Consider the following 72,089-nt stretch of genomic DNA (forward strand, 5'->3'; position numbering starts at 1 on the left):
TGTAGTCTGTCTGAAATTGTTAATTTGCACCACCATTTTGTTTTCTTTTTGTTGGTTATAGAGTTAAATATTTATTATTATTATTATTATTATTATTATTATTTTATTCAATTGTGAACTGCGCACTCTGAATACCCTGTTAGCCAGGCAAAAAGATTCTACCTGTATGCATCTCTTGGATGGTTTCAGAGGCTTCACGGATCTCTACGGATTGTGAGCAGTACTGCAGCAGGGCTGTGTCATGGCGTCCTGTTGGAACATCTACAACAGTTCAACATACGGCTGCATCGGTGGTGCCGAAAGATCCTAGGAATTACGCACCCATTGCATGGGCGGACTGCCGACAGTTACTGAGCTAAAAATTTGCCAGCACAAAGTAAGGTCGGGTTTCTATTCATCTATTCTACATTTGATGCTACCTAAAGTCACTATTTCCATTTTTTTCCCACTATAGAATAAATAATTCTGACTAGTTTAGTCATTAGATGTACATCTCTGCTATTGTGACTATTTTTCTCAGGATTAGATTTACCCTTCCACCATAGACATCAGGTATATAGTTAACTCCCCATTGTCACAGAACCCTCCCCCCCCACGAGTCATGTGGTACGGTCTGCCGTGTGCAGGGGAGTTCACATTTGCCCTCCATGAGGGCACACACCTGCACAGGGTTTTTGATGTTAAGTGTTTGTCTAGTTAAACCCGTGTCAGTGTGCACCTCATTGTTAGTCATTGCTATTGTCACTGTTAGTGTTTGTGTAGAATGTCAGTATATCGTTAGTGCTAGGGTTATAGTGTGTATACTCTCTGTTGTGTTCTAGTCATCGTCATTAGCGGTAAGTGTATTCGTGTTCACTGTTAATGTTATGTGTGAGTGCCACCACTGTCATTAATGTTTTATGTCATTAAATGTTTCACCAAATTGAGGCAGTCTGTGTGTCTTGCTCTGCACCCTGTGGCGCTCGGGCGTTACACCCATCCTTTGTTAGTCATTGCACTCCTGTGGGGTTAGAGAGGAGGCTGCTGGAGGTTAGATTACTACCCTTTTTCTGGATGAGAAGAAAGCAATATGAAGTTTCTTCACATGCACAAATAAGCAGAGAATATGTGGATTAACACAATCACTGTCCTGACTCTTCATTGCTGAATTTCTAACACTATGCCTGATCATACATATGCTATACTTATACTAAGGTTACCAAAGGCCATACGTATATGAACTACAATGTACAAACACATTCCATAGAAGTCCATGAAAGAAAACAAACAAACAAACAAACAAACAAACAAACAAACAAACAAACACACACACACACCAATATACATACATCACTCTTTCAGGGAGATATGCTAAGCATGACATGTCAAGTCCATATATGCTTGTAATTGTATTGTGACTGAAGTGTGCTCCAACTGGTTTGTTTCCTTCTAATGAGAAAAAAAGTGTGGCCATATTATTGTTCAGTGGAGAATCATACAGTATAGGTACAGTACATGTACTATGTAGTACTATGTGAAGCTGCAGTATAGAAATGGAGACTGAGTATGTGACCGTGTTGGCTTAAAGTGATATTTCCTGCTCTAGGAGTAAACACTTGGAATTTCACTGAATATTTACAGACGGAACCTTGTAAAGGTAAGACTGCTTAAAGATTTCTAGATGGATATTGTAATGTATTTGTCTATGGTATTTGACAGTGAAATTTGATGTTTTTTACTGTGTAATGGTCAGTGTGTCCTCTAATACATTGTTTAAGCTACTATTTAAATCTCAGTATAACAAGTTTAAATGGCCATGACAACAGCTATTTCTCAGGTTTTAGTCATGTGCATTTGTGAAACATTTGTGAAACTACCTTGCATTTGTGAAACATTTTTCATCTAATTTCATTACAGCCCTTAATTCACTGACAATAGGCTACAGACATTAGGATTTTATTTACTAATGTTAATAGATATTAATTCTGTCTCACTTTGGTCAAAGTTCTAACATGGTCAGGGATATTAAATTGCCAGTTAGAAATATCACCCACAAACACCAACTTTATAATTAATTGGAGATTTATCGGCTCATGAATATAAACCAACCTGGACATTAATTTTATAATAAATGAGGGAGAAGCAGCCATTACTTGAAATGAGCCATGTAAAACAAAGTGACGTTTATTTACACACATCAAAAGACACCATAGCTCACAGGATAACGTAAGGTTAATCACCAACAATTAAACAAGACCTTAAATACACACACAGTAATGACAGAAAATGAGGAACAGGTGTGATACAAGGGGAGGGCACACACACACAGGAAGACGTCTGGGAGGAAGGGGGCTGTACCATGACAGAAAGTCATAAACAAACAAAAAAAAAACAACCAACAAACAAATTAGAAGAAACCACCCTGTCATGGGTGAAGAATGTGCAGAAAAAAAGGAAGCAAACATGAGTTCTCCAACTCAAGCATTTAACAACAGTAATAAAAATGAACATAAAAGTACACTAACTCCAACAGAAAAAGACAATGTAACATCAATGACACAAATGGTCATGCAAACTAAACAGGCTAAAGGAAAAAAAGTAATGACAAAACCCCCAGATGGTATGACTAGTAATGGACATCACACAGCACCTGAGGGAGGTGGGGATTAACATAAACAAGACAATGAATGAAATTACATTTATATAGAACCTTTCAAGGTGCTATATAAAATTACTTACAATTAGCACACACAGTTTTTACATCCAGTGAAATGCCATTGAAAAGCAGAAGCCAACTGCACACGCTCAGCCAGAAACCACAGCCCCCTGTGGGATTGAACTGGTGTTATGCTCCTGGGCTGCTACAGTGCGCTCCTGGATTTGAGTCTTGTGGTCTTCTTCATTAATGGCTCTGCCCTGCCTTAAATGATTGCTGTGGCCTATATAAGTACACTGCTGGGAGACAATGCTTACTCTAGGATTTCCCTAGCTTTGTGTGGTTTTTGCCTTAGCACATCATTTGTTTGCAGTCTTGGCTGTGCATACCTTATCTCTTGATATCTATAGTTAGCATGTTTGTGTATTATGTACATCTGGATCGGCATGTAAGCATACACTGGGTTTCACTTGTGTTGTGCTCCAGTTTTCTGTCTATAACTGTGATCCCTGAGTTAGAGTACATGTTCTGGTATGTATGTATGTACATAATTATGGGTTGTAGGACGGTTTGTTTGGGATTGGAGTTATTGTCTGTTTATTGTATTTAGACTGTATTTTAATTTTGTCTGGTGGAGTATAGTTAGATGTGATGTTTTTGTAGTGTGGGTTTTTATGTTGTCATTCAGCCACTCATAAAGCTAATCAGTGTGTATATATTATGGTCATTACAGATAGCAATATGGCATCAAAGATGACCATGAGGATGAAGTTAGGCTTAATTTTTGTTTGACAAGTTACCAGTTCAGCACACCATCCATCTGTGATGGTGGTGTGGACAACTTCAAAGGCAAAAAGGTGTGAAAGGACTAAAGGAATTCCGCCACAAGCCGGTTCTGTTTGGAACTACTCCACCGCAGTGAATCTTTAAAGTCTTATCAGGTGTTCCACATCTGAAATCAAGTGTTGGCCAAATGGTGTAGATATTTGTTTCTTCAGAAATGATCTCTACCTCAAAAGTCTTAAAACAGACTGTCTGTAATGTTTGCACCAGTGGCAAAGGGAAGTGATGTGTCATTTGTGAGTTGGTTCGAATGAGTTGGCTCTGTTAAGTAAAATATGGGAGCCAAGTCGTATTGAATAGCTGATTTTCTTTAAACAAGTGAAAATTAGCAGAGCCATGTAGAGTGAGTGAGAGAGTAGTGTCAGCTCTAATGCACCACTTTTTTTTTTGAACAGCAATGGCAGATCATAGAGCCTCTCAATACTTCCTGGATGTTGGCATCGAATACTAGCAACCCAGTAGAGTTGCTGCAGAATATGTTATTTGTGATGCCGTTTTAAAGAGTAAAGATTAGATTACATATAATCAGAACATCTGAATCAAATTAGTGTGTATTGTAGCATGATAGTGGATTATTCCGTCCTATAGTAATAGATTTGGGGAATGTTAACAGAACAAATTTAATAAAGTTGGCAACACACAACCATTTTTTGAACCCCTGTACAGTTCAGTTTTCCAGTATAATTCAGCATTCATAAAATGTGAAACAGATTAATAAATGGGGTGTTCTTATACCTAATGTTCTAGCCTAAGTGAGATACATTGCCTTACCAAAGTTTTTAGGTTAATTAGTTTACTGGCCTTTTAGCCAGTTATGTTAGTTCTGCCTGTGACGCAAATCCCCTGAAACATTTTAGTGAGTTCTTTCATCCTTTTAAAAACAACTTACAAACAACATGTAGGTACATAATAGTGGGTACACAAATGTTACACAAAAATTCATATTAACAAATTTTCTTATTTACTGTTTGAGACTTTGACGTGTAAGGAATTTGCACATTAGATTTTTTCTTCTTGTCATTGTACCATTGTTGGCCAAAGGAGGAAGCCCCCCCCCTGTTTGAGTCCTGGTTTTTCTCAAAGTTTCTTCCTTATGCTCTAGGGCCATTGTCACCCTTGGCTTGCTCACTGGGGGCTTGGACTTGAACGTTTGTAGAGCTGCTTTGTGATATCTTTTGTAAAAAGCACTATATAATTGAATTTTGATTTTTAAAAAATGTTTATTTTGATTGTACTCTATATACAACAAAAATTAATGTTCACTATTTGGCAAAACTCTTATGGCATATATAAAGTATGCACTTCACAATGTGGTGGATGTCTACATATACATCCTGTGTGCTCAGAAGGCTAAAAGTTTAATCATTATATATTGAACATATATTTACAGAATAAGTATTTTACAGAATAGCTATTGCACAGATGGAATAAGTATTCTAGTTATTTCATATAAAGTGTTGCATGAATATTGCACAAGTGTCGATATTGTAAAATGAATTTTATAATATACAAAAATATTGGTTCTTTGTGTGATTGTTAGACATTCTTTGGAGGATGCTCAATAAAGCTTGTTACCATTAGACTGCAATAAAGAATGAGACCAGCTATTCTCTTCAACTAATTATCAAGTCATCCCCAGGAACATATTGACTCAAAGTAGAATAAACTAGATATAGAAAAATGGCTGTTGCTCATATGTCAAGTGTTGCTGAGTGTTTTTCCAAAGGAAGAAAAGAAATGTACACTATATAAAATCTTAAGGTCTGATTGTAATCAGGAAGCTGTCATGGTGCATTGCTTGAAAGAAGAGAGCAATCAGCAATACTTCAGGATTAAATTGCAACATGTGTTTACTTTTTAAAGCTAATAAACAGTGAGGGAGGGTTAATATGATTCCTGTTAATTAGTGACAGACATGGTGCAGGGCTGGTGACAAATTACATACAAGAGAACGTTATAGATACTTAATGATAACGTTTTGCAATAATGGGGACCCTTTAAAAGTGATAATAATAAACAGTATATGTGTGACTATTAGAAACCAGTGCAGATGTCATGTTTGGCATCTGCCTTGGCGTCGTGGTTCACACGACAAAGCTTCTATGTTTGTTTACTTCCTTGTTTTGGTTTCTTCTGGTTCCACTCCCTAGTTAGTTCTATTACCTACCAGTTATTGTAATCACATGTACTGTGTTAGTCCGCATTAGTTTCTGTATTTAAAACCCCCATGTTTGTGGTCTGTCTTTGCAAAGTCTCGTCAACCTGTGTTACGGTTCTGTGCCATTTGTTATTGTTTGTTACTTCTGGTTTGTTGAACCTCTGCCTGTGCTTTGGATTACTCTCTTTGCCTGTTCCATGGCTTTTTTGTTTTTTTTTGTTTGTTTTTTTTTGCATCGTGAACTGCTTTTCTGGATTACAACCTTGGCTTGTGTACTTTGGATCCTGATTGTGGACTCAGCGAGTGAGCATACACATATACACACATATACTGCCCCTCCCAACTGCAAGATATACACGCTGATGCACACATTCAACTCCTCCCAGCTGAAGGACAGGGACTGCCTCACTCACCCTGCCTCTCCCCACTGGAAGATAGAGACAGACACTGCTCCAAAACTACAGTGAAGTCACCAACAATGACTCGATGGCACCTATTCAATCATCCAGGCTGATGGATGGATGGGTAGGGACAGTGCACTGTGTCAGGGATAGACTGTGACTGTACTTTGTCTTAAGGATAAAATTAGTAATACAGCACAACATGTACATAAGATTACTCCATTACCAGTGAGACAATTCTTTACTGCTTTTACAGAAGTGACACTGCACTTTTTGAAATGTCACCTAATTTCTGAGTGTAAAAGAGCTTTTTACCAAGTTTGACTCAGTGTGTATAAATATTTTAAACTTTGTCTCTCCATTCAGGGAAAAAGGGCATTAACCCAGTTAGGGGGCCTTGGTTAATTAATACTATGCATGCTCTTATGAATATTCAGATAAGCTGAAAGGACATGGAAAAAGATCAGCTTCATGTCTCTTTAGGGTTTTTATAGGAGTGATGAACAGAAAGCAGTGAAAGCTGCCAAGTCTCAGAATATTTCTATGCTTGTCTCAAAGGCCTAATTTTTTTTAATGTCACTAATTCTATTATAAATCCTAGGGATAATGCTACTAGTTCTTCATCTACTATTCTTTGAAACTTTTCCTTAATTTTTTTGTTGTTAAAATGAACTGTTAGCTATTTCCTAACTTATCTATCCTAACTAGTAATCTATTTGAAGGTTATTTCTCATGTTATGCTCTGCAAAAGGAGAGATAGAGAAAGAGAAACAGAGAGAGTGCAAGAAAGGAATAAAAATTACAGAAAATGTTAAAGCAGAATTCTTTAAGAATTGCTTGTTGAGATACAATTCAGGGGTTTGATTTATCATAAAGCATGTCAATTGAATGTTAAAGTAAAGAAAGTAACAGTTGAAGATCACTGGATGTCATTTGATTCTGACAAAGATCGCTGGTTGCAACGACTGATGCAAAAAAGGATGCAAAACCTATAATAGGTCGATGCAAAAGTCAATGCAAAACCCATATTAAAGACTGCCTCCATGAAAAGACACAAGGACATGCCCTAAATATAAGCACACACACACACACACACACACACACACACACACACACACACACACACACACACACACGTGTCTCCCTATGCTGGTTACTGAAAGACATTGTTATATGAGAATGAAAATGAAAGAAAAGATCTGCCCTGCTAAACACAAGGAACACAAAAGTTTTGTGTCAGCCTTAGGTAAGTTTAAATTTCCATTACACAAACAATTTTTATTTTGTTATATGCTAAGTGAGGCACATTGCCTTACCAAAGTTTTTAAGGTTAATTAGCTTTCTGGCCATTTAGCCAGTCAAGATAGTCCTGGCTGTGTAGCAAACCCTCTTTAGTAACTTGTTTCATCCTTTTGAAAGCAATTTGCGAACAACATGTTGGTACATAACAGTCGGTACACAAATGTGATTAAACCAGTTATTTAGTAAACAAAATTATGCCAGATTTGTACCTGAGTTAGAAGCAGAATTAGCCTCAGTTAGTACACTATAAAATAGAGTTACAAGTGTTTAATCACCAGAGGTCATAATGTTTTCATATTTACTGTTTTAGACTTTGACACGTTAGGAATTTGCACATTACATTTTTCTTTCTTGTCATTGTACTCTATATACAATGGAATTAAAGCTCAATATTTGGCAGTGCTGTCATGGTTAGTCCCTCCCATCTTCCATGTTCCATATTTTCCCTGTCTTGTGTATTTTAGTTCCAGACTGTAGTTTCATTTTCTCTGCCCCCCATTTGATTGCTCACACCTGTCCCTTGTTTCTACATTGTTAAGTTCATGTAATTAAACTCTGTCTGATTCCCTGTGTTTTGGCTGTTCATTATTTGAATGGTTGCATTTATGTATTTGGTGGATGTATGAAAGCCCGGCTGTGTTTCAAGGCCTTCATTTATGTTAGCCTGTTTTGTTACCCTAGCCTTCGTGTTTCCTAGCCTATGTTATAGCCTGCTTCCCTTGTTTGCCTTCAAGTGTTTGTTTGTTTATAATGTATCCCCATAATCTCTGTATTGGATCTATGACCCTGGACTACTCCAACAACTAGGATTCTGGATTTGCCCCTAATAAATCTCACTCTTCTCCGCACGTGTCCACCTCCTTAACACTCAACGTTACAAGAGCTCTTGTGGTATTTTTTAAAATACACAATTCACAATGTGGTAGATGTCTACATGTACATCTTGTGTGCTCAGAAGGCTAAAAGGTATTTATGATAAATATTGCACATATATTTACAGAATAAGTATTTTACAGAATAGCTCTTGGCACAGATAGAATAGGTATTGTTATTTCATATGTGTTGCATAAATATTGCTCAAGGGTAGCTATTGAATTTTGCACAGAAAGTTATTGCACATCTTCTCTGTTCACTATAAGCTTTGTTCTCTTTTTGTGCAGAGCTTAGTACCCCATGTAGAGTTCAGTGTACAGAGAGTGTAGAGCTGAGTTCAAGTCCACATGGAGTTCAGTTAATTTCTTTGCCAAATTCAGTATGGTAATAGTCTTTGAGCAAAAAACTGTTCACTACCCATGTACTGCATGCTTTGATTGACCTGTAGTGCTTTCTTGAGGGCAGAAGAGCAAACAGGTGATAGGTGGGGTGAGATGGATCTTTCAGGGTGAGATGATGCTGGATGCTTTTTGCAGGTATCAGGAGTTGCAAATATCTTCCACTTCAGCCAGGTTTGTGTCTTCTGGGCTGTGTTTATAATTGTCTGCAATGCCATCTTGCTAGCTAAAGAACTGTTGCCAAATCACAGCAAGATCCCATGAGTTAGAACACTCTTGATGGAGCTCTGATATAAGGACACTAGCAGCTTTTGTGGCAAGTTGGCTTTCCTGTTCTTTTAAAGTAAAGCAACTGTTGTGTCTCCCTTACCAGAGTGTGTAACTATCTGTGGTCAGTCTGTTAGGAGTGATGGAGGTCCATCCTGTTTGACTGTGGTCGGTCTGTTAGGAATGATGTGGGCCTATCCTGACTCAAGGTAGTCAGTCTGTTAGCTCTCTTTGAGAGTTCCGTGGCTAAACATGGTTCATTATCCTACCACCAAGGACAGCGTGGTGCAGAAGAACAACTTTATCTTGCAGGTTTTTGGTGATGTGAGTTGAGATCATTTTTGTTTAAAAAAGGAAAATCTTCCATCAACACCAATTAGTCTAATATTATTAGATGAAGTAGGAAGAGAAAAAAAGAGCTCAGAGGCTGTATGAAGAAATTGAATAATATGACAAAAAAAGAAATTAAAGTAGTGGTCTATGAGAGGATCCTTTGATGGAGAGCTGTGTCAAATAATAAAAGACCTGAAGAATTAAAGAAACTTGGAGCAAAGGCTACTGAAAAGCAATGCAGATTAACAATATTGCGAGCATTTGGAAGACAAAACAAGTAATTGAAAGAGAAAGCATTGGACTATAAGCAGAGTAGTGAAGCAGAGAAGAGATGTGGACAATATCCTCAAACAGTAACAGGAAAACCGCCTCCATATACTTTGGAACAGAAGCAGACCTCAAACCTTTATCTAGTGCTTGCCACCAGAGAATGGATTGAAGCTGAAGTACAGTACCCATCGAGAGAGGTGAACCCAGCACAAGACACCGAAGTAGGTGAACAAGACGGACCAAGCAGAGTCCCTAGACCAGTGACCAGGAGTTTTGATCAACAAACTCCACCAGCTGACCATTCTGAGAGTGAAGATCCAGATTAAGGTTTCCACAGGTCATATTAGAGTCTTTGGCTATGGCTCTTAATTCAGACTTCAACCACTGTTGCCCAGGGATTAAAGGGGTGAGCCTAGCACTACCTTATAATGAACAATATTTTGGCTCCTGGCACTTCGACCACTGGGACAGTGAACCATACCACTATGACATGGCAAAGCCTGGTGCCTACACAATACAACACTGTCTAGGAGACACCATCAAGAGAAGTCTCTCAAAAAATGAGGGGGAAAGGAATAGTTCATGCTGTTTCCTACTCCTTCTCTTCTGGTGTGGCTGCAAGATCTGGTCCTCTCCTCTCCTCTCCAATATCCAGGGAACCAGGCAGCAGCATGGGGTGCCACAAACAGGGAGCCACCTAGACGGCTAGGAGAATGCCCACTAGCAAATGAGTAGCACACTTCCTCTCAGAATGCGCATGCTCAGTGCCGTCCAGAAGACTCAACCTTAAGTGTACCCCCATGAGCAATCCATCTGTGAAGAGTCAGCGTCCTGTGGTGGTTGGTCAGTCTCTGACAGCCCGAATGCTTCAGGGTAAGGAACAGATTACACAAAAGACTCTCGATGTAAACAATTTATTGGACAAGACAAAACACGGAGCAACAATAAATGCACTCATGTATAACAGTCCAGTGCAGCATGATATAAATGATAAACATGAACAGAAAAATGAACCATGAGCATAACCAGTGAACAAAGCATGCTATCGGATTCAGATGGCTCTACCACAAGAGCATTATCAAAATTAGAGACATTACATAACAAATTGGAGAAAACCTTTGAGGTAGATACAAGTTTCACTGGATCGTTTGAATCACTGTTTGGAAAATGAAAAAAAAGTTGTTGTGGCTTTCTTGTGTACCTTGTTAGTAGGAATGGTTTTATTGGTGTTATGTGGCTGTTAAGTCATTTTATGTATCAGGGGTTTAATTGTAAGAGCAGTTGTATCACTATCGTCCCAAATGTATATTGATGAACATGACAATACTTCCAAAAGCATATGCTCCAAAGGTGAATTGCAGTGTTGGACCTGCAGTTAAAGTGTCAGGCCATTTACATTTATGGACTTATCCTGTGCGACTTATCAAAGTGATAAGTTTCATAGCCAGTACAGTAGGTTACAGTTCAAGATGTCACTGAACTAGAATACTGTTGAAACACAGGGATCAATTCTGATGCCCAGAAGTGAAAAACACATACAACCTCCATCTCAGACAATACATGCAATAACAAACAATATCCTACAATAAGTACTAGTGTTTCAGTTCCTCAACATGGATGCAGGATCAGAGATCATTTACAATCAATGGCCAGAACAATGAGAACACTGATTTTGAGTTATGCTTTTTGAGCCATGCATTATATGACTTAATATCATTCTACTATTATTTTAATAGTCATAGTATTTCTTTGATGAATTTATACATATTCTGAAACATGTAACCAATGTATTACTTGATATGGTTCATGCTGTTGCCCTGCTCCACATTGCATATGAAAGATTGTTGGCTAAGAGGGCGCAGGTCATCTAGGGTCCGCAGATGGATCAAGGAAAGGAGTATGTTATTGGTAGAGAAATCGCTGCAGAGGTGAATGGGCTCAGTTCCCAATTTATTGGGATGACTGGAAGTGCAGGCTTGATGTATTTAAGGACCATTGTCTCCAGCCACTTCATAATTATTGGTGTTAATGTGACTGGCTTTTAGTCATTGAGGCATGTTAAATCTGTTTGCTTTGGAAATAGCACACTTTCGGATGACTTTAGGTAAGTGGGGACAGTGTACTCTGACTGGGATAGATTGAAAATGTTAGTAAGAACTCCAGCTAACTCAGTGGCATAGTTTCTCAAAACCCATCCTGGAACTCTTTCCAGTCCAGCCACTTTCCATATGTTGATACTATGGAGTGTGCATAAGAAAGATAAACTCTGGACCTTGTGCTAACTTATGTAATGTAATGTAATGCTAACTTATGTAATGTATCTGAGTACCCTCCATGTTGGCTCTGTGACCCTGGACCATATAAACGACTCTGATTTTGGATTTGCCCCTATTAAATCTCGTTCCTCTCAGCATGTGTCCGCCACCTTACCGCTCAACGTTACACAGTTTGAAGCCTACTTACTTTACATACTGTACATCTACATACTGTATATTACTGTACTTACCATTTATTTAAGAGACCAGGGAATAACATTCTTGTCTTGATAAATACATCACTCACCACAGGCTGTGTTCCAGCTGCTTTTAAATATGCTGTAGTACAGCATCTCATTAAGAAGTGCAGAATCTTATTAGACCCCTCAGTTATAGACCTATCTTCAAGTTACCTTTTCTCTCAAATGTCTTAGATAAAGTTGTATTTATTTACCTACAAGCATTCCTAGCTGAACATGATATTTATCTCAGTGCAGAGAGACATTCGGTCCAAGGCCTGTACTACGCAGAAACTACATGCTAGCTGAAGTTGTACAGAAACTGAAAAGGACACAACTCCAAGCTGCTTCTCCTGCTCACTGTTACACTAGACCTGGAGATGTGGAGTGTGATTTCTGCACTGGGAGAAAACTCAAAGCCATTAAGTCTAGTCTAATGTGTCAGGCCTCCTTCTGTGAAACTCATCTCAAACCTCACTATGAAGTTCTTGGTTTGAAAAAGCACAAACTGATTAATGCCTCCTCACAGCTACAAGAGAAGATCTGCTCTCAGCATGATGAAGTGATCAAGCTCTACTGTCATACTGACCAAAACTGCATGTTATATGTGTATGATGTATGAACACAGAGGCCATGATACAGTTGCTGCTGTAGCAGAAATAAATGAAAAACAGGTGAGAACAAGAAATCTTTTCATGCTAACTTTGTCTGATCTGTAATCAATTACTTTAGACTGTATTTCTACATACCATTAGGACCCATCTAGGACAGACTGTATGTGTATATATATGTGATGTAAAATATTATTTGATCATGTATTATCATGTGATTCATATGTAATGATTCATATATAATCATGTTAATCCTTTCCATCATATAATCCTATATGAATGGTTTAGTCTGCAAACTCTGTCTCTGTATATTGTGTGAACAAATGACTGTGGGAATGTTGCTTTATGACCTGCATGTGCTTTGTGACCTGCAGGGGTCGTAAAGAGGGATTAGGCTTTTTTTTTTTTGTTTGTGCGTAAACAAGATCACAGAGCACCCCCTCCTTGGGGAGGGGGTTGAAGTTTAGATATAAGGAGTAGAGTCAGTCTACCCCTTTAGAGCTTTCGCTTTCGAGCATTAGCTCTCACACAGCTGTGTTTTGTGTGTCCTATTTTCTTTATTAAATTACTCTCTTAATCACATCTGACTTGCTGTTTGTTCAAAATTCCACCACAATATATGATACATTCAGTACATGATACATATTCAGTACATCCTATCATATTTAACTTTGTTCTTTTTTACTCACGAAAACACAGATTTATATATATATATATATATATAGATCTTATAATCTTATAATTTTATGAAAAATAGAGAGTACTAGAAAATATGTCTAAGAAGTTCTAGAAAACTGCAATATTCAGATATAAAGCTCATAACACACAAACCGATAAATGTATTTGTCCACAGAGGGATCTAATGGAGGTGCAGAGGAAATTCCAGCTCAGAATCCAGGAGAAAGAGAAGAAGGTCCAAGAGCTAAAACAGGCTGTGGACACTCTTAAGGTGAGTACTAAGCAGAAAGCTGCTGGAGCAGCTATTTCAGAGCTCAGTCAGGCGTCTCCTCCAGTCATCCAGTGAGGAGACCTGAGTTGTCACACTTTGGGATCCTACACAATCACAATGTTCACTATAAGTCATCCGGGGTCACAGTGAGAGAGTGAATGATAGTTCAGCTTGTCTGTGTGTCTCCTAACAGCGCTTTGCACAGGCAGCAGTGAACAACAATAGGAGGATTTTCACTGAGCTGATCCGCTCCATTAAGCAAAGGCGCTGTGAGGTGAGAGATCTGATCAGAGCTCAGGAGGAGGCTGAACTGAGTCGAGCTGAAAGACTCCTGGAGCAACTGGAGCAGGAGATTGCTGATCTTAAGAGGAGAGACACTGAACTGGAGCAGTTCTCCCAAACAGATGATGACATCCATTTCCTCCAGGTAACAAACTCTGTCTCAGCTACAGAGGAACCTGCTCCTCATCAAGTTTCTATAATGAATCTTCACAAAAGCTCATTAAGCCAACAATAAATATAACTTCTGTCTAATAACAAATGTGTCTTTGGTTTGATTTGGTGTGAGATCATTCATTACTCTTGTGCACCTTTATCTTTCTCCATTATGTTTTCTTCTCTTTGTAGAGTTTCCAGTCTCTCTGTGTCTCTTCTGGATCTGAGGACTCTCCCAGTATCCCTGTCCATCAACATCCCTCATTTGATGGAGTGAAGAAATCTATCTCTGATCTGAAAGAGCGACTAAAGGAATTCTGCAAGGAGGAATTCAACAAAATCCTTCAACATGGTAAGAGGAGCTGTCATTTGCCTTTGAAATTGGACAGGGTTGGTAATAATTATGGAAATCTCTGCTTGCTTAGCCTTGCCAACCTCTGCTTGATCAGCACTTGCCAATCTCAACCCCCCAAAACTATACTGTAATGGGCTAACAAATCTAATTCACAAAACGTGTCTGTCTGAGGTTTCTGCAGACTGTTCCTAAATCACTTTTACCTTGATGTTCCCATAATAATCGTCTTGTAGAACATTTCAATGTCATGCCCCAACTGTGTTTGTGTTGTTATAGGACAGGCAAGAATTAAAAGTGAAAAACATGCATCTAAAATGTTAATCCATTCATTCATCTCCAGATTAATTAATATTATCTATTTCATTGATCTTCGGGGTGGAGCCTATACCATCAGCAGGAAGCACAAGGGTGGATAAATAAAATTAAAACTAAAGAAAAGGGAGCAAAAGAAAGTGTAAAAGAGTTGTGCATGAGGGATGGAGAGAAAGAGACAAAATGACAGAGACACAGATATAGAGAAAGAGAATCTTCCTGATTATAGTGACTTTCCAAAAGTCCATAATTAACAGAACGATTAGAGAATGTTTTTGTCATAAACACATAATCCACATATAATCCCACTTTTAGTCTGATCATCTTTCTGAATTGAACAATTTGACCTCTTTCATTCATTTTGTTGGACCATTTTGATTCTGTTTCTCTGCAGCTGCAGTGGTTCAGATTTTACCCTCAGAGCCAAAGACCAGGGAAGATTTCCTGAAATGTAATACACACACACACACACACACACTCAACCATTATTTGTTTTTATGTATTTGTTTACATACACACACCTTAAATCATCTTGATTCGTTTAAATAACTTCACCCTATTTTTAAACTCACACAGAAACACATACACATACACCATTCTCTCTCCTCTTACCCATATGTACACACATCCTACTCTCTCATGATGGTGAGTGTAAGAGGTTTGATAGTGTGTGTGAGCGGTAAGTTTGAATAATGGCCTAAAGGACCGCTCATAACATGGTGTGATCACTCACTATCTCTCTGACTGTGGCAGGTTTAAACGTACTGCAAGTAACTGCTGTGTGTAATGTGCAGTGTGTAAATGTATTGTGTGTAGGTTTAATGTGTCTAACGTGCCTTGTGTAATGTACTGTGTGTAAGTGTACTGTGGGTATGTACTTTGTCTAATGCATTGTGTGTAATGTACTATGTGTAGTGTGCTGTCTGTAATGTGCAGTGTAAATGCACTGTGTGTAGTGTACTGTGTCTAATGCACTGTGTAGCCTGTGTGCAGAACTCTATCTTCTCCTAGAACAGAAAGCAAATTCTCTGACTGGAGAGGGTTTTAAATCTATGACTGACGTGGCTAATTGTAATAAAATATTGTTCTCTTCTGATTGAATTTTGTACATTCAGTTAAAAAGTACAGCTTTGTCTCCTTCTTATTTTGTTGGCATTGCTGGCACAGTCTTTGATCTTTGGGCAGCCAAGACTTCTTGCATCTGCCTCTCTCTCTATGGCCAGCTGTCTCTATAGCAGTGGTCACTGAGTCAGTGCTGAACCTCTCTTTATGGCCAGACAATGGTCTCTGAGTCTGTACTTCATTAAGGTGGAATTCAGTTTACAATTAGTAAGCATGCTCAGGTAATCTGCTACACTGTATTTGCAATTTAACATCAGATAACCCATTTTACTGTGTGATTTTGATTGAGGCTCCCAAAAATGAGAGCATCAATTCTCTCACTGCCAAGTTAAAGTGTCCAGAAGAACTCAATTTCATCTCTAAATAATTTTAATTGTTTGAACATCCAATATTGTTGATATATAACATAATTGTGCATTTTAAACCTTCTGGAATATCATGACATTAGTGTTTTCTAGGTTGACCACCAGGGCCCAGGTATGACAGTACTGGTCCAGCAGGTGCAGGTTCTACTGTAGACCCTGTGCAGTGGGGGACTGACTGCAAAGATCAGGAGCTGTAGACTTTGCTTATTTATGGCCAATTTTGACTCCACACCTATTTTTCCTATACATGTTTTACTCCTACACCGTTTTCTATAATTTTGTAAAATGAATGTTGGTACCAGATAGAATCAAAATCTTTTTAAAGTCTATAAAACTTAGGACAATATATTTATCAATTAGGGTGTGTAGGTTGTAATCATTTGGTAAAAATCGGACTTGGCTTTTACTCAGAATATTGTGCTTAGTAAGGAATTTTAGAAATCTAGAATTTTAATAAAAATAGAATGAAAGAAATATTGCCCACACCCTGGTAAAAACTCAGATGCACTGTGTACACAATTATTAGGCAAGTTGTATTTTTGAGGATTCATTTTATTATTGAACAACTATAGTGTTCTCTGCCAATCCAAAATATTAATAAACCTCAAACCTAAATATCTAAGAAAGTAAAAGTGAGGTTTTGGATTTCTTAGAAGAATATTTATGTGTGCATAATTATTGGGCAACTATTAGTGTGCAGAATTATTATGCAACTAAATGAAAAATGGAAATTGTGCCATCTCACTTGTTTATTTTCATCTGTTAAAGTAAGATTAATCAACAAACAACTCAAAATTAGTAAGTAAACATTTCTGACATTTCAAAAAATCAGTGATCAATTTAGCGACCCTTCTTTTGAATAACAGTCATAAGCCTTCCATTCATGAAGTCTTTCAGTTTCTTAATCTGTTGACGTTCAACTTTTTCTGCAGCAGCAACCACAGCCTCCAAGACATTTACATTTACAGCATTTAGCAGATGCTCTTATCCAGAGCAACTTACAAAAGTGCTTTGTCATTTACTCATAGAATATATCCTGGTACAGTACAGTAGGTTAGAGTCCAACATACCAATGAACTAGAATACTGTAGAAATACAGGGATGAATGCTGATACCTAGAAGTACAAAATACATAAGGTCCATCTTAAACAACGATACGAGCAATAAACAATAAGTGCTAGAGTTTGTTAAACAACATAATAATAAACAATACCCTACAATAAGTATTAATTTAGTCAGTCAATATGGGAGCAGGGTCAGTTGTCCTTTAAATATTCTGCAAATAGATGGACACTATTCAGAGAGCTGTACTGTTATCCTTCGTTGTAAATCTCCTGTTTAAGAAGGGCCCACAAGTTCTTCCAGATAGAGACTGACAAAATGGTAATGGATAACCCACCAGACATAGTGTTGGACAAACAGCAGAAGAGGGAGATTTATTAAGCGCAAATCCAGAATTGTAATCATTAGAACAGTCGAGGGTCATAGAACCAATGTGGAGAGACCGCGGATACATGATAATCAAAAAAGAAACGAAACACACTGACAAAAAGGAGAAGGCGGCTGTAACCATAACACATGCAAAGATAAGAACACTGGGTGTATATACATATAGTAATGGCATTAACAAGACACAGGCGAGCCAGAGATAAACAAAACACAGAAACAAAACAAATACACGAGACAGGGTAACCATGACAATATGGACACTAAGAGGGGCCAAACATAACAGCCGTAGTGATGGATGTAGAAATACCAAGTGATGGTAACATCAGCAACAGGGAACATAAGAAACTCAAGATTGTCATTTTGGGAGGAGAAAATAACGTTATACTCCAGTGTGATATTTACTGTTACGACCATGTGCTAGCATTTAGCCTATTTCTCCTCAAATAAATATTGCGTTTTCATCTCTGCTAAGAGATGTAACCCTAGACCTAATGTGGCTAATAATTTACAACAGTTAATATACAAGTACAATTTACAACAGGACTATACACAATATATACAAGATATATACTAGCAGTACAAAAAGGTGAAACTAAGTATAAATCTGAAACTCTAAAAAAGGTTAGTAACAGAATTTTACATTTACTGAATTTAGCTGACACTTTTATCCAAAGCAACTTACAATTCTGATTGAATAAAACTTAACAATTGAGCACTAAGGGTCTTGCTCAGGGGCCCAACAGTGGCAGGACTTGAACTAGCAACCTTCTGATAACTAGTTAAGTACTTTAACCACTGCCCCATTTTAAGTGCAAATGGCAGTGCTAGGCTGTTGGAACTGTGCAGTCTCATTTATAGTCACACGGGGATGACGCAATCACTGGAAGGCACACCTAGTCTGGACTCAAGGTGGAGGAGCCACAACACAGACAGAAATGGAGTTCTGGATCTTAGCTGCAAATAAAAGGGACAGAAAACCCACATGTACCGCTAAACGAGACACATGCACATGTACTCATGCACTGCACTCTCCTTTTCTATCTCTCTCACACACACACACATACGCAGACTCACACTGCAGTCTTTTTTTCCTGTCTCCCTCTCACACACACAAATACACATGAACACACAAACTCCCTTTTACACAGACCCACACCAGTCTCTCTCTCGCTTCCTCACACACACACATGCAAACCCCACTCTCTCACACACATACATTTGCACAGCTTGTTTTAATATGATCATGCTATTGTTACCATGGTAACACATGGTGTAATCTTTACATTTTCATTATCAAAATGTATGAGGAGTATTTTAATCGACATTAGTATATTTTAAACTTCACATATTAACTAACATTAAAAAGTATTTGTAAATAAAAACTTCAAATGTTCTGTTTCAGATTTCTGTCAGCTGAGTCTGGATGCAAACACAACACATCGTCGCCTCAGTCTGTCTGAGAGGAACAAAGTGGTAACACGGAGTGAGAAAGTCCATCTATATTCTGATCATCCAGAGAGATTTGACTACTTGCCTCAGGTGTTGAGTAAGAAGAGTGTGTGTGGATGCTGTTACTGGGAGGTTGAGCTAAGTAATGGGTCTTATGTGTTTATATCAGTCTCATATAAAGATATCAGCAGGAAAGGACACGGTAAGGACTGTATGTTTGGATTCAACAATCAGTCCTGGAGACTGCAGTGTTTTTCCACTCTCTCTTTCTGGCATAATAACATTAAGAATGAGATCCCAGGACCACCATCCTCCAGAATAGGAGTGTATGTGGATCACAGTGCAGGAACTCTGTCCTTCTAGAGTCTCTGACACAATGACCCTCATACACACAGTCCACACCACATTCATTCAGCCCCTGTATGGTGGGCTCTGGGTTGGCTGGGATTCAACTGTGAGATTATGTGTTCCAGATTAATGTTTCCAGTATCTTGTGGTTGATATTGGAGAGATGAAAACATATTGTACAATGCCACATTGTTCCTCAGTTGTGATCATTTTCTGATGTTTCTCAGATTCTCAAATAGTCAATTTTATTCATTAGTCCAGATCATCCCCTCTGGTTTAGACTTGATCTAGAACCTTCAGTTACTCTGCTGTACAACCAGAGGTGGGTAGAGTATCCAAAAACTGTACTCAATTAAAAGTAATGTAAGTTTATAATATTAATTACTCAAGTAGAAGTAAAAGTAGTCATTTAAATCATCACTTAAGTAAAAGTAAGAAAGTATCTTAAGACTTCTCAAGTAGTCTCATTTAATGACACAAGACAACTCACACACACTCACTCACTCTCTCTTGTGCGTGTGTGTGTGGGGGGGGGGGGGTGGATTTTGTGTGGAGGTCTGGATTTTGTGCACCTTGGACCTTCTCTGTGAAGGTGGTTTGGTGCAGCAGGACAAGGTGACAAGGGCTGCATGACAAACATGAGGGAATGAGAAAAAGACCACAATCAGAGAAACACATACCAAGTCATTCAAACATGAGAGATCTAGGAAAACACAGTTATGAGCCCTCACTGAGACAAACATACCAACAAGTCACTCAAACATGAGAAAACAAGAAAAATACTATAACAGCCTTACAGAAAAACAAGTACCAACAAATCACACAGAGTTCAAACACTGCCAAAAGATGTCTCCCCTTTCAGTGTGAAATCAACAATATATAAGGCACAAGATACATTTTTAATTACATTTAGGCACACGTTTGTCAAATCTAAAATATATAAAGTGACAGGTAACAAATTATATGACTTTACAAGATGTGCTGTGCTGAAGGGAGTTTTCCTAAAGACATCTCCTCAGTGAACAGAGGTAGACTGAACAGAGTTTAGTTGCTAACACAAACCAGCACACCAGACTATAGTATTAAGATGCTACTGAAGGACTTGATTATCTGGATCAAGTGTATTACATTACAGATTAGAATTAAACTCTGCAAGGTGATAGAGCACCAGGACCGCACTTGACCCCTCCTGGTCTAACATGTTGATCCAAAATGTCCCATAGGTGTTAACTTTGTTGAGTCCACCTTACTGTGAAGGTTATAGGAATCATTTTCATACTTATCTAACCATTTGGGGACCTCTGATGCCCTGTGGGTGGGGGCATTGCCACACTGAAAATAATTCCAATCATGACAGAAATATTTAATTATAGGATAATTAGAAAAACTTTGATTAACTTTCCATGACTCTTTATATGGGACAAGTGTTTCTTGAAGGGGACATGGTTTATACCCAAATCATGCGAGCCAAACTCCCCCACAGCACACCAGAGACACCAGACATCCTCACTGTGAAGTATATGAGTCCTTAATTCATCTTTATGACTCACCTACACCTCACTTTTACCTGAACTGTTCTGAACCTTTACCTGGTCAAGGGTTTCCTCTGGTGGTTACATTTAGAAATTACAGCAGCAGAGCCGTCAATGTTCCCGTCTGTTGTTGATGGTACACTTATTATTGTAACACCATCCCACTGTATTAGCACTGCTGACTAGCAGTCATCTCTGTCCTGTAGGAAAAGGTAATGTCAGTACATAATTTTGCGCTGAAACTGTAACTGAAGAAATATTTTACTAAATAGTGTTAGTAATTGTATGAAGTGGAAACAAACATTTTTGTTGAAAATGGGCCAATTTGTAAATCCTAATCAATGAACAACCACTACTGACACTAGCTAAGTTACCTGGAAAGTTAATTAGTCACACGTGTGTGTGTGCGTTCTTTTAAAAAGAAAAAAAAAGAGGAGAATAGATCACTGGAGAGGAGAAGCAAAGAAGTACCAGAGGAGAGAAAGAAAGACACAGATAGCAGAGATGACAAGAATGGATAACAAAGAAGAGGAGAGACCTAGAGATGAGAGGAGAGTTGAGTAACAGAAGAAGTGACTGGAGAGCAGAGGAGAGGAAAAGATGACTGAAAAGGAGATTAGAAGAGAAGAGGAAAGAGGAGAGATGAGTCAAGATGTTTAAATGAGAGCAGAGCACATGTCCTTGATGCCCACCCAAGTGTACTTGTGAGTCAATAAAAACATCAATTTCATAAACCTTGGTCACAGTATCTTGACCTGTCTTAATATTATAATCCATATATTTCTGGCTTTGATTGTTATATTTTAATAGGCCTTTAATAATAATAATAATTTAATCTTCATGGCTACGGCTTTGGCTCTTTATCAGAAGTGCTTTTTGTAAATAAACCAGCACACCAGAAATTTGCTAGCACATAGTAAATTCATTCAGTTTATGAACCAAACTGGTTCTCTCATTCGTCCTGAGCCTGGTATCCAAGCTTCCTATGGCAGAGCAGAGCAGAGCAGAGCAGGGAACTCGTACTAGGAATACTATCACATTTAGCAGCCAAGTTAACATTACTGACCTGCGCGCTAGCCCCAAAATGTTTTGCGTTGAGGTGGTAACGAAGGGTGGAAGTGCTCCTGTAATAAGCAAACTCCTTCCTGCATAAAGTGCAAATAACATTTTTGTTTGAACTTCCATCTGGAAGTTTCTTGTATTTAAATTTCCCATCCACCAGCGTAGCCTCTTCCGTCATCTCCATCATGCTCATCACATTGTGCGTCAATATAATCTGTATGCCTGGAACTCGTGCACTGAGAAACGTTCCACGGTGCAAAAGTGTGATTAAAATGCGTTAAACCTTTTAATTCGTTATTTTCCCTATAATTAATTAATCGAAATTAACGCGTTAAAGTCCCACCCCTAATATATATATACACACACACACTGCCTGGCCAAAGAAAAAGGTCACCACCTGGATTTAACTAAGCAAATAGGTAATAGCCTCCCATTGGATAATTACTGCATAGGTGATTATGTTTCAGCTGGTAACAAGTTGTTTAACCCTAACTGATGCAATGAGTAGCTTCTCATTTGTTAAACAACCATGTTGAAAGACACATCCTGTAGTCGTGGAAGAGATGTTAATCTGTTTCAGAAGGGTCAAATTATTGGCATGCTTTTTCTCCCTAAACACAAAGCAAACATACACTCACTCTCAGCCTTGACTTGGCTAATTTTACATTTCAGAAATAAATTATGTTCAGTGTTTTTATATGTAGTTTTATATTAGTTGCTTTATCTTCTTACAGTAGTTCTGCCTGTTTTTCATAACTAATATGAAGTACTTTAACTAACATGTAATATATTTATAGCAAAATGGAAGATGTGTCTTCATCTTAAAACTAAGAAAGTTTAAAGCTGATGTACAGTTTTCACTACCTGTTTCACTCTAATATTGTACTGGATTACTCCACAGTAACTTTTTTGGGGATTCCTGTTACTATCAATGTGTACACATCTGATTCAGTAGTGTAGGCAACATTTTTAATAATTTCTTAAAATACTTTGAATGCATTTGTTTGTTTCCCAATGACAGAACCATTATGAAATATAAAAATGCGTGAAATAATTACCATTACTTCATCACGACCGATGTCAGGGCTGAGACCCGGACTCAACGACTATCACCCTATTGCCCCCACATCGCTCATGATGACCCAGAAGGGGGCCATAGGGATAGATGTGGTAATTCCAAGTGATAGCAACATCAGGAACATGGAACACGAGAAACTCAAGAAATACCATGGACTGAAGGAAGAGATAGGAAGGGTGTGGTGGGTGAAGGCAACTCAGGAACAATATCCAATATCTTGGTTGAGAAGTGTGCAGTCCTGGGAACAGCTAAGATACTAAGCAGGATTGTCAAGCTCCTAGGCCTCTTGTAGAGGACCCGAGCTTGAGAGAAAGAGTGGGGAATTTGCATATATATATATTTCCTGCCTGGAGGGGGATAAGGAATGAGATTAGAAAGCTAGGAGGAGGAATACTCTCCTTTTACTTTAACTAGATAAAAAAAAATCCCTGAAAATTTCAAGGAAATACAGTTGTTTTCGACATTTCCTTCTCTCACATTTACATAGCAGGATTCCTCAAGTCAAGATAGCCTTAAAAGAAAAACTGTCAGTCTAGCACTATCATAGTTGCTTTAACCAGAAAGCCAGAGATCATAGCATGGCATAGCTAGCAATAGTAACAGGTAGCAATCATGGCTAAAAATATTAGCCAGCTATGTAAGTTGTATTACACTGATAGCTGCTTGATTATGTTGTGCTGCTTTACTTGATGAAACTGTGTCTTACTTCAGTCTGTAAAACACCATAAGGTGTGTTCTGAATGACAGATGCCTAGCTAAGTAGCTAAAGTTAACTATAATACAACTACAACTTAACACTAACATGAACACTGTTAAAACTACAGTATATCATAGGAAAGTACCCATGACATTTCATGAGTGACAACATTAGAAAATCCAGACCAAACTGGTTTTATAAAAGGAGACACTTCTCACTTCTCAACAAACCTGTAAAACAGCAACGTCATTCAACAAATCTACTTTTATTATGGCATCCTTGGAAACTTTGTTAGGAGGGAACAGCCCTTTCTCTTCAACTATTATAATCACTTTGGATTTGGACAATATTTCAGGAATTTTTTTAAAATACTATATAATTCACCCACAGCTTTGTTCATAACTAATTGCTTGTGTTGTGACACCAACAGTTTTGTTTTGATTCCAAGACATGAACCCTAACCCTAACCCTAACCTGGACAACATTTTCAAACACAAACTTTAAGTACTTTTATTTCTATTTCTATTTATTTATTTCTGCTTTGTAATTGTCTTCTTAAAATGCTATATACATCTAATCTATTACTATTCTTAACAATAAGTAAAATCCCATAAAGCAATGGCATTCAAGGTAAAATGACAACAGTCTAATCCATGTTAACTAAAATAGCAGAATAATCTCAAACTGTTCAGTTACCTCTAACCTATTCTTAGAGTCTTGGCTGTGTAATCGATTTTTTTCTTGGTCAAGAAAACTATTGTCAACTGAGCCATTGTGTTTTATCTTAGTTCTGAATAAATTTCATTGTCAAAATTCAAAATATATTTGTCATACCCAAGATGGCAACCAGCAAAACTCCACATACTCCAATCACAGCTCCTTTCCACTTCCCTGATCACAATCATCAATTTGTTGATCATTGCACACACCTGTCTCTCATACTCCATCAAATGTTTGATCCCCACAGCTGCCTGAATTCTGTGCTTCACGCTGACAGTCTCAACACCACTCACCTGAGAGACGGTCTTCCACTTGTTAAGATATTTGGCTTTCACTTTTGCTCTTGTATTTCTTGTATTTCTTCACTTGTGACGTGCTTGGGCATGTAAATGTCAATCAAGCACAGCGAGTACTGCATCCTTGACAGAGCCTATGTCTGCATGGCGCAATCAACGAAAATCAGCAGCAAGTACCGATGGACCAGAGGGTGAGTCCTTTGGCAGTAGCTGGTATCTTCAACTCTGTTGCCCCTCCTTGAGCTCTGCTACTCTTATGATTGTGCTACACATCATCCTATTGCATTGTTACCCTGGAAATATACATCAGCGATCCAGAGGAGTGCAATATTTTCCTGATTCAGCGGGAGCTATACTTCATCTACCAGCCGCAGATGCTGGACCATACAAAAGTAACAGTCATGATCAGTAGGCTCACTGGGAGTACTAAGTCCTGGGGTGCCACGTTGGTGATCACTGACGCAACACTGATGCATAGCCACCCCAACTTTGTACAGCATCTCAAAGCTGTCTCCCATCATCCAAAGTGGAGTTGAGCTCGTCTCAGACAGGGCATGCTGTGGAGTTCTGCATCCTGGCAGTGATCACACTCTGGAATGAAGAGGAGCTAGTCCATGTCTTTGCGGGTGGCCTGAGAGTAGATCTTCAGCTAAGGGGTGAAGACCCTGGACAAGGTGGTTGACCATGCTCTACCCTTCAACATGGCTTCCCTCCACTGGCATTGACTGCACCAGCACAGGATTCTATGCCTCAGATTCTATGCAGCTAGCAGGCATTCGCTTGTCCATCTCAGAGAGTTAGTACATCAACATTTAGTGAAAGGCTTTCAAAAAAGTTGAAAATATAACACAACTGCATAATATTAGAAATAATTTAACTGCACTAAAAATAAATGAATTGTACTGATGTCAATGCAATAAGTTAACATCTTAAAGTAGCATACAGTTGACTTGAAAGATTTGTGTATGATGAAAAGAAATAATGTAACAACTTACGCAGTTTTATACAAAACCTATATACGTGGCTTTACACTGGAGGGTAAAAACAGACAATTATTACGTGTGTGTGTGTGTGTGTGTGTGTGTGTGTGTGTGTGTGTGTATGTATGTATATTTATTTATTTTTTAAATTTTATAGTCATATTCATTAAAATTCTTATTAGAAATGTAAAGATAGGATGATAAAGTTGCATTGCAGTTTGCTGGAAATGGAAACAGTATGGATAGCTTATCTTAGACTCTAGCTTTTGAACAGCATATACAGTTAATGAGCATAAGGTGTAAACAGCATATGATGCCCCTGCTGGCAGATAATTTTGTTTTAATTCATAAGACTTTGTTTGGAATGAAGGTTTTATGGACCTTCGCTGTCTGGCAACCTTCTTGTAATTGGAAGGTTGCTGGTTCAAGCCCCACCACTTCTGAGTCCACTGTTGGGCCCCTGAGCAAGGCCCTTAACCCTCAGTTGCTCAAGTTGTACTCAGTCATAATTGTAAATTGCTTTGGATTAAAAAAAAAAAAAAGCATCAGATAAATGCCATAAATGTAAATACTGACTCTGTGAGAGTTTCACCACTGCCTAGTCTGCTTTTGCACCAGAAACTGGAAAATGAGTCATTACTGTCATGCCAGTGGCCACTGGAACAAGTGCCCAGACTTAAAGATTTCTGGCCCTTTTAAACCTGTCAGCAGGCTGCTCCAGTTTCCTCTGTGTTTGAGATTTTGGATTAGAAACACTGTAATCCTCTCTACTTGCCATTTGTTGCTAGTGGACCTGTGCAACGACTTAGCTTGTCAGAGGATGCCCCCTTTACAATTTGGCAGCACACTAGACTGTTAGTGATATCTTGATTTGAGGAATAGGGCTGAATGTTTGTCTATTCCCTTACAAAAATTGTTTTTGGTTTCAGATATGCATAAGAGGCAGGTAGAATTTGGTGCAAGTTTGCCAGTGGAAGGAGCACATGTTTACCATTTTGATGAATGTCTTCATGTTTCTGTTTGTATACCATGTGTTTTACTGTTTTGATTAAACATATTTTGTTTTTATGTAGACTCATAATAAATCTTTGGTGTCTGCAGCAACTCTAGTTCTTTGTGACACTAGCAAACCATATATATCCAGGACTGTGGATTCATGACATCTTTTTTGACTGTTTTGTTAGTCACAGTCTTGAGATTGGGCAAGGATCGCTGACTTAATTGCTCCTGCTGCTGTGATTCAAATCATGCAGTTGGGTGGGCACATGATTGGACACCCATGGCATCACAGAGGCTTCTAGATAAGAAGACTGAATTGATACAAGCACTTCTGAAAGCAGTTTAGCTACTCACTGAAGTATCCATTGTGAAAATCAAAGCATGCACTAACAGGCACAAGGCAACAGACTCACTGATGCAGCAGCAAAAAGGACAAGCTAAAGTCGTTAGGTAAGATTAATATCAAGGCCTGATGGCATGCCTACACAGAGTAGAGAAAACCTGCTGTTTCCTCTGTCTGTGAGCTACAGTCCATATTCCATGCTGGGAAAACTGGGTCATGACTCAGCTCTGGTTCACAAGTTGATCTGAAAGGTTTTTGGACCAAACCGAGAAAACTGGCAGAACCTGAATCACTGCCGGCCATGGGCGCCAGCTCTGCAGATGAAGATTAACACACTGTGTGTAGTCATACCAGCCTACTTTGACATAGTGGTGAGAAATCAGGTAAAACTAACGGTGGTCAGAAAATAACAGTAGTCAAAATTACAAATTCAGTAATAAACACTTCGCTGCACATTTATCTTTCTTTGTGTTACAATCCCACCAGGAACAGGCAAGAGGTTGAACACAAATGTAGGAGGAGGTTTATTAAATGAGGGAAACACAAACATGAAGGGTAAAACAAACGGAGGCAGAGGGGTAACACTGAGGGTAAATTAATACGCGACTGGAGTAAACAGAAAGCAATGGCAATGACAGTAAAATGAGTAAAAGGCAAACCTGAGAGAAGGAACGTAATTTACCACAATAACCAACAAACTAGAAGACAAAACACAAAAAAACTAACCAAGACAATCAAAGAAAATCAGACACAGGTGAACATAACAGGGAGAGCTAAAACAAGGACTGGAATGAAGGAACAGATGAGGGGCGGAGAAAACAAAACCAAGAAGCAGAACAAGGAAGTAAATGAAAAACAAAGATACGACAGAGAGAAATAAGAAAACAGAGATGCTAAAAGTGTGGCCAAACGTCACACTTTGTCACACTCTGATCCTGGTACAGATAAGCTGCCATAACACAACCTGGTGCCTGACAGATGAGAATGAACATGTTCAACAAAATAGCTGAAATAACTGAACTCCTGATAACCATCAAGTATGAAAAGAATGTGGTCTGGACTTTCCCCATAAGAACATGTGATGTACGGAACTGTGCTACTTCATAGGACTACACACATATACCACATGAGATCATACAATGCCACTAAGTTTAAAGCTGTTCAAAACATCTCTATCAACTATTACCTGCTGGTATTGTGTGTACTTGACACGTTTGAACCAATTTTGATACCATAGCAACATCTAAGATAATAGTTAATTTCACGAACTACTACTAATCTAAAAGTCTTTATCTAAAATAAAGGGAACAACATTCTCCCAGCCGGAAGAACAAGGCAGACCTACCATTCTTTGTGAGATGGGGTTTAGGTTTAAAAAAAACTAAACATGAATATAGGGGCCAATACAGGGGCAAATGTTGTCAGCACACTCGGTATCACACCATGGAAGTAAACAAAGCAGACTTTAAGTTCTTGAATGCAAGGAGTTTTAATCAATTTCAATGGTGTTATGCAATTGCTTGATCAGGGTCATACTTTATCAAAACAGGTGGACCAACCAGTGACGGCACTCACCCTCAACAACATTACAGTTGCTTTGTCATCACAAACAAAAAAAAAACCGACTGGCTTTAGACAATGTTCCATTCAGCCAAGGTAGTACCTGTACACTGGTTTTAAACTATATACTGTCCAGCAAAGGTAGTACTTGATTGCTTTGCTGATGTTGTTACCCAAGCATCGGCCAGCGCATTTTTTTCGAAGGTTCATGATATTTTTAATATCTGCAATAAGACAGCATAGAAATATGGTTCAAACAGTTCCTGAATCTGTTCAAGTTGCCCTTTAAATGTTATAGTAAGAATACAGCACATATGAGAAGTTAGATATAAAGGTTAGAATATAAGATACATGTCATTTGCCTGTCACAATGTGATTCACGTGTTTGTGTGTCATGAGCCATCGCGCCATCTTATCCATCATTCTGTATGTGATTGGTGAATTTGTGTGCCAGTCTGTGGGAAACTAACCAATAAATAATTAGGAAACTCATGTCAGAAACATTTCCTTCTTCATTCAGTCACCATCTAGCTAAAATGTTGTGCAACAAATGTACAGCTTCTGAAGTTAAAGTGATTTTGGAAAGGTAATGGAGCTTTAGATCTTGAGGGTTTGATTACTTTGATGAAGAAAAATACAAAAATAAAAGGTCATTTTTTATGTCATGTTACTTTACAATATTGCTACAATAGTGGATTTTGATAGCTAGCCAGCAAGCTAAAATGTTGTTTCCCTAACAATGGTCCTTGCCGATATATCATACTCAAAGCCAGCTCGTTCCATCCAGTATTTGCTGCAGAATTCTAGGGTGTAATCTACAGCAGAACAAGAACCCTGCTTTAAACAGGACAATATTTCACCACTTGCATTGCCTTCCAAGGCATGATCTAAAACAGCATGAAACTGATTTCTGGAAAGAGGAAAAGAGTATAGTCTGTGGTGATCTCGCTATCTTCCATCCAAATTGTGTTAGCCCAGTCCCAAACAGCATGTAAGTAAGTGTTTAATTGCAATGCCATCAAGCCTGTTCTTGAAATTCTCCATTTTAAGATCAGACAAACTGCTTATTTTTTTATTCATTTCTTCAGTAATTACAAAGATTACTTTTTTCACATCTGTGAGTAACTGAAATTCACTGATGTCCTGACAATCATCACCTCTCAGGTGACCAGTATTATATTCCAGCTCATCTTTGAGACTGTCTTCCGCCATGTACTAATATCTTCTTTTTCTTTTTTTTTCTTTTTTTACCCGTGTGACCACACATGTTGCTGTATTTGCTCACACATGGTTGTTTGTGAGCAATGATATTTGTAAAAAACAAAAATCTTGACTCTGGTCATTTCTTTTGTCATATCTGTTTTTACCCATTTTTCATTTTGAATTGTCTTAAAGCATGCACACTCAAATGAAAATAAAATGCAACATTTAATTAGCATTTGAATTTGAAAAAAAAGTATGGAAGATGTTGCTATAGTTAATAGTTATAGTTATAGTTAATAGTTATAGTTATATAGTTAACTGATAGTTATAGTTATAGTTAAAGTTAGAATGAGCAGTACTTTTTTTTGTTAATTTACCAAACTTGAACTAATATAGATTTAGGTGTAACAGAGAATAAACATTTAGACATTCTGCCACATATGCATAAAGGTTAAAATAAGGATTGTAATGTTTGGCAGAAGAGCTAAACAGGCAAAATGAATATCTACCCCATCCTCAGCTCTTTCAGGGTCAGCTAAATAATAGTAATATTATTCAAATTTAATCATATTATTAATATTATTAAATAAAACTGTACCCTAAAGGATCTGTATTTCAATGACAAATATGATTCTCAAAAGGCAAAGTCACATGCGCCTCATGCATTTTACATGAATGTCCAGTGGGTAATGGCAGATTTGTTAAGACTTTTATTCCATAAAACAATCCCAACTAGCTCCAATATGTAGCAACATTGTGCTTTGATTAGGTGCAAGAGATTCTGAAACACACTATATGTTATGGTATACAGTATTACTGGTCCATTTAAATATATTTAGCCAAACTATTAATGGCATCATCCTTTCTATACCTTCTCCATTCATCAGGAATCAGACCCGCTTCCTGGAATGTTTTGTTGTAGTATTCTTCAAATTCTTTCTGCAATCTACACACAATCCATTTCCAGTATGGCAGCTCAGAGAAGTCAGGGGTGATGCTCCACTTTTCATACTTAGGGCCAGCTTTTCTGTATTCTCTCCAAGGAAATTCCTGATCTGAATGGTAAAAGGAACGATCACTTGCCACTCTTGATGTGCAAATACCCTGAGAAAGATGATCGGTTCCTCTGTAAGAAAACCCATTCCACAGACACGATAGAAAGGGGCACTGTGATCTTCATTATGGTCCTCAATAGTGTTGGTGCAGATGGTGCTGCAGAATGAACACTGAACCCAACAGCATGTAAGTAATTGTTTAATCAGCATGTTATCAGGCCTGTTCCTGAAATTCTCCATTGTAAGGTGAGAGAGACTTATTTTTCTGTTCAGTTCTTCAGTAATATCAGAGATTTCTTTGTTCACAGCATCTGTGAGTAACTGAAAACCACTGATGTCCTAACAGTCATCATCACCCACATGATCAATATTCTATTCCAACACATCTTTGAGGCCATCTGAAAATATCTTCAGCCATGCCCTAATATCTCCTTTTTCTTGTGTGACCAGATGTGTTGCAGTATCTGCGACCATGATCACACAATATTGTTTGTCAGCAATGAGCTTTGTCATTTTGTCCTTCACACAGGCACTTTCTTTTGTTATGCATATTTGAACTTCATCTTTAATGAAGTTCTCAAAGTACTGCCGAGGATTTAACAAGTACATCTTGAAGTCCTCAAAGTCTTCCTTTTCTGCCAGTAACATAAGAATGTGTTTTTTCAGCTTTGACCTGTTTCCATTAAAAGCTGGAAGGTTTGACCTCATTTCTCCAGCCAGATCTTTAGCAGTTCTTTTGTAGACACTCTCCAGGATGGACTGCCTAAGCTTGCTGCAGATTAAACCTCCAAAAACTACTGTAGATGTGGCACCTTGGCAGTATTTTTGAAAGACTCGGTAACTCTGGTTTCATCTTCACTAGATAAATCACTGGATCACTGCCCTCTCTGAATTTCTTGTGTTGCTCTGCAAAGTCCTTTTGTGCTATTTCACATACAGACAGTGACAGATTGACTGAGAACTCTTTGTTGAGCTCATACTTTGAGGATTTGTGTTCTGCCAGTAGCTTTACATGTAGAGCAATCTCTTGAATGTATCTTGGATTGTAGCCCATTTTTGCTGCTGGTTTTGACTTAACCAGGTTTTCAGTTTTCTTGATGGCTGTAAGTACCAGTTGTCTTATTGAGTTTTGTTCTTCATGTACTAAAGGGGCTGGTGAAGACCAACACTTTTTTTTTAAATTTGACATAGTCGGTGTAATCACCTTTCATGCTTATATCCCCATATTCTTTCAATTTTCTCTCATACACAAGCTTTATTTCATAAGTCTCAGACAGGATCTGGATTATATCTTCTTCTATTTTAATATCTTTCACAGGCAGGTTTTCTGTAGTCAAATCAGATACCCATTTTTCCCACACAGAATCAAACTGAGTTTTCAACTCTGTTTCATTGTTTGCTTTGTTTTTAAGCTCTAAGGCAAGCTCTTTACTCTTCTCAAATAATTTTCTCTCATACTGGTATTTTTGCTCTTCACATTTTTGGTATGCATCTTTCTGGGTAATAATTTCATCCAACTCCCTTTTTGTTTGTTTCATAATTTCTTCATATAGACAGTTAACCTTATTTTCAAAAGAGCCTCTCCATTGCTGCAGAATGTCACCCCCTTCTTGCTTTTCTTCAAAGTAACACTTCATAGAATTTTGCACTGCAGTAAATGTTTCATTCATTTCTTTCAGAAGATCACTGTACTCAAATTTATGCAGTTGATTGTTATTGATGTTAGTGTTGAATTTGTCTTGAATATTTAGCATTGCACTCCTGAGACTCCAGGTCCCAGACTCCTCTTCCAGTTTCCTATACAGTGCTATTTCCAGTGTATTTCTAAATCTGAAAACAAAATTTTCACAGAGAAGTGCCTGCCAAAGGTCTATAATATGGTCTTTTACTTGTGTCAGTGTTAAAAAGGAAGATTCCTTGGCTCGTGTAATAATGGTCTTTTTCACAGTAGGATGGGTTTAGTGGAGCCATGGGTGGGTTGCCCTCCCAGAGGTCTGTAAAGTATTTCACATCCATCTGCACATCAAATGATATGACATCACTGAAGCACTGAGTTTGCCTACATTCTTCTTTGGCAGCTAATTTTGCCATTTCATCCAGTATCCCTAACAAGCATCTCCTTCCCTCCATGTTTTGTTCTCCAGCAGTGATGTCACCAACATTCTGATGCACAAACATGCAGCTGGGGTTCAATCTGACCTCCTTCATCCTCATGAAGGCCTGAACTACAATCTGAAGGATGTCCTGCATCTCAGAATGGTTCTCTCCAAAAATGTTGATCAAGGTTAGGCTTCCAAGATCTACAACAAATGTTGCCAATTCATTGTTATGGTGCCTTATTGACACTCCTTCCAACTCCAGAGCCCTTAGACCTTCAGTATCAACAACTAGAATGTGGTTAAACTTCAATTCTTCCTTCATCTCCCCTGACACTTTGACCAGCTGCATGAAGGCTCCTCTGGTACACCTGCCTGCACTGACTGGAAACTGGAGTTAAAACATGGTATTCAACATGGTCGATTTCCCAGAGCTCTGGATCCCCAAGACTGACAGCAAAAAGACTCTCTGGCCTCCCAGGATTTTCATGGGTTAATCTAGAACTGCTGAAACCCAGACCAGAGGAACATGAGCAGCATCACCATCCATCAATTCCACTGGAAACCCAGATAAAATGAGCTGTGCAGCAAGTCTGGGATAGTGGGATAAAGTGTCTGACTGAGACTGAGACTGACTTTTGTTTTTTAAATCCTGATATGATTTGAAGTCCTGTCACATCTCCCTCAGAATGTGTTCTAAGCCAAAAGATGCAGAATTAATCTATTCTGATATTTTCTCAAGTTCCTTTTTATCAAGTCTCAGTTTTTCTGTGTTTTCAGGGTTCTTTTTATGCTTCAAATCCATTGACCACTGTTCTTTATATTTTTGACAGAGGTTAGACAGGCTATCCAAACTTAATTGGTTTAGGAAGTACTCAAGCCATTTAGGAAAGTACAGCTTCTCATCAGTTTTTTGACAATTCAGAGTCTTAATGAAAATCTGAATAAGGTCACTTTGACCACATTCATCCTGCTTTTTACAGATGTTCATCATTTCCCCTTTTTTTATCAGTAATGTACTTTTCTAGGTTGTTTCCATGAGGCTGCTGTAGTTCTTTGTTCTTTTGGCACCACTCGTGCCAGAGCTTGCCTTGACGGGGGTAAATATTTTTCCTTTATTGTGCACAGTTCATCTCCATCCAGCAGTTTCTTAATCTGCATTGCAGCTTCCTTCCCTCTTTGGCACTCTGATTTGTTCTCATCTGTTGTTATTGTTTTGTATTTGCTCACATGCTCAAGTATAAACATAGAAGGATTAGATCTTCTGAGACACTCTTTAATTGTCATTTTGAGCTCAGTATATACATTTGATTCATTCCTGTCTTTAAGACCAATTTTGTATTTTTCCTTTTCTGTCCCAGTGACTCTAGACTCATCCTCAGAGAGCAGGCAGATGAGTGGCTTTGTGCCATTAAAGAGTTTCTTCAGTATTTCCTTCCCTGTAATTTGTAAGGGATCAGACAGAAGTACAATATTTATACTGGCCATTTGAGATACAATATCCAGTTGCTTCTCACTGGATTCTGCACTGCCATGCAGATTACAGAATGCTACACAGTCATGGAAATGATCATTGCTCTTCCCAGATGGGAGGTACCAGGCAATCTCCACTACTCCATCCATCAATAGACAATGTCTGATGCTGCCTGGGCAGTGCCTGTGGAAGAATGTGTTGTGTCTTTCATTGATCAGGCTATTCATCAGCTAAGACTCAGATGAGGACACAGAACCAAACCTGAAGAATGCCACCATTGGAGGTTTGGCACCATAAACTGGTTTATGTAGAATGTCTTTACCAGAGCCATCAGTGGTCTTCCAGCTCTTCCTGATTTGTCTAAATATCCATAGAGGAAACTCAATTTCTCTGGCGAAGGGATCAGGCACCAGTAGAGGCAGACCATACTGACACTAGGAGAGTTTCGCCACTATGAGCTGCTTTAGGAAACTATCTGAGCAGTGAAATACTGCCATGTGGACATCCATGGGGTGAACAGGATGATTATGTTTTTGTTCTTCAAAATGCACTGGGATTTTGGAGAAGAAATCATCAAATGCATCACAAACAACTTTATCTCCTTTTCTGGGGAAATCCTCATCTGTATTACTGGCTGCCTCTTCTTTACCAATGTGTCTTGCTCTGTAATCCATCATTAACAACCTCTGTAGGAAAATTTCAGTTGGGTCGTTCTTTATACAGGGTTTGTGAGAACATGAAGTAAGTGAGATTCCTTCAATATCTGAAGTTTTCATTTTGTTCTCATACTTTTCCATGAGATTAAGTCTAAGGAAGAGTTGCTCTATTTTAGGATTTTGCTTTTCATCTTTTGATTAATCTTCTGCCACTCCATGCTCTGACAGTTGTCCCTATAAAGTAAATTATAACTGAATGATCCTAACAACAAATCATTGCCTAGAAAATTAACAAGAATGCAAGAAAAAATGTACTCCTGAGACCTTGCACATCACTGCTTGTTGCTGCAAAAATATGGAAATATAGATATTAATTTCTGTAGTTTTCTTGTATGCAAAGATACAGTAATGAGAAGATTTAAATGTTTTGATATAAATTTCAAACTAGCATGTCTGGGTGTTCAAAATATTCCAACTATTTGCTTCTGAGACCATTAAAATCTTATTATGATGTAATCTTGTGTTTGGCCTATTTTTATGCCTAGGAGTGAATACTTTGTAATATATTTGTGTTCACAACATATAAAGACTATACAACAACTATGTACCTGTCCACCTTTTGCTGGTTCTGGCCTGGTGTGTGTAGTTTCCATCTCATCTTGCTGCTGTCTAATTCTTTGTCCTGGGGATAAAAATATACCAAAGAACATTTAAGAGAAAACAACTGAAATTCATAGAGCATGTTAGAAATTTAGCATTAAATACAGCCTTGTTTTGGACCCTTGTATTGATATTTGTATCTACCAGTATTTTAATAGTTTAAAAGTTGAGGCTAATACTCATGAAAATAAAGGTCTATTTTGTGGCTATTGGCATAAAATATGAGATTTAAGATTACCCAGGGCAATAATAAACATTGATCTTCACTTTCACAGCAATCATAGTGTAATAAACATTTCTCTCCCTGCTCAATTATCCTCACCTGTTTAAGTTTCACCCTCATTTACCTTCACGTCTATTTTGTGTTTACATTGGTATTTATACCTTACCTTCATTTCTCAGACATTGCTTTCACTTTCCTTTGACCCCTGTGGTTTTGTTTCATAGTCCTTGTCTTTCTAAACATGCTCTCTGGAATCATTATTCTGTCTACCAGCTTACAGACCTTGGACTGTTAGAATGATGTTGGAATTACCTTAAATATAAACTGTGTTCTATTAATATATCCATTTTATCTTCTAACCAAAATTACTGTGAACTTATGTATCTTCCAAGTTTTTTATATGTTACACTGCTAATGGTAAATAGTGATGAATTAAAAAAGCTTTTTATTTGAATACTATATTTCCTTACAATACCCTGCATATACCTCTCCAACATGGGTATGTGTAGTTTGGGTAGGGATGGGTGCATTACATAATGATGATAAAACTCATGTGCCTGTGTATTAGAGGAGCTTTGTCATACCAAAGTTGTAGCTACCTTGCTGGTTAACTGTCCAGAATTGTGGTGAACTGCACTGCACCCAGTTGCAATAATAAATGGAAAACACCATCTGCATACTGCCATACCTTCCTCTATAACTGTAACTGTGTACTGCATTACAATGTCGTAATGCAAAGAACTAGCCAGGGTCGATATCAGGGTCACATATCAGACCAGATATCAGACCCACATCCAGACGGGGTGTCTAGTTCCTAGTACATCAACTGTGAACAATTCTGACTCTAATTTCTGTAGACAGGCTCAGCTCACACCAAAACACTCTTAATGTCTACATCAAAGCCATTGAAATGTGAAGGAGATAAGTGGAATTCCCCTTTAAGGTGAAATAAAAGCATGTAATTCTTACAATTTATAGAAAAAAATTAAATTTTGCATTCTTAATCTCAGTCAAAAGAGTAAAAAGAGTAATTCTGCCTCCAGGCATTGAATGGTCTTGTTTCCACCACAGGTAGATTAGTAGTGGCAACAGGTAGATTAGGTTGTTAATTTTGTTGTGGTTGATAATCATGGTGAGGATATAATAATGATTTAAAAGCTGATGTTTTAATTAAGTTAGGGGACAAACCCCTTTTTTCATTAGATATGTGGCAATAATTTAGTAATATTAGAACTAGACTCCAGAATAGTTGTCCATGCTCGTATTTCCTCTTATATTGACTACTGTAATTTGTTATATCTGGGAATTTGTCAGTCTAGTCTGTCATCTTTACAATGGTCCAAAACGCAGTCACAAATCTCCTGATTGGTACTATGAAAAGGAAGAGTATCAGTCATGTACTGGTGTCACTCCTGTACTGGCATCACTGCATTGTTTACTTTATTTGTTATTATTTGTTTTTAACGTTTTGGGCTTAGCCCAAAGCTATATCTCTGACCACTCTATGATCTGCTGGTCAACTGTGCCTAGCTGTTTCACTTTCTCAGATGAGGTTTAAAGGTGATCAGGCTTTTTCTGACGCTGCCCCAAGACTTGAATAAAATTCTGTTTTCATGATGGAATCCTCCCCAATAGATAATTTTAAGTTAAACTTAAAAGCACACTTATTCTCTCAGGCATTTGAGTCATTTTCAAAACTCAGTAATCTGTTTTGTCCTGGTTTGTTCTGTTCTTCCATCACAGCTTTACTTACCTGTTTTAATCATATTGTTTATATTATGCATGTTGAGTATATGTTGTTTCCATGTTGGAGGTTTTGTGCAGTTTTAATAGTTCGAACTGGTTTATTTTTAATTGATACTATTGTGCAGCACTTTGGTCAACACTTGCTGTGTTTTATATGTGCTATAGAAATAAAGATGACTTGACTACATATTTCAAACAAACTTTCCCTGTTTTAATATTTGTCAAAATATTAAATATTTATTAAAATGTATATTATAAATAAATAAAAGTCTAAATATGTATACAATTCTAAATTATTGTTATAATAAAATTATATTTATACATATAATAGTTATATTTTTTTCTTTTAGTTATTTCTGTCAACAAGAAGAAATGTTGATGAAAAATAAAACTTTAAATAAAACTCACCTTTTTTTTGACTCTCATGCTCCTGCTTATTTTCATTTTGCTTGAGTCCTGTGTGGTACATCTCAGCAGTGTAGCTGTGCTATCTATTCTCAGAGACCAGATGGTCAATCTTCTCCAGCAATGTTGTCATCTCTGATTGGTTGTTCATGCTCTTGCTGCAGGTGTGATATTTGTTTCCACATTTCTTCAGCAGCTCTTCTAGAATTGGATTTTGCTTTAGGTCATCTATGACGGTGTCACAGTCCTCCTCTCTCTCATAAGTGGACAGAATTATCACATACGGTAGAACATTTTCACCAAACCTACTTTGCAGCCAATCTAGTCCTGCCTTATCAGTATCTGTGAAGTGACCCAGTAGAATAACAAAAATGAAAGCATGGATTTGATTTTCATCAACATGTTGGTGAATGACCTGGTCCATGGAGTCTAGATTATGTTCAGCCTCTTGTAAATTGAGCAAGTTGATAACTGAAACAGCACATTCTGATATGTTTCTTTGTACAGAGAAAATCAAAGAAGATCTGTGGCTGTCTAGACAGTGATGCTCAAGTCCAAGTAGGATGTTTTCATCTCCAAAGTGGATTGCAGACATGTGTCCAAACAGCAAAATGGTAAGATCTGGAAGATTCTTTTCTGTAATTTAACAACACACGTGTTTTAAAACTTGCATATTACAATACATTAAAGATCAGAAAGTTTCTCATCTACAACACAGCACCACATAGGAGGTTTACACATTACAAGTTGGAAAGTTTCTGGTCTACAATAAACCACCACACAGCTGTTTTATACACGAGAGTATATTCAAAGTTTATATATTCATACACGAGAGTATATTCAAAGTTTTAAAGACCATTATGTATGCTTGTTTATGGCACTGGTTATTCTTACCCATCTTATTCATGAATGGAGTGGGACTGGGTGCTTTGAGTGATGTCATTTCTGGAACAGTGGGCTTATGGAGTGATGTTGTTTTCCCTATAAAAATATGTAAGTTTGTATATAAGGATCTTTTCAAATATAAATGGTCTTTTAAAGTTGAAAATTGTAAAATGTAAAGACAAAGGTCTTCAGCTGAATAAGTTGATTTTAAAATATATTTTATTTACTTTTAACTTGAAGCCAGTGTAAACAGTTGGCACGTGATTATTTTGAGGCATTTGTGTTTGAGGCTGTGGTGCAGTAATTTTGCTGTACAGATGGGGGATGTGGTCACCATGGTGGCAAGGGAGGTGTCATAGTATGATAAGATCCACCATGGAAGGTACTGCTGACAGATAGAGATGGCTGACATAAGACAATCCTACCAATGGCTGGAAAAGGTAGGACAGAAGGACAGTACAGATTCACTAACCATGGAAACACAAGATCAAGCACTAACACAAGGTTGATCAAAGCAGGGATGTATCACACCAGAGACCCAAGATGCAGACTGTGCGAAGGAGCCTCTGAGACAATTCAGCACCTAGTAGAAGGATACAAGATGTTGGCAGTAAAAGGTATACTCCGAGAGACACAACCAAGTGGCAGGAATCATATATAGGAACATATGCAAGACATACGAGCTGGACACCCCCAAATGGGAAGAACCACAGAGAGTGGTGGAGAACATCAAGGTTAAGATCCTGTGTGACCTCCAGATTCAGACAGATAAAAAAGTAGTGGTATGATGCAGAAAACTGCAGGGGTAATACATGCATCACTTTCAAGTGATGGAAACATCTAAAGAAAGGAATATGAGAAGTTAGAACAATACCAGGGACTGAAATCAGAAGCACAGAGAATGTGAAAGGATAAATGTCGTCTTGGGGCTGTGACCCCTGTGATGGTCCAGTGGAGAAGACATGTGGGTCTGCTTCAGGTTAAGGTGCCAAAGGATGTGTTTATTGAATCCCAGTGCTCCAAGTAAAAAATGCAGATTTACCCAGTGAAAAGAAAAAAAAATACAAATACTTTTGAAAAGAAGATTGTAGTTCATTAAAACCTATTATACAATAAATGTAGGGATGACCAGTTAACGTTGGAGACCAGTAAAAATATTTTTTCAATAAACTTATCCTCTTTTCACTCCCTAAACCTAGCCCAGTCAATCATACACACCTCCAAAGAGGAAGACTTGCTGGTCTTCCTCTAAGAACCACCAGACCTCTATAACTCATCCAGAATGCAGCAGCATAACTGGTCTTCAATCTTTTGAAGTTCACAAATGTCATTCCACTGCTGCATTGCTTTCACTGGGATCCAGTAGCTCCCCACATCAGATTTAAAACCCTGATGATCACCTACAAAGCCAAAAATGGACCGCCCACTCCATACATGATGTCAAAGCACTTTTGTAAACCACACTGGATAAGAGTGTCTGCCAAATTCCGTAAATGTAAATATAAATTGTGTAAAAGGCAAGGAGAGTAAATGCATGTGTGTATATATGTACACACTCATGTGAGCGTGAGTGCATGCTGTAAGGTGGAGGTGGGATTTCTGGTTCTCCTATGGGTGACGATACAAATAAATGGCACAAAGTTTAAACAGCAGAGCAACATAGCTGTATGGTAAGGAGCTCAGCTGGTTTGTTCTAGGATGATTGTACAACAAAAGATAATGGCACTGGTTTTAATAACTATGATCTCTCCTATGTTTGTTAATAAAAAAAAAGAGAGATTGCATGGAAATAACAGAAATAACTTCCAGTGTGTACAAATCTTGATTAAGACTAAACAAGATGGACTGAACACCAAGCACAAATACATTAAAATAGCATTAACTATTCAAATTGTTCTTTAATGAAACTGTTTAGATTTATGATATTTTAAATAAATTGCTCTTGAAATGAACTATTCCCAGATGTTAAGCATCACATGTTGATGATTTTGAGGCCACCCCAGCTTGTTATCCTTGCTGAATTCCTCTGGAACTTAGGTGGGAATTTTCACCATTGGAAAAAAATCCAGAAATATGAGTTTCATCTGAAGTTTAATAAGAGGAAAGTGGTTACCTTTGCAACCTTGTTTGAAAGTAATTTGGTGAACCTGTTACCATGGTAATGTTGATCAGACATTATCTTAGATTGCACCATTACTTGGTTAAATTAAAGTGTGCTGTTAACTTTCAAAATGTTCATGTGGTGCTGAATGATGATGGAGCCTATCTTTGGTGTCTAAGCTTGTTGAAAGGAAAACCAGAGAGAGAATTAGGTTTTGTTGACCAAGGTATTTACCTCTGACACAAGCATGCACTATATGTTTCTTCCACCTGCTGCTCAGCATGGTAACTAAAGTAGACTACTGTTTACAGTTATATTGGATAGAATAGAATTTTGTGACTTTTAGCCCCATACATAATTTATGTAGGAAACCTTTTTCCATCTTCCATTACCCTTTTCACATTTGTTTTCTACCAATGTGCAAAGGTTATCCAGTGTAAAACTATTATAAATATTTTTTAATTTTTAAAATTATTTCTGGACTATCATTCTTAATTTTTAATGCCCATTTTCAGAACTCAGTTTAAGGAGGTCGCTGGTAGTCAACCCTTCTACACTGCTATGGAAACATGGCCTATACTTACCGAAAAACATGCAGTATGCAGCCAGTACCCCTCCTACACCTGGCACAGATTTACTTTACAGATAAAGTCAGAAATATTTTTGATTCATGAACTAACTCATCAACCCAGGATGTATGTTTATTTATATTCAAATCAGCACTTACCTTCTTTCAAAATATTTTCTTTTAGATTTATAGAAATCCCCCCAAATTTCTGAATTATCCCAGTTTTCTTCTTTTTCTGTATTACAGGTTTGTCATCATCCTGAGCAAACTCCAGAGAATCCTCAAAAATCTGACGTGTGAGATGAGCTCCCCCATTCTCTTTGACCATTATATTAATCTTCTCAAACAGCTGCTGAACTGGCTCATGGTTGTTAACTTTGTCCATTTGTTCAAATATGTGATGTCTCCAATCACATTTATTCAGAATTTTTTGAAATAGCTCTTTATTTCCCTTATAACTACCCTTATGTGATGTATGGCAAAGCATGAGGGCCAGGTTGGTCAGTCTGCATTTGCTGTTTTCTCTGAATAACATATGCATGGTCTGGTTTTTAAGGCACAACCTTCTTTATATGCCTTTAAGTACACTACAGGAAATCTGATCAGCACATGGTGAAAGTATATAGGGAATGGTGGCAATTTCACACAAATATGATCACAGGCACTTGTGATTATCTTTTTCTTACCTTTTTTTTTGTTTTGTTTTTTACAACACACTGGATTTTGGGATCTGCTATTGAAAGAACTAAAATCACATCTACCTGTCCATCGCACTACAGTACTATTAAACTACTCTTTAAACTGATTGATTGATTAGAAAATTGGGCATCAGCAAAGTTGTAATGTCCACAAAGTTCCAGAATTTGCAAAGCCAAAACTTGCTTTCAATACAGAAATAAACAATCCAATACAGTTCATGTAATTCAACAGTCATGGATTAGAGTTCAGTGTGCAGAGTGGAGAAATCTATGATACTCTCATGGTCAAGTGTGGATCTAGTGTCTTTCTCCAGGACAGAAAGATTACAATGGTTACTGAATACACACAGTTAACTGCAGAGTGTTTGTTGAGTGAGAGTATGCAGTTCATAAATATTATGAAGTTTCAACCACAGTGGGTGAGTGTTATAACTCACATCACATCACCCCTCACACTGCCATGACTGTAAAACCAGTGAGTGTTGTGCTAATAGCAGAATATTGTGAGACAATGTGTTTCTGGTTAGTTTACACACAACAATCAACAATCAATAAAATCCAGAAGAATGAAGAACCAGTGGTTTATTGTTTTTTGTTTTCTCATAGCTGGAAAAATATATATATATATATATTTGTACATACTCAATAAGCTACTGGACAGTTCATTAGTGTGGGCTTTCACCTGTGGTCTTAATGGTATTTTCACATTGCATATGTCTACTTTAATGTGTAGTATGCCAGACTCTATAACACATCATTGCTTTGAGACGTGATTATTCACAGACACCAGCAGGAAGAAAGTGGAGTTTAGTCCAGCATGCAGCAGACCAGACAGGAGTCTCTGGGCATCAGCATGAACTGAAATGACAGTGCTCATCAGTGCTAAACAGGAGCATGAAGTGCAGCACTTGTACAGAGACCTTCTGACCTACACACTGGGAACTGGACAGGAACTACTGGACAATATGGACATGCCTCATTACCACATCTACTGCTACTGGACAATATGGACACGTCTCATTAGCACAATGTGGACATGTCTGTACTGCTGTGTCGAATTGGCTGTGTTGGCTTGACTGACTTCTGAGGCTGTAAACTGCATCAGACTTGCTGTAAACGTTACACTACACAGCTGGAAACTGCACTGTTAAGGATGGATTTCTTTCCACATTTTACTTTGTGCTGTACTTAACTGAATGTGAATAAAACACTCAGGTTTAAACAACTCAGTAGTCCACTGCACCTGTTGCCATGCAACCTGCAACTGCAACCTGATTATGTTAATTAAAAAGAGTATTATCAGTGACGGTGGTTTGAATCTAGTGTCTTTGGCCTTAAGAGGAACTTGAAATTTCTTCTTAACATTCACAGTGAGCTTCATGCAGAAAACGTCTTACTGTGCATGGCTGAGTGAGAGGTATGCAGACAGAAAGGTTAAAATCATTTATAGCCGCTTTATCTGTGCCTAACTGCAAGCACTCACTGAAATATTACAGTTCAGTCAACTGTCCCAGTACTTTTGCCCACCATTTCCATTTGTACTATTCTGAAATTATTTGATACCTAACATATCCCAGAACTCTTCTGCTTGTTTACATGTTATTACATGTTATTAACTCATTGCTTAACCATTATTTATATGCTAGTTAACAGTTTAATTATGAATGACTTGTTACTTAATAACTGATTAGGTACTTATAAATCAGGAATTAAGTATAATATTAAGTGATCAATTATCACCAGTTTAACTATTTACTAACTGCTGCTCATTACACAGCTAATGAACTAATGTGTATGTACTAATATAAAAAAGTAATAAGATAACTTCCTAATACTTATTCCTCATCTCTAAATACTTAATCATTTACTAAGTAGCAGCTAATGCATAATGAAAATTTAACCAACATATACATAATGGTTCAATAATGATTTATTAACATTAATTTGTGACCATTAATTAATGTAAAGTGTTATCATACATATATTAGATCAACATTTAAGTCACCATTCATAAAAACTGTAAAGTATTAATGTTTTGATAATAAAATCACAGACATAATGTCACGCCACAAGGGCACCGTCTACCAAGGAATATGTTACCCATAAGCCCCTTGTTCATTCAGTCATCAGATTATTAGTCTCACCTTTATCTCATTATTCTTGTGTCTCTGTGTATGTATGTATACAAAGTCTAGTTTGCCTGTCTAACATTTCTGAGCATTTAGATATCTGTTATAGGTTTTCTCTCATTACTCTAATCTCTGCCTGTATTTTTGGATTACCCTTTATGCCTGTTCCCTATTGGATTTGTATGCCTGTTTGGAATGTGTTCAGTTATATACTTCTGCTGGTTTTTGATGACCACTTGGATTTCCCGTATTGGATTAAACTACTTTGGATTACTGCATTCGACTCTGTCTCTGTTCACCAAATGTTACACATAAAAGTATGTGGTTCTACTTACTGTTTGGATGGTCCCAATCTGGACTTCGGCTATGACACCTGGCCACTTTAATGGACAGAAAAATAAGATATAAACAGATATTGTTAGTGGAACTAAGTCGGATGAAACAGTTGCGGTGTTAAGAGGCAAATGACCGTACATGTGCAGTTAATCATGACCACAGACATGGGCACTCTTAGTGATGCAGCATACTGAGATATAAAGATGTAGGTCTATTAGTCTTGTAATACATTATATAGCAACATCAGTAAGATGTTTTATATTATTTCTGGTTTGGAGGTTTGTTTATCTTTAACCATTTTGCAAATTTTCATAGATTACTAAGGACTAAATTCAGTCACTCTGATCAAAAGTTTTTAATCTTTCAGTTCTCTTTTCCACTGTCCCTACCTCCATCAGTATCTCTCTTTGCTCTTCCAGTGAACTGGTCTGGTCCTCTCCTAGATGGTCCCGACTGCTTCTCCTCCTTAAAATCCAGTTCATGTGCTTCAGTCATTACACAGGTCAAATGTCCACCTCCATTCTGCTCCACCACCTCACGTATCTTCTTCAGAAGCTGAAGAACCTGATCTTTATTACATTTAGATATGTCCTTACATACATAATGTCCCCCTCCACATTGTGTGATGAACATAGATAAACATTCTCTTCTGTCATGGTCTTCACCTGTAGTTACCACTACTGAGTGTTTCATAGCTAGTGGACCATAAGGGTCCAGGACCCTTCTAATTCTGTCCTGGTCCTCCTTTGTGAAGTTGTCAGACTGGAGCACCAATAAAAACACCTGAGGTCCCAGAGCAGACAGAGACGCACACACTTTCACTAGCAGAGTGAGTATGACTTGAGAGAGTTCAGTATGCAGCAAGTGGGGACTGTGGATGACGGTGATGTATCTCCCATCCACCAGTCCTCTGGCTCTCTTACTGTTCTGCTCTACTGAAGGAGGAGGGGCTTCAGTCTCAAAGATATCTCTTCCCAGGATGAAATTTCCCACTCTGCAGGTTTCTGACACATTCTTCCCCAGCAGGACAATCCTCAGCTCAGACACTGCAAAAATAAATAAATACATTTGTATAGCAGTTTATGAATTATGACAAAATATTCCATTTCAGATATCAGTAGAGACCAATTTCAGTAGAATCTCCTAATGTTTATGGGATCTGAGCAGCTAGTACAGCAGCACCAGTGCTGTCTTGTCTTACACACTCTTATTATCTAAAGCTGTATTTGATAAACAGGAGAATTTAATTGAGCTCTTACTTGTATGAGTTTTTTTTTTTCTCTAAACAGATATGCACACAGAAAAAGGCTAAAATCTTTCAGAGCCCCTTTGTGTGTGCCCAGATTTATTAAATTACAGATTACAGTCAATTCAGTACAGTCCCAGTACTGATGGCCAATGTTTTCTAGTTCTACCATTCTGAAATAATTCGCTATATGTTCAAAAGATCCCAGAACAGTCCCAGTACTCTCAGGGAGTCTGTGAACATATCTTATCCTGAAAGACTAGACAGTGCATCACATATTACATGTGTCATAAAAGTTTGTGGTTCAACTGACTATTGGGACAGTTGCGATCTGGACTTTGGCTGCCACTCCTGACCACTTTAATGGACAGAAAAATAAGAGATAAACAGATATTGGTAGTGGAACTAAGTCTGATGACAGAGTTGAGATTATAAGGGATAAATGACTGTAAGGTCATTCACCACAGTTAATCACCACACACCACAGACTAATTGTGTGATGTAGCATATTGTGAAATAAAAACCTAGGTCTATTGATCTTCTAATACAGTATATGGAATAATCAATAACATACTATTTGACTAATCTAAGTATGATAAATACATAAATAGGTACATACATTTATGTAATTTATGTCATTTTTGTATGAAACATAGCAATTTTTTAACTATGACCAAAAATATTCTATCAGTACAGATCACTGGCAGAATCTCCTCCTCATGTTTATGCAATCTGATGTCAGTAAAATCTGCTCCTAAAGTCTATGGGATCTGAGCAGCTAGTACACCAGCCCCACTGTTCTCCTATCTTACACATTCATATGATCTATATGTTGTTTGAAAACAGGGGAATTTAATTGAGCTCTTACTTTTATGGTGATGTTTTCTAAACTAGCACAGCTACTGGAAGTACTGGTTAAAATAAATGTACATGCTTTTATACTATATATATAGCCAGGTTGGTCAGTGTGCATTTGCTGTTTTCTCTGAATTAGGCAAGTCTGGTCTGGCTTTTAAGACACAGTCATCTTCACATTTGAACCTGTGCACTGATAAACACAAAAGGTTGGAAAAATTTGGATCAGCAAAGTTGTAATATCCAAATGAGCCACAGTGTTCCAGAATTTGAAAAGCCAAAACCTCCTTTCAATACAAAAAAATATACAATCCAACAGTACAATGCAGCTGTTGTCATTTTCTACATAACTCCACAATTATGGTTCGACAGAGTCATATCAGTGTGCAGAGTGGAGGAAACTATGATACTCTCATGGTCCAGTGTGGATCTATTGTCTTTCACCACAACAGAAAGCACTGTTGTGTGAATGGCGTGTGGACATGTCTCACTCTCAACTATATTTAATTTTTTTATAAATATAACACAGAGATTTAAAAAGTTCAATAGTCGACTGCCAGGCTCCACTCTAAGATGATGTTGTTTGTAATTATGCATAAGATGTCAAACATCCTGTACTAAACCATTAGATTTTCATTGGTCCCAGCCCACTCACTTCGTGAAAGAAAGCACAACTTTAGTAAGCACCTCTCTTCATCTTTTTTGATTAATTAAGCCCATGACACCTCCCGAAGGTTCAACAGTGAGATCTGGCATCCCAGACCCACACCCCTCCAAGCTCACTTTTAAATGACCCACACTGGTCATAAATAAATCCACACTGGTCTCCCTGGTGACTAAGGTCGTACCCAGCCACACTGACACTGTTAATGTGTGCTCCTTGCCACAACAACAACAGGAAACACAGTTATAATCACCTATAATTACCCTCTGCACTGCCCCAGCTCAGCCAATCACTTCCTAACCCATAAAATGCATATTTGGCTTCCCAGCGACTAAGGCTGTACCCAGTCCCATTGGCACCATTGATGCATACTCAGTGCCACCATTTCCACATGGATCTAAAATATTAGACATAACATGACACTCCACTCACCTGCCCAGTCTTCCATTTACCTGAAACACCAAACACCTCAGCCATTCCACCTTTATAATGCATTTCCCCAACTATCCTGTGTTCTACTCATCCACAGCCAATAACTTTCCCTTTCAGCTACATCAGCTCATTCCTTCACAGCTCGCCTTAGTGTTAGACACTGGAGCCTTTCTGTCTTCAGGCACCCAACGCAAAGTTTCCGGTTTCAACCATAACATGGCGGCTTGACCGTGAGTTGGTTGCCCGAGGTCATCTGCTCCCTCTTTTTGTCTTTTTTATCCCTCCCTTTCTTATGCCCACCATGAGGAGTGGCTCATGGCGGGCATGGGAACAACTTGTGGCTCACTTTTCCACCTCATCCTGTAGATTTAGAAAGTAGATATAGGACACATATATACTCTGTGTTTCCCTCAATAAAGTGGAACTGTCTTGATTCACTACCTTGGTGTCAGTGTCTCTTGACTTCCCTGGATTGATCTGGCTACAGAGCACTGAGGTCAGAGGGTAACTTGGAGGAGATCGAACCTGAAGGACTGGTCACTTTCAACCAGTTTCTAATAGTCTGGGTCAGAATTGGGATACTGCGCAGGTAAGTGACACCCCAGTATTTAATGTGTCTTCTTCCTGCTCAGCATCTCTGTGCTTAAATTCAGTTTAGGTGCATTTTTGTCTCTAATAAGGCAGAAGTCTCGTCCATTGTCATGAGCTGAATTTTGTGTACACTGTGTAATGATTTGTTATCCTGCCTGAGACTTATTGAAATGCAATTTACTGTTTATTGGTGAACCCACCCTCCTCTGAACCTATTTAAGATCTCTTTGTATAGTTGCATACTGATTGTGATTGTGCTGGGTGACCCATGGGTTACGGTGTTAGTTATGTTAAACCCAAAAAAGGGGGAAACCCCGAAGGATTGGATGTTTTGGTGTGGTTTGGGCTCACATTGTGATCCGTACATTGATTGTCTGGCTGGTTGGACTGAATGTGCTGGGTTTAGACACTATCCACGTACAGGCTCATCTGAAAGGGAGTTTATAGCGCTCAGTGCTATGTTTGTTTATGAGGGATATGGAGACCCTATCTGGGATTTTCAGTATATGAAGAATTCTTGGCAGGCCTGGAGTAATGCCAAGCTGGTGTGGGACAAGGCACATGGGGTAAAATCCAATAAGATGCCTGGGTCTGAAATAGCTGCCACACAGCAGAAAGGATCCCCTCCTCCATTTGTGAAGCGTGTACTGATAAGACAAGCTCCTTCTCGTGCAGATGTTTCTGTGCCAAATGCTACAGACATGTCTGAGCTAAATCAGGAAGCTGAGAGGGGGGCTTCTGGAGGAGGAGTGGACGGCAAGCCCGCACCCTCCCTCCATCCTAACCTCGCCTCCCTACAGCAGGGTGAAACTTCGGGGCATGGCTCCAACCCCACGTGAATGTTTCTGCTCCATTCATGATGCTGGGTGAGAAACTGTGTAGAGTTATGCCTCCTTCCATGACTAATATTAAAAATATTTGTGATGGTTTAATTGATCCAAATAATGTTCATGCATTTGTGGATGCTTTAAAGGGATGCACCAAATATGCTCAATTAACAGGACCTGATTCCAGGACCATTCTGATGCATTGTTTAAAGCATGGGTTTACTGAGAGAAATTGGTGCTGTCTCATCCCATGTTTCTTCACACTTCACATCAAGTTATTAATATTCTAAATAACATTCAAACAGCTCACAGCGACTTTTGGGCTATGAGGCCAACCTCTGTGGTACTCAGAATTTAGCCATTAAATTACACACGACCCTAATCTGTTACGATCGCTTTTGACATCGATAAATCATTCTGATGACTCTGTGCCCCATGACTGCATGGAGGCGATCCTTGAGTCCTTGAGCATGCGCTCTGATCTCTTTATCACATTTTTGTAGATGGCTTATGTTTTAAACCGTCTGACTCTGAATTTTCCTGTGGTTATTCTGTGTACTCTCTGCCAGGGCCTGTCATCTGTTCTGGGATCAGGTTGTCACCATCTATACTGATTCCTGTTATACATTTGCAGTTGCTCATGACTTTGGTAAGATTTGGCACTCCATGGGGTTCCCCACCTCGGACGGTAAACCCATTTCTAATTCAGGACACAACACAGACAAAACACTAACCCAGTGTAGGTGTGTGCAGGCATGGTTACCAATAAATAAACAAAACCCTCCCACTGTATGAGGCAGGTCAAACCACATGACTCATGAGAGACGAGCGTTCCATGACACCAGGGGCATGACCATGCGGGTGTCACAGGGTGGTAGCTGCCTCCATAGAACCAATCCTTGCCACAACATTCAAAGTGCAAAAATAAAATATAAATTTAATTGTTAAGAAAACATGAAATTATAAACAAAACAAATATATTTGCTATTATTATACTTGAGATTAGATGTTTTCTCAAATATTTATTTATTTAAAATTTGCTACTGTCACTGCAGAAGAAATAATATTTTGTGTGAAATAAAGTTATGTTGATTCTGGTCTTGGGACTGAGTATACAGTGCTATACCACATCTGCCCTGTGTAGACATGGGGTAGTAATGGGTTAAGCATCTAACCTAAATAAAACTTGGGCATAGACCAAAGCTGTCTAGCCTCCAGTCCTGCATGTCTGAGCAGAGGAATCACCAATTGGTCTCCCCTGGCATAGACATTATTTAAAGTAAGATTCCGTTTATTGTCATTGCTCTGTACAAGTAAAAGGTAATGAAATGCAGTTGTTATCACATATCCCAGCTTCCTTTGGAAGATGAGGTCAGAGTACAGGGTCAGCCACTGTACAGCACCCTTGGAGCTGAGAGAGTTAAGGGCCTTGCTCAAGGGCTGGCAATGACTGAATTCTGATGTGTGTAAAGATATATAACACAGATAATTGATACCTGAAAGCCATTTGTCTGAGCTTGTTAAGAACCTGTACAGCTTTAGGAGCAGTTTCTATTCTATTCTATTCTAGCCATCAAGCTGTTTCATGTACGCTCACACTTCCCCAAACAAACTCTTCGTAACTCTCCTGAGCACTCTGGGAAATGGAATGGAAACAGTAGTTGCCAGCTGAGAAGAGCGGAAATAGGGGTCCATGACAGGTGGAAAATGCAATAATAGACACTCTAGTTAAATCTACTTAAAAGATCCAAAATCGATCTCTTTGCCCCTGTTACTATAATGAATTTACTTGTTAATTTTATGTTATTGTTTAAGACATTGTGAATGCTAAATTTATTTATTGAATGCTACATTAATGCATTGACAGAGGAACATGCAACTTTCTTTCTTCTACATGACCTGTGCCAAAACTAAACCTCTTGGGATACAAGTTTAAGCTCTTTTTATTTTATTTTTTAATTTTTAGTTTCAGTATGTTTCTTAGATCACTTTTCCCAGCTCTTGTTTTTTAAATATAATAGTCTGTTTAACAGAATAGTCTAATGATTTAACTAAATAGTCTATTTTGATAGAATGTCATGGCACAGCCCCCTCCTCTTAGACTCCTCCCCACTTTTATGTGTGTAGGTGTGTATGTGTGTGTGTGTGTGTGTGTGTGTGTTATTGTGTGTGTGTACATGGCCATGCCCATCCCTTGTTGGTCAGTTGCGTTTTACACCTGTCCCTTGTTATCATTGTTATCATTAACGTGTATTTGTAAATCTTTGTGTATTAGTCAGTCCTTGTCGATGTTTTGCCTCATTTAGGCTGTTGTTTTCCACCTTAGCGTGTTCTAGTCTTGTTTGTCACTTAGTGCGTTTTAGTTAGTGTCATTGTTCATGTTTTTTATTTTCTGTTTTTGTTAAGGGCTTGTTCCTTGAATTGACCCTTGAATTTCTTAAAATGAGCTTGGTCTCTGATTGTTTTCACAGATAAGACAGATATGCTTAGTTTCACTATAAACCCAGACTATTTGAAAATCATGAGTGACAGAGCAGGAGTTGCATGTTAAAGGTTTTGGTGAGAATTTCAGAGGTTACAATGCAAAAATTAAAACTGTGCACTCTTGATTCGTGCTAGACAGTGAAGCTAAATTACAGTCATTAACCAGACACCAGCCACAGGATTATTATAAAAACAAAACTATAATCCATAACATATTCACAAGTAAACATAGAGGCCAACCAATGGAGTGAAACCTTCTCATTAGTTCCTTCCATTCATACTGAAATCCCTTTAGAATGCCACATGAATCAATATCATGTTTGTTCATGCAGCATGTTATGCAGCGTCTCTGTACAGAAAAAAATTAATGTGTCCATACCTTTAGCTATTAGCTCACTAACAAACAGCATGTTTTACTCTGTTTTATTCTGCACAATTAAATTAGGTGGTTCTGCCTATCGACAGAAAAGTCACTTGACCAAATCTACTTTAAAAGACCATTTGACCAAAATGAAAAATGACTACTGATTCACATTTAAATACATTTAAATAATACATGTAATGGTGTAAAAAAGTAAAAATAAAAAGTAAAAAAAACTAATTTGTAGGTACAAAGGGGGGACTGTACTCGTGAGGGCACCATGCCCTCTTGTGGTACATGCATATGCTAAGATAATGATGTAAGCACATGCTGAACTTCACACATCTCCACTGCAGGCAATACTTCCTTGGTTCAGCCAATTATCCTTTGCATCATAAGCCAATAGCCATAATAAGAGAATGTTCACTCTTAATGTTAATATATGTGGTACAACATTTTTACTTTAGGATCTATGGGAATATGAAACATTTTGGAAGTTGTGTTTTCACATAATATTGTTGTAGTTTTACATAATAATGTGAGGACAGTCCCTTAGGGACTGTTGACAATTTGTTTACTGAGGACAAACTGCCTCTGACTAACCCTTTTTCAACACATTTTTCAATGACATTTACTTGTTCATTTTATGCTAAGGTTTTATATACTGTGTTATATCAATTTATTCACTCAATGTTTGCATGGTGGTAAATAGGAATATGTAATTAAAGTCAACCTACTGGTTGCTTCCTTTCCACAGTGCTGTTATACATTACAACTGTGATGCAAGTACAGAGACAACTATAACATTTTGTTGGATTGTCGAATAATCTTAATATTACTGTTGGCTGCCATTGACTGGGAACGCTGCTTAAATTTCAAAATGAGAAGAGAGTGTTCAAGTGAATGAAATTAAAGCACACTGCAAATGAGGAATTATAAAAAAAATAAAACAGTGTTGTACACAACCATTTCTGTCGTATCATTTGGCTTTACAAAACTGAATCCATATACATACATAATAGAAAAGTTTGAATTCAGGCTGAAATAACAACATTCTGAAGTAAAATGTAAATTATACTACAGTTTATTTTTCTGAGTCCTCTGAACACCAGAGTTCCCCAGGGCTGTGTGCTAAGTCCTCTGCTGTACACCTTGCACACCTGTGACTGCATCACCAAACATCATAGATATCACATCACTAGTTTGTTGATGACACTACAGCAATGGGTCTCAATACCAGCTCAAATGAAAAAGGTTTTTGCACAGATATGTTTCATATAACCCACAATGTTATGTAACTGACTACAGCCAGGTCTCATATTGCAGATCTGCTCATATTACTACATTTATTTACTGAGATTAATGTCAAAGATAAGAAAAGGAATGGCAGGATGCTGTATAATAGTATGTACTTTTCCACTTATTTCTGTATCTCTTTGAATATTAATTTAAAAGATTTAAAATCATAGAAGGATAAAACATGGCAGCTGACACATGATGTAAGCTACACAGCTACAGCTACTAACACTGAAAATGTGAGTGTTACAGTAGGTGTGTGAATGATTAGACAATGAAACATATAAATGTTTATAAAACAGATATATGAGACATGAAAGACATTTGTCTAAGCTTGTTTGACATTTGTCTAAGCTTCAGGGAACTGAAACTTCGAGTTGCCATGCGACAGCCTCAAAACCTTCAGGATTTGGAGAGTGTCTGTACAGAGGAGTCGGCCAAAATTCCCCCAAGACGTGCACAAACCTGGTGACTACAAGAAACGTCTGACCACTGTGATTGCGAACAAGGGTTTCCCAAGTACTAAGTCATGTTCTGTTTGAGGATCAAATGGTTATTTCACTTAATCAAATACAAATTAATTTATAATCTTTATTTAATATTTTTATTTTGGATTTCTTTGTTGATATCCTGTCCCTCTCTGTTAAAATAAACCTACCATGAAAATTATAGACTGTTCATGTCTTTGTAAGGCAGTAAACTTACAAAATCAGCAGGGGATCAAATAATTATTATCATTATATATATATATATATATATATATATGAAACATCATGTACACCACTCCCAGTGTAAAATTGTTTCTTTGACTCATATCATTTTGTGATTTTTTGCAATGAAGGGGAGGAAGGGAAGTCAACGATCTCCAACAGCATGTGCAGTGAAGTCTCCTGTGTTCTTGGGCACCCTCCTGACTCCAGGTGCGGAAGCAGGGGAGTCATTCGGAACCCCAGCGGGCGACCAGGACTGGTATAACGATTTCCAGTCCTCAGAGTCAGAATCTGTGGACTTCTACTGTCCAGCGGAGAGACCTTCCCTCATCTTGGCCTCGCTTCAAGGAACTACAGGGAGGGAGGAACCCGCTGAACAATTTTGGGGGACCCTCTGTGTGGTCCTATGGAGAACAGCTGGATCAGGAGGACCGGTACTCGGAGATGGACTCTGCTGGGTCATACGACCCCTGCCTGGACGATCAACGGGGCCACACAGCTTACGGAGAGACAGGGGAGTACAGCGATGTATATCTGCGGTCAGATATGGGGTCCGATCGTGAGGAGGACCCGTTAATGGAGGTGGAGGAGGTACCTCAGGGGAATCCTTCCTCTCTGACCTACATCGCAAGCTACGATGGTGAAGAGCCTCCAGCCCCTAAGGCACTGCCCGGGGCATGCCACCCAGCAGCAAGCAGGCTTCCCAACACGCATGCACTGAAACCAGGTCAGTCACCACTACCTAAGTTGGCGAGGGACACTGCCCACCAGGCTGGTCAGTCTCCGACCCAGCCAATGACTGTGGGACTGTCTAAGGTTCTTTCCTCCTTCCCCGGACTATTCAACGTATGTGGTGTTGTTCATGTGCCTTTCCCTGTCACCGTGCCTTTCCCTGTTACACTAAATGTACCAGTTACTTTGTTCGCCTTTGTGCCTGTGCCTGTGCCCGTTAGTGTGTGCGCCCCTGTGTCTGTCATCGTCTTGGTCCCTCTCCTTCCCCCTGCTGCCCTGCTCACACTGACCCGTGGCGGGTTGTCTGGTCCTCCAACGTCACCTTTTGGCTTTGGTCTCGGGGCTGCAGCCCGATAGGCTGGCACGTTGGGAGTCGCGCCCTTGAGGGGGGGCTCTGTCACGGTATGGCCCCTCCCCCAGGTATGAAATGTACTTTGGTGACTGGATCCAACAGCAGAATCTTTATACCCTCTGTCATATTAATAATAACCTAAATATATAAATGAACTCAAAATTAGTGAATACAATTTATACTGACTGAGTAAAATTAAGTAGCTGTGACAAATGGGAATTATATCCTTACATTTACACAATTTGTGTCATTACACTGGCCTTTGTACTAAAAAGGGCATTAACTAACCCAGCTAAATCTATATAGCAAATTAGAATATTACAGAATCAAAATCAATGGTTTCCTGTGAAAGGATAGAGGAATGAATGAAAGAGTAATACTGGGGAAATGCAATGACATGAAAAAAAAACCCTAAAATTATTTTAAATATATAAAACTTGGAAGTGATTTTGTATAAGGAACAATTATCTTTTTGATATAGGAGAGCTAGCTCTCCTATACTGCAAAGAAAATATGGGGGTAAGGGCCGATACTTATATTAAGAAATGCAAAGACAGAGATAAATAAAACCAAAAGAAGAAACAAGAATAAACATTAGAAGTTAGATAGACTGCAACACAAAGATACATATTTATATGAATTAATTTATTAATTATTAAAGAGTATTAAAGATGAAACATTCTGATTAAGGATCTGTTTCCACACACGCACCTCCTCATTACTGTGTGCACTATGTGGGTGCAGTATGTCATCTGTCTTGGTTGGGTCCTGCTGAGGCTGCTGCCGTCGACAGTCACCAGAGTGGTTCCAGTCCTGTTGAGGCTGCTGGCACCACTGGTCTCCACTGTGCTTCCCATCTGGTTGAGGATGCAGCTGTCACTGGTAGCTGCAGTGCTTCTGCCTTCATCGAGGATCGTGACTGCTCTTTCAGCCCTTCACCCTCACATGTTGAGAGACCTCCCTTGATGGTGGCTCCTAGTCTGCCTTGTGTTTGGTAGGCACCATGCTTTGCCATGTTGTCTTGTGTGTATAAATGTACATGGTGGCCTGGGGTTCACTGTCCCGAAGGTGGACGTGTCGGGAGCTGCACCCTTGGGGGGGGGGAGTGTACTGTCATGATATGCTCCCCTTCCCACTGATCATGTGGTACAGCCCGCCACATGCAGTGGGAGTTCACTATTGACTGCGTTCAAACAAAGAACACCTGCACCCAGTTCTTTATTCCATTTGTATGTATTTAAATCAAGTTGAAGTTCAAGTTTGGTTTATTTATCACATACATAGTCATACACGATATAACTTGCAGTGAAATGGTTTTGTGAGTGCCATATATAACAATGTATGTACAGTATATGTATAATATGTATATATACACAATGTACAATGTATATATGGATGTATGTGTATGTACACAATGTGAAATCTAGAAGAAGTGCACCAAAAGGAACACCCACCACAGGTAAATGCTGAAGTGGGGCAGGCAATATCTTTTCATTTGGTTTGCCGGTTAGCTGACAAGTGTGAAAAGAGTGACAATAGTCTCTTACATCAGACTTTAACGCTGACCAAAATAAATGCTGCAAGATACATTTGTATGTTTTCTTCACTCCTGTAGCAGTGAGCAGTAAGGAGGCGGACACGTGTGGAGAAGAGCAAGATTTATTAGGGGCAAATCCAAATTCAGAGTTTTTAGGGTAGTCCAGGGTCATAGAGCCAACACAGAGATTCTGAGAATACATGACAACAAAGAAACAAAAGCACATGAAGGCAAACAGGGGAAGCAGGCTATAACAGAGGCTAAGAAACACAAAGGCTAGGATAACCATAGACAAGGCGGCACGAAGTACAAACTTACAGGTACAGACTTTCAAACACATCAATACATACAGTCAATGAACTGCAGAACCACAGGGAACCACAGGGTTTAAATACATTAAGTAAACAAGACTAGAAACAAGGAACAGGTGTGGAAAGCAAACAAGGGGTGGAGAAAATGAAAATATAGAATGGAACCAAAACACAAGACAGGGAAATCATGGAACAGGGAAGCTAGGAGGGACTAACCATGACTGTACCCCCCTACCCACCCACCACCCACCCACAAAGCACACAACACTGGAGTGTGCAAAAAACCCCAAAAAACAAACAGAACAAACCACGAACAAGACTACGACAATACACCAATAGGAACAGAACGGGCAAGATGCGGAGCAGGGACAGACCCCAGACGAGACAAAGGAGCAGACAGGGCAGAAATGGAAGCCAAACACAGGACATGATGAGGAGCAGGCACTGGTGCAGAATTGACCAAAGACACAGAAGCAGGAGACCCAACAGACACAGAAACCAGAGGAACAAGAGCAGAATCAACAGAACAAGAACCAGGAGTGAACACAGAAGCAGGAACAGAACCAATAACAGAAACAGACCGAGAACGACAAAACCGCCATATTACCTGCTAGTAAATTATGTGCTAAAGCTAAAACCTGGGATCTATATTCCTGATGCACAACTATTTGAACAACTCTATTCCACTCTTGATTTTCTTTGTGCACAGGCGGAGTCCACCTCCATATCAATATGCCATCATCCCATAGATATGTGGGTACTGTAGAATTGACATTGTGCACTCTATCCATGCTCTCTCTGCAATGTTGCAAAGAAGGATCTTTAAGCTGAGCATGACTAAGCTGTTCTTTAGTGGCACAGAAATCCACGTTAGAAAACTACCCAAGTGATTTACAAGGCATACTCGACTAGGTATACTTGTCAACATCAAGCTCATCAGGCTTAACGGATACATCTCTAAGCTCTATATGGAGCCAATCTGACTTATGCATGTCCACAACATCCTCAAATGTATGACTCTGAGCATGGTTAACTACACATGCAGGAAAGATAAATAGTAACTCCTTATCCTCCATGGTCTGTACAACAGTAAGTACTATCTGGATACCTTGTTACTTCAAGAACAGAAAGAACTCTTTTCCCTGCTAAGTTGTTTCCCATTATAAATGTAACTCCAGAAATGGGCAATGTAGCACAGATCCCAACAACAACTGTTCCCGTAACAAGTTCCGACTGCAAATTTATAGAGTGTAAGGGAACAGAAACATAACCACCTCCCATGCCCTGAACCAGGCGATCAACACTACAATATGGGTCATCAGACAATGGTAATATTCCCTCTAAAAGAAAGGACTGGGCAGCACCTGTACCTCTTAAGATGGTCATAGATCATTCCATTTCTATCTCTCTTGGCATTGACACTATCCCATCCACTAAAAATGGGACAAATGTGTTGTCCACACCCTTTTCATCAACAATACTACCCACAAGATGACTAATCAGGGCAACTTCCTAAGGAGAGGGTTGCATATTCTTCCATTTCAAAACTCAACAGTCAGCAATAAGATGACACTGCGACAATAGATGAGTTTCCAACAATAAAAACATACATGGGTCTCAGAGTCCTTTGTGCTTCCTGAATCATTACCACATTTGTCACTCATAGCACAGAGATTATCATTGACAAAGTCAATCCGCTCAATCCGCTCATACAGCAGATGCAAAAACTACTCTATGAGTTATCACATACTCATCTGCAGCAACAGCAGCATCAGAGAGACACACAAGTTTTTCCTGCAAACCACACTTAAAATTCTCCAAAGATTCTCTAACATGTTCCAAAAAAGTTGCTTTACTCACTTTGCACCATTTATCCAACAACCATTGATGTCCCATGCAAACTCAACATAAGTCTGGTTGACTGTCTTTGAATGGGATCTGAAATTCTGGCGATAAGCTTCCAGAACCAACTCATATGCATGCAAAACAGATGCTTTGACCACATCATAATCTAGGCTTTTATAAATAGGTAATGCAGAGAAAATCTCCTGAGCCTTACCAATCAGTGTGCACTGGAGCAGAAGAGTCCAGACTGTTCTAGGTCACTTCAAGGTGGTAGCTACACGCTCAAAAGCATTGAAATAGAAATCAACTTCCGACTCTCAAAACTGAGGTACAAGCCTAATCTGTCAACCAATATCAAAGTCAGGGGACTCACCTGACTGACTGGACATGGACAAATGAGGTACAGACATAGGTCTCTCTACATGCCTTACTTCCAGCTCCAAATGCCGCAGCCTGATGTCTTTATCAGCCTGCACCTCCAGGGCATGAACCTTCTGGCGTTGCAACTCCAGCTCAAGCTCCTTCAGGTGAATCATCAAGGCAGGGTCAGAAACAGGAGTCAAAGGAATAGTAGGTGCATCGCTGGGTGGCCTCACTGTGGCCTCCACTTCTGCTTCCTGTACAGGTGAAAGCCCTTTCTCAGATCTGCCCACATTCACTGACACAGCAGAAGCATGTTCAGGCAACACCCCTCTATCTACCAATTGCCTTGATTTCAACTTTTGTAGCAAAACAGCTTACTAGAAAACTGAAAAAGTCAGCAATTAGTAACAAATCTGCCTTGCGGCACATCAAACTGCTCCAACGAAGGTGCAGTGGTAAACGCAACTAAATCAAAAATGGTGAAAACTGAAACCAAAAACACCCCCCACACCAAAATTAAAACAGCCAAGCAAAAACATGCAGAGACCAAAACAACAGTTGCGCCCCCAATTTATGTTACGACCCTGTTACCTAAACCTTCTTGAGCTCAAAGTCTAGGACCTAAAAGGGCACAACATAAAAAAGAAACAGAGATGCACTCCATATGGGGTGTTCAGTGATGCGTGTTTTTCTTTCATAAATGGGAAGAAAAACATACAAAATATATACAACATAAACCGAAACGGGAGTGTTTCTGCAGGGTGGGTTTTACGCCAACACAACAAACAAAAATTTACTAAAGTAAATTCAACCATTAACTTCCCTAAATCAAGAGAAAACAAAATACAATCACCCTTACTCAACTCCTTATCACAAAAACAGAAATACAACAAGGCAAAAAGAACATGGCACCCTGCAATACAACTCCAAACAATAAGTAAAGAACAATACTCAATATTTCTGGCAATCAAATATCTATATATGACCTTCAGTAGTCCTTTTGAAACTAGATGTAACAACGCAACACTCCTAATGGAGAATCATTATATTGAACCATTCAAAGCCCTGTACATAAAGCCTCTAAAGATCAAGTACACTCATAAGGCTCTATCCAAGAACCTAGCTAGACAGAAAAGTACTAACTCCTAAGGCCCTATTCAAAGAACCTGGTACAAAAAAGGTGACAGTCAACTTCAACACCCCAATCTCAAAGAGAGTCCAACTGACAGTGAAACATCCATCTCTTCAGGCCTCACACTGATTGACAAGTGACAGGATCATACCACACAAGGAAGTCACAGGACACATAATTACAGTAAACATGGGTGGGTTTCTCAAAGTCTTTGTAGTTCTAAATGTCACGATATGGCCCCTCCCCCTCAAAGTCTTCGTGTGTGTGGGTGGGTTTGCATGGCCACGCCCTCTCGTGTATCTCACCTGATCCTTGTTCTGTGTCATTATCGTGTGCATATATAAGTCTCTTGTCTAGTCATGGATGTGGTCGATGTTTAAGGCTACACTAGCCTACAAGCTACGCCATCTTTGTTGTGTGGTCTAATAAACCTACAACTAATAAATGGTCTAATGAGCCAACAATTGGGGGACAGGCTGGGGTTCTTGCTGGCTTCCCCAGACTTATTCAATTTCTGTCATGTAAATTTGTGCATTTACCTGTCCCTGTCACCCTCAGTGTACCGATCACTTTGTTCTCCTTTGTGTCTGTGCCTGTTCTAACTAGTGTGTCCGTCCCTGTGTCTGTTGTAGTCCTTGTCCTGGTCTTCCTTCCCTCTGTCCTGCTCGTGCTGGCCCGTATCGGGTCACTCGGTCCTCACCGTTTGGTGTCGGTTTCGGGGCTGTAGCCCGATCGGCTGGCATGCAGGGAGTCGCACCATTGGGGAGGGGCTCTGTCACCATATGGCCCCTCCCCCTTGAAATCTTCGTGTGTGTGTGTGTTTGCATGGCCACGCCCTCTCGTGTATCTCACCTGATCCTTGTTCTGTGTCTAGGCGTGGATATGGTCGATGTTTAACCCTACAAGCTACGTCGTCTTTGTTGTGTGGTCTAATAAATGCATGTCTCTATTTTACACAACTTGTCCCTGCATCCTGCTCTGCCTCCTTAACGTTACACTAAAAACTTTATCTTGAGTTTAAGAATGTTTGATAAATATCCCAAAAGCCTTCTTAACTGAAGTTCTACATAAACTTGCTCATAAAATAAAGACTAACAGTACCATTTCATTATTATATATATAAAAAGCTTGTTAAAGGATGAAACTTCACCTGTACAGCTCCAAGACGATGCTTGTCTTCCAGGCCTTTTAAAGGATAGTGGTTGAGCCAGACTGCACCTGAAGCTCAGTGGGTTCTAGGTACAGATTGGGTTTTCACAATTTTAAGGCTTGTGACATAACAACAACTGGTTATCAGTTTTTCACTTGCGCAGACAGTTTTAGACTCGTGCAGAGTTACCATATCTTATAAAGTATAGGCAAGAAAACATGAAAAATGTAAATATTACTGCAGGGCATGCACAGTTCCAGGCACCTCAAAGAGTGCCCACAAAGAGTCTTTTATTGTAAAACATGGTAAAAGAAGTCAAGAGGTAAGGAAACATCTATTGTTAGCATAGGAAATATGGCTTGCCACCTAAAGCCCCTGGAGCCTTGACTCCAAACCCTACACACAGTAACCTAACAAAATTCAGAACATTTACTTTAACTAAATGCAGTTCCCCTTTTCCTGCACATGTGCAATGGCACAGTTCATTATCTAATAAATAGCAATTAAAGAAATAGTAAATAAATAAGCTAAAGAAATAGACTTCTTAAGTGGTATATTCACAACTAAAGCATAACATCTGACTTCCTGGTCTGTTCATGATCAGTTATTTATTGAGAAGCTAGATCTGTCTTATAATGATTGCTAATATGTTAATTCATGATGAATATCTTTTGATAACACATTACTTCATGATAACATGATAACTGTAATGAATGTTCTATTTATGTATGAAGTGAGATCTTAGATGTATCTTATAAATGATTACTAATATATTAATTCATGATGAATAATACTAACTCATTAGCTCATAAGTTCATTATGAACTAAAAGCTAATAAATGTTCTATAAACTTTCATTATATAGTGTTACCAAGATGGAGAGAATACAAGAGATTGCATACAATGAGACTTTGTGTTCAGCATCATTACCTATTACATTTCCATCTATCCTTCAAGCTCCATGGATTATGCTTAATCAAGAGATCTTAGTTTGAAGTAGCATGGAGTGTAATGAGGTACTGAACAACCAAGAAAAAAATTAGTGCAATTCTATAAATGATGTACTGGAGAATAAAAGGAAAAGGCTCTGGAAACAGGGTCTAAAAGTCCACACTGCTTAAGCTGATTATAAAAACTGGATATTTTTTCTATATGGCTGGTTTAACATTGGATGCAGTTTGCAGTTAAAATCACCAGCTATAATCACTGAGTGTTTGTTTATTAACAGATTTTTTTGAAAATCATTATTTTAAAAAAAGTAAATGATCTAAATTTGGGGCATATACTTACAAGGACTGACTTACCAAATCTTTGACCCAATATCGTCATATAATGGCCACTAGGATCAGCTGTCAATTTGTCACTAGTAATGGACACATTTCTGCCTATCAAAATGGCAGTGTCTCTGGCCGTGACTTGAATGGAATAATTAAAATAAGCACAAATAATAGCAAAAAAAAATAAAAAAAATAGCAAAATACTTGTGATGTGGGCAAACAACAGGAAAAAGGGGGCAGATTGATGCAGACATGAATCCCTATGCATATCTATTACATAAATAAAATGAAACAGAACAAAACACAATGACAAACAGTATGCAAACACTCAGAATGCACAGCAGACAATGCAGGCAAACACTATCAACTAACTGGTTACATACAAGGGTTAAAAGTGCATACACTGATTGGGCATGGAACAGGCTAACAATGGGGACATGCAAAAGGTGACCTATCAAACAAAGAAATGAAACAAAACCACAAACTTCACCATGCACACAAGAAAGGGGAGGAGGAGGCTGTTATAATATTAAGTCTAAAATACTAAGGAGATGCATAACATTGATTCAAAAGTATCCCATACTGAAATCTTGGAGGTCTACTAAGGCTTTGCATTTATTGGGCTTTTTCATGGTCAGGAATATTTTTGAATCCAGGCACCGGAGAGAAAGTCCTTACTGTATCTCAAAAGAGATGGGAATGGTGTTAATGGGAAAGGTGTTATCCTTTTAGTGTTTTCATTTTGTTACATTAGTTACATTAAATGACATACAGGCAATCTTTTTTCATGATCGTACCATAAAGCCATATATGGGCAATAATTGCTGCGCTGATGTCATGTACAATTTGGTGTCATCCTCCTCTTCCTTAATTTCTTGGCATTTTACCAAACACAGAGATTACCCGAGGCCTCTTCTTACACTTACATTAACTTTGGATAACAGGCCCCTCACTGGATGATTTGACAGTTAGAAAATGTTGAGAATTCAGCTCATTTGTGTTTATTCAGTCTGTTACAACCCCAGTCTAGGCACTCTGGCCATAACAGCAACACTGAGTAGTTTGAATAACTGAGCCAGGTGGAGTATAGAATAAATGAACCCAAAGCAAAAGGTATATGGCAAAAAGTGATGTATTGTACTTCAGAAGAACATACACTGGTGAATCATCAGGAGTGATTACAATGCCAAAAACAACAAACAAAACCCACACTACAGCATAAATCCCAGACCTATCTACCCTACTATCTACAAACCTACCCTAACTTCCTAACCAGAAAATCAGACACAAACCCCAATCCCAAACAAACAGGCACCACTCCCTACAACCAGTACTATTTACAAGTATTTACAGGTCTTCACACAAACAATCAAAAAGGTGGGATACAGAGGGAAACTGGGTGGACACAAACACAAGGTTATCAAACTTTCTCTAAAAACAGGGATGACAAACACAACAATCTAAGGGCTACTAAGCTAACAGGAGGTTACAGGGTAACAGAGACAAGTCCAAAAAAGCTAAACAAGAAATACAAAGCAGAGAAAGAGCTAACAACACTGAGCCATACGAAGCCGACTTCAGTCTTCCAACTTGGTCCATATACTGTATAGGCTATCTTGATTGGTAGGGTGGAGCCAGTAATGAGACAGCAGTTGTATCCAAGAACTGAACTGGAACACATGAGGACTGGAGTCATCAAGAAGGGAGTGCAGCATTCTTAGCAGCCAGGGGTGTAACCAGTGACAGCTGTGTACTGCATGACTGACACTGAAGGTACAGAGGTTCAGTGTTTGTGCATTATGTAAGAGCATGAGGTTAGGTGTACTCTGCAGTAAATGAAACAGAGAAATGAAAAAAAAAGTTTAGAAAATCTGCAAATATTTGTGTTACAGAACAGTGTGCCTAAAGTTCTGCAAAAAGAGTTATCAATATGGTAACTGAAGTAAAGCTTTGAAGAACTGTTTGGAGTATAGCGAATGAAAAAAAAGGAAAGTGAGTTATAGAAGGCCATGTGGTTCAGGTCCTACAGGTGATAAACATGTGCCCTGGCATAGCAGCCAGACCACCAATTTAACCTTCCTGAAGTGATGAGCCACCCACATCACCCTCTCTCCTTCAGGGGCTGACAGTGTCTATCACCACATCAATAAATGTATTAAACAGCTTGGAGGAACACCTCAGCTATTTCTAAAATGATTTCCCGATGATCCTTTTTTATTTTAGTTTAGTATTGACAGTTCTGGTAGAAATGCTGTAAATTTTAATATTATTAAAATAAATTAAAATGTCTATAAACAATTTGTCATTTACATTGACATTTTATTAGGCATTAGAAAATAATTACACACAAATTATTTGAATAATAAATAAATTCATCTCATAATCTGTACCTTGGAAGGTGATACTAATATAATAATAATAAACCAATAATAGAGAATCAAAACCATTGAAAATCTAATGTGTCAGTAACATAATATACAATAACATACAATAATATAGTATATATCTTTTAAAATGTAAAATACAAATGCAGTCTTTTTGTACTCCAGATTGTATACTTGCAACATGCATGCTAGTTTTTGACACATATATTAGCTTTGTTTAAATTAACATTATAAAGAGCTATTATACACTAAATTATTCAAGATGTTGTGTCACTGGGAACTGGTTTAAAATTTATATTCAGTTTAAATTCAAAACACAGGTGTAATGTGTGTCGGCCCAAGTGCCGCAGGGCGTGGAGCAGGACACGTGGAGCAGGACTTCCTCGACAGGGACGAACATTTATTACATAAATGACAGCGGCACTCACACGTATTACAAATGGTAAACATGAACATGAAATCATTTGACATTTAAACAAACACGATGCACACGCATACGCTTTCACAAGGACGAAGGAACATTAACACATTACATCAACAAGTTACATCGACACGTTACATCGACAAGTTACATCGACTATGACCAACCACGTCGCACACCCTGACGTGAGTTTAAATACACACAGACAAAACGAAGTACATGTGTGTGCAGGCATGGTCACAAATGAAAGTCCTCCAACTGCACATTGCTGGCCAAACCACGTGCCTCAAGGGAGGTGAGCATTCCCTGACAAAAGGAAATGGCAGATACACATTATGTCTTGCAGATATCTTTTCAATCTAGGGTATAAGGGTAGAAAGTTGTTTTTACAGTATCTCAAAATAGTTCTCTTTTGATGAGTTTTATCTTGTAATCCTGTTTATTTTGAAGTTATATTGATCACATTATGTACAACATTAAGATTTTGTTTTAGATATAGTTATCCAAATTCTCAATGGCTTCCTCTTTACTGTAGTTTCTCCAACATCAGCAATTTGACCATCTCTTTGGAATGTTTTCTTATAATATTTCTACAGGTCTTTCTGGAATCTGCATTTACATTTACATTTACAGCATTTATCAGACACTCTTATGTTATCTGCACACAAGCCACTTCCAGTAGAGCAGCTCAAATCGATCAGGGGTGATGCTCCAATATGCATATTTAGGACCTTTCAAGATCTTGGAATTGACTCTTAAAACTATATTGAAACTTTCAGGGAGTCTGTCGTCAGTGTTGCTCTTGAATCCAGGTATTTTGGAGACATTCATTCATTACTGAAAAAGTATATCGAAAGAGCTGTCCCTGGAAGGTGTTACCCTCTAAGTGGCTTAATTTTGAAGTTTACATTTACCTGACACTTTTTTCTAAAGTGACTTGCAATTACAATGGAATACAACTTGAGGATTAACGTCCTTGCTCAGGGGCATCTTGCCAGTGGTGGGGTTTGAACTGGACACTTTCAGATTACTCATCAAGTACCGTAACCACTGAACTACCACTGCCAAAATTAAAAGAAGAGAAGTTGCATTAAATGATTACATTGCATATAACATTAGGATTGTTTTAGATATATTTATTCAAACTCTCAATGGCATCTTCTTTAGTGTACTTTCTCCATTCATCAGGAATTTCACCATGTCCTTGGAATGTTTTCTTATAAAATTCCTCTAGATCTTTCTGGAATCTAGACACAAACCACTTCCAGTAGGGCAGTTCTGAGAGATCAGGGGTAATGCTCCAGTTTGCAAACTCAGGACCAGCTGTTCTGTATTGTTTCCATGGCACCATTTCATGAGATTCAAATGTTGGGTAGAAGTGGTCATCACTTGCTACTGAGGTTGTGCAGAAACTGATGCAAAGATTGTTTGTTCCTCTGTAATGCCACCCATTTATTCCATAGTTACGATGGAAAGGGACACTGTGATCTCCATCATGGTCCTCCATCGTGTTGGTGCAGATGGCTTTACAGAAAGGACACTGCACCCAACAGCACTGGCAGAAGTGCTCAATTAGAATGTCATCTGGTTTCTTCCTGAATTTTGCAGTTGTAAGGTCAGACAGATTATTTATGCTTTTGGTCAGTTCCTCACTAATATGGGGCATTTCTTTTTTTACAACATCTGTGAGTAATTGAAAATCAGCAATGTCTTGACAGTTATTACCTCTGAGGTGATCAACATTATATTCAAGCTCGTCTTTCAGTTCATCTGAAAATGTCTTCAGCCACATGTTTGCATCTCCTTTTTTTTTTACCACCTCTTCTGTAGCAGTATTTGCTGCAGAGATTATGCATCCCTGTTTATTTTTGATGGTTTGTCTAATTTTGTCAAGTACTCTTAGATTTTCTTTCATCATATATTTTTCAACAACATCTTTAATAAATTCCTTAAAATATTCACGGGGATTTAGAAGATATTTTGTGAACTTTCCAAAGTCCTCTTCTTCTGCCAGTGATTTTAGGATATGTTTTTCCAGTTTTGACCTGTTTCCATTAAATGCTGTGATGTTTGTTCTCATTTTGTCAGCTAAATCACAAGCAGCGCTGTTGTAGAAACTCTGCTGGATGGCTTCCCTAAGTTCACCACATATTAACCCACCAAAAACAGCCACAGTAGTAGAACCATGGCATGATTTTTCAAAGACATTGAAGTATTCATGTTTCTTCTTCTCAAGGTAGTTTAATGGGTCAGTAGACTCTCTGAATGCTCTGTGCTGGGCTCCAAACAATCGTCCGGCACGCTCACACACATGCAGAGAAAGATCCACTATGAACTTTGGTTTAAACTTGTATTTTAAGTTTGACTTTGATGTGTGTTCTGCCACATCCTCTTTTACAAGTAGTGCAATCTCTTGAAAATATGATGATTTATATCCCTTTTTTGCAACTGACTTAGATTTGCTGAGCTCATCAATTTTCTCAGCGATATTGAATGTCAACTGCCTTATTGAATTCTGGTCTTTGGGTGTTAAATGATTCAAACACTTGCTCAAATTTACATATTTAGTATAATCACCAGTATTGCTTATCATGGTGTACTTTTTAACACTTGTAGATTTTTTACTGTAGTTAACAAATCGTTGAAGAACAATTTGTTCCTCATACAGTTCAGAGAGGATTTTAAGTAAATCCTGTACTGTATTAATTTCTTTTAGAGGTGACTTGTCAGCAGTCAAGTCAGAAACCCATTGTCTCCACATTAAATCAAAATGTTTTCTTAGCTCTCTCTCATCATTAGCTTTACTCTTGAGGGTTAAAGCAAGTTTTTTGCTCTTCTTAAAGAGTGTTGACTCATATTGTGTCTTTTGTTCCTCCAACTGTTTGCAGGCCTTATTCTGTGAAATTATTCCATTTAAGTCTCTTTGTGCTTGTTTGATAAGATCATCATGTAGATCCTCTATCTTCTGTTGAAATGTGTCCCTCCATTGCTCCAAAATGTCCTTTTCTTCTGAATCATTTTCAAAGTAATTTTTCACTGAATTTTTCACCTTTTCAAAAATTCCATTCATTTCCCCCTCAAGGACTTTGCACTCCACTTTTTGTAAATGGGTGTTGCTGATTCTAGTATGGAGTTTATCTTGAATCTCCAACATAGCACTCCTAAGGCTCCAGGTCCATTTCCCATATTCCTCCTCCAGTTTCCTATACACTGTAATCTCCCAAGTATTTCTGAAGCTGAAAACAAAGTTCTCATTCAGAAGTGCATTCCACAGATCTTTGATTCGGGTTTGGAACTCAGACAACTTCATTCTGCCTTTCTTTGTAGGTTTGGAGATTAAAGTTTGCTTCAGTTCCTCAATTTGTTCACTATATAATGGGTTTGGTGGAGCCATGGGAGGGCTGCCCTCCCAGAGTTGTGCAAAGTATCTCACATCGCTCTCTATATCAAATTCAATTATATCACTGAAACACTCAGCATCATAAATTTCCTCCTGGGCAGCTAGCTTTGTCATCTTGTCTAGTTTATCTTGCAAGCATCGCCTACCCACCATGTTTTTTTCTTTAACTGTAACATCTGGGACATTCTGATGCACAAACATGCAACTTGGATTCAGTCTGACCTTCTTCATTCTCATGAAGGCCTGAACAACAATCTGAAGGATGTCCTGCATCTCAGCAGGGTTCTCTCCAAATATATTGACCAAAGTCATATTTGCAAGTCCCGTGACAAATGTTGCCAATTCATTGTCATGACATCTTAAATTTCCAGTTAGCTCCATAGCTCGAAGACCTTCAGTATCAACAACTAGAATGTAATCAAACTTCAGTTCTGCCTTCATCTCTTCTGACACTTTGACCATCTGCATGAAGGCTCCTCTGGTACACCTGCCTGCACTTACTGCAAACTGGAGTCCAAACATGGCATTCAGCATGGTGGATTTCCCAGAGCTCTGGATTCCCAAGACTGACAGCACAAAGACTCTCTGGTCTCCCAGAATCTTGATGAGTTCATCTAGAACTGCTGAAACCCAGACCAGAGGAACATGACCAGCATCACCATCCATCAGCTCCAGTGGATATCCTGAGAGCACGAACTCTGCTACAATCTTGGGGAGAGAGAAGTGCTTAAGCTTTTTATTTTGTTTACTCATTGATGACTCATAAATCTGACCCATCTCTCTGAGGATGTGCTCTAAACCAAAGCAGCCATCTGTACTTTTGTCAAAAGAGATTTCAATCCACTTAAGAAAATAGCACCTTTCATCTGATGGTGGAAAATGTGAATTCATAGTTTGAATGAACAGCTGGACAAGTGGTGTGACCCCATGTTCATGCTGTTGTACACGAATCTGATTCATTTCCTTCTGTATTTTACTAATTTGCTTCTCTGTATCACTGCAGCAAAGTTTATATTTCTTTTTGTTCATTTGGCACCACATATGCCACAGTTCCCCTTGACAAGGCAGATACATCTCCTTAATGCTTGACATGTCCTTTCCATCCAGCAGCCGTGTGATCTGAAGAGCAGCGTCTTTCCCTTTTTGACACTCATGACTATTCTCATCTGTTATGATTCCACTGTTTTTACCCATATCCTCAAGCCTGAAAGTGGAGATTGATTTTGATAAACATGTGTTAATGCTCTTTCTGAGCTCCTTAGATACAGTTCCCTGACCTCTGTCTTTAAGACCAATTTTGAATTTCAGGCTCTTTGTCCCAGTGACATTTGAACTATTCTCAGGCAGTAAACAAATGAGTGGCTTTGGCCCATTAAAAAGCCTTTGCAGTATTTCTTCATTTCTACTAATGCACTGTTGATCACCTAGAAGTACAACATTCACAGAGGACATTTCAGTAAGAATCTCTAGTTGCTCCTTATTAGTTTCTGCATCACCATGGAGGTTACAGAATGCTACACAGTCAGGGAAATAATCAGTGCTCTTCTCAGATGGGAGATACCAGGCAATCTCCACCACTCCATCCATCAGTAGACAGTTTCTGCTGCTGCCTGGGCAGTGTCTGTGGAAGAATGTGTTGTGTTTTTCACTGATCAGGATGTTCATCAGCTGAGACTTGGATGATGACACAGAGCCAAACCTAAAGAACACCACCATTGGAGTTTTAGCATCATAAATTGGTTTAGTAAAAGTGACCTCTTTACCAGAGGTATCAGTGGTCTTCCAGCTCTTCTTGATTTGCCTAAATGTCCACAGAGGAAATTCAATCTCTCTGGTGAAGGGATCAGGCACCAGCAGAGGCAGGGCATATTGACACTGGGATAGTTTAGTCACTATGAGCTGTTTTAGGAAACTATCTGAGCAATGGAACACTGCACTCTGGACATCCATGGGGTGAATAGCATGTATATTGATATCTTTTTCCAAAGGTTTTAAGTCTGTCTTGAGAAAACCTGAAATGCTTCGATCAACTGCATGATACTTTGTACATAACTGAATTTCCTTCTGTTCATCATGAAAAATGCATCTTGCTCTGTAGTTCATCATCATGAGCTTATACAGAAAAGCTAAATATTTACAAGGCTCTTGATATTTTAATAATGTTGCAGTTATTTGAAGAACATCTACAGGTTTTAGTTTTTGTTCCTTTCCTAGCAGATTAAGTCTTATGAAAATCTGCTCCATATGTTTGGATCGATGTGGTATGGCATCTGCTGCTTTGGGTTTTCCCTGTAAATTAAAGCATCATAGTTAGCTTATTTTAACTGTAAATTGTCCAAGAGATTTGCACCAAGTACATGAGCACATGTTTGGTTCCTAGTGGAGAAGGATCATTAGTGTTGCTTTTGATACTTGAACCTAAAACATTCTTTTTCATGCCTGGATGTGGCAAACATGGAGTTGGTAAAAGTATATAAAACTAAACATTAAAAAGAACTTTTCCTTTGCAAATTCAGTTCTTTAAAGTGATCTGTACTTATTTGCTAGGCAGCTATCTCTCTCTTTACTGACTATAACTGGCTCCAAGAAATTCCACCTAAACATAACATATCTACATATAAAAAGTTTAATTTATTGTTTTGAATGATTACATATAAATTGTGGAAAGACCAGAATATTTGTTTATATAGTATTTTCTGCTATGCTCAAGAAAGATAATATAAACATTGAAAGAAAAAAATTGCAGTGCAAAAAAGAAAGGAAAATGAAATTACCAATTTGCACCATTATTTCACAATTCTAATCTTAAGACATAGCAATAAACTTTGCACATGTATGATAACAGGGCC

At 38.5% G+C, this 72,089-nt stretch overlaps 2 protein-coding genes and 1 pseudogene across 2 annotated transcripts in view; 1 reads left to right on the forward strand and 2 right to left on the reverse strand.

The window, feature by feature from the left end:
- The first annotated feature begins 12,143 nt into the window (after positions 1-12,143).
- LOC113587481 (tripartite motif-containing protein 16-like) lies at positions 12,144-19,451 on the forward strand. Its single transcript, XM_035525275.1, has 7 exons — positions 12,144-12,517; positions 12,573-12,648; positions 13,439-13,534; positions 13,728-13,961; positions 14,162-14,321; positions 15,031-15,087; positions 18,975-19,451. Exons 1-7 carry the CDS (start codon positions 12,273-12,275, stop codon positions 19,382-19,384), a joined length of 1,278 nt encoding a protein of 425 aa, XP_035381168.1. The 5' UTR covers positions 12,144-12,272; the 3' UTR covers positions 19,385-19,451.
- Positions 19,452-30,664: 11,213 nt separating this feature from the next.
- LOC113587476 lies at positions 30,665-42,093 on the reverse strand (annotated as a pseudogene).
- Positions 42,094-66,966: 24,873 nt separating this feature from the next.
- Positions 66,967-72,089, reverse strand: part of LOC113587475 (interferon-induced very large GTPase 1-like) — a 17,416-nt gene continuing 12,293 nt past the window's right edge. The window contains exon 5 of the mRNA XM_035525050.1: positions 66,967-71,529. Within this exon, the coding sequence (XP_035380943.1) occupies positions 66,967-71,529 (4,563 nt within the window). The remainder of the gene's footprint in view (positions 71,530-72,089) is intronic.

This window comes from Electrophorus electricus, chromosome 4, assembly GCF_013358815.1.
Source record: "Electrophorus electricus isolate fEleEle1 chromosome 4, fEleEle1.pri, whole genome shotgun sequence".
Lineage (NCBI taxonomy): Eukaryota > Metazoa > Chordata > Actinopteri > Gymnotiformes > Gymnotidae > Electrophorus > Electrophorus electricus.

What these genes read in the sequence shown, in the direction of transcription:
- LOC113587481 (XM_035525275.1), top strand. Translation starts at nt 12,273, where the DNA reads ATGCTAGCTGAAGTTGTACAGAAACTGAAAAGGACACAACTCCAAGCT. An exon ending in TCACAGCTACAAGAGAAGAT is followed by an intron (nt 12,518 to 12,572) that starts CTGCTCTCAGCA and finishes GACCAAAACTGC; the next exon opens with ATGTTATATGTGTATGATGT. An exon ending in CAACAAAATCCTTCAACATG is followed by an intron (nt 14,322 to 15,030) that starts GTAAGAGGAGCT and finishes GTTTCTCTGCAG; the next exon opens with CTGCAGTGGTTCAGATTTTA.